At 41.3% G+C, this 72,089-nt stretch overlaps 1 protein-coding gene across 1 annotated transcript; it reads left to right on the top strand.

Annotated features, from left to right (window-relative positions):
• The first annotated feature begins 20,365 nt into the window (after positions 1 to 20,365).
• On the top strand, positions 20,366 to 45,504 carry c1ql4 (complement component 1, q subcomponent-like 4). Its single transcript, XM_002935111.4, has 2 exons — positions 20,366 to 21,434; positions 43,836 to 45,504. The coding sequence occupies exons 1-2, from the start codon at positions 20,880 to 20,882 to the stop codon at positions 44,013 to 44,015; spliced, it is 735 nt and encodes a 244-aa protein (XP_002935157.2). The 5' UTR covers positions 20,366 to 20,879; the 3' UTR covers positions 44,016 to 45,504.
• Positions 45,505 to 72,089: the final 26,585 nt, after the last annotated feature.

The following is a 72,089-nucleotide window of genomic DNA, read 5'->3' as shown; positions in this document are numbered from 1 at the left end:
GCATATGTCATTGTTATCAAGCCCTTGCCTTCCACATTAGCCAATGGATTGGGTGCCCTCCCCAGCCATTCTGACAGAATGGGAAAGCAAAAACAGAAGGAGATTAAATGAACAAAGGCAGTAGTATGTGAGAAGGGGTTGTTATAAAATATAAAAGTTGGTATAAAATATAGAAGTGAAGAGGAAAATACAACACATTTCCTAGCTGGCTCCAACTTTCCTCTTTCATTAGCATGGTTGCCCCTATTGTATCCAGTTAACATTTTGCACATCACTAGAAACTTTCGAAAAATTATTCTTTCCAGCTCAGTGGTGTAACTACCCCATACCGGGCCCCCCACCAAACATTTTTGGAGGGGCCTGCTCACGTCCCATGCTCCCTACCAGCTTGAACTGCCCATTTGGTTTTAGGTAGAAGAGCCGAAGAGGAGTTCTACAGCTATAGTGCAAGCAGATCCCTATCCTCCTAGACCATGGGGTCTGCTTCTGTTGTTAGTTACTAATAGTTATGCCACTGAACTGGTCCAGCTGTAATTTCCTAATTACAAATTTTATATGTTAATACAGGAACTCTCAGTCCTGAAAAATTACAGTATAGACCAATGAGAGCCTTCTTCCATTTGAACAATCACTGTCATTGCTCTTTGAAGTCTGCATTTACGTTGTTGATTTATCTCAGACTTACATGTCTATTCTATGGAATCCATTATCCAGATACCCATTATCCTGTAAACCCTGAAATACAGAAATGCCATATTACATAGAGTCCATCTTGGAGGCAGAGCTATCCTGCTTTAAGGTATGATAATCATAATATGGGAAAACCCAAGCATTCCAGGTAATAGATGCCATAGACAGGTATTCTCTTAATTAGCCATTTACAATAAGTAAACCGAGTGTTAAAGTAATAGGAGGTATTATTACTTTCTTTCTCTGAAAGGAACTAGTTTGCAAGACACAAGAGGCCGTAGCTCATTTACTGCCCAAATCATTTCTTTACCACAACCCAAATATGTAAAGAATGAACTTTGTGCAAAATTGAACTGTTCCTTTATATTTTACTGTACATTTATGGAAAAGTAAAATAAATCTATACTTCTATATGACATCTATTATCCCTTTAACTTTGGAGACTTTGGAGTTCCAACCTTTTGCTGACCTATTCATGTCTATTCACAAACAGATGCTGCTACTTAATAAATACTTTCTACATTATCTCCTCTTTACTTCCCAGGCACTGTATGTGGGATTGGGGTGTTTTTCTTCTCTAAATATCTATGTGACGGCTCCCATTTTACAGATACATTTCATTGATCTTCACAGTGGCTGAGTCTACCTTAATTGCCATCCTACACTGCCAGTTTATCAAATCTGTATCTTAGAGATGACCGTGTCATTTTGTGTCTATGAAGGCGCCTGCATGAAAAATTGATCTTTTTTTTTAGATTCAGTGGAAGAAGTCCCATGACTATCGGTGGCTGCGTTGTCATTTTGTGTCCATGTCTGAGCAATGACTGTGAGGCACCATGGGAGATAATAGTGCACGCTGTCAGCTGGGAAAAAGACTATCAATAAAGTAATTGGTATCAAGGGTGAAATTCAGAGAAACACATCTGCTTCATCAAAATTGTGAGGCTTATTTGCTACAATTCCTCACCAAAATTATGGCTGCAACTGTCACTCATGGACAGAAAGGTCATTTGATAATCTGTATCATTACTAATGTTCTGTTAAGTGTATCCATAAATGGAAATTGGGCCTTAAATTGCTAATTGTCCATTGCTTTAAAAGATTTCCACCCACAGACCTGATCTGTACCTTGCATTTACAATTCCCATGGGACCAGGTCCCTTATTTTTGCACTTGGAAAAGCGAAGGCATTTAGTGTCACTCGCTCTGACTTGTTCTTGGCACAGATGCCAACTCAGGGTAAGGGAGCCTACACATATCCAGTGGCACAGGCAGCGGCAAAACTATAAGGTCCTAGCCCTCGTATGAAAGCATAAAGGGCCCTCAGCTAGTTCTGTTTAAGGACCCAGTTAAGGAGATCTGTTTTGTAAACTGATATTTACTGATGTTTGCACATCTCCCCTAATATACTAATGGGCCACTGTGAAGCTGCTGCTGATGCAGGTACAATGCATATTTTCTTTTATATTGTGAATGAATTTAAGCTCATGTAAGCTCATGTGTTTATACTGTAAATTGGGACATTATTTATTGTCAAGACCTCAGGTACCCCACAACCCCCACTGGGCTCAGAGCACTTTTAAGGCCGGATTAAAGGCAGCGTAGTCTATTGTCTCAAAGGTAACAACGTTTTTAGTAGGAAGTTCTACAACACACACTCAGCACAGATGCAAAGTATAAAATGTGCAATCTCACTTGAGCTGGCAGAGGAGGTTGCCACACAGTTTCACAGTTTGCAAAAACTATATTAAATTCAGGCGCAGAACATGAAAATGATGTTTATTTATACAGCATGAATAATTTTTCCATTTATGAAATCTCAAGTTTGAAGCACAAGAGCATTGAGTTATAGAACATCATGAGAGTCCATGGAAAAGCCTTGCACAGGACAGAATATATATTTATATGCTTTGACATGGGAGATGGGTGTAACCATTGAAACTGTAGTAAATCACATAAGTCCCTGCTCCAGAGGATTTTACAGTCTTAGGTGCCAATCACATTTACACACACTATGGTCAGTTTTATCAGAAAACACTTAACCCGCCTGTTTGGAGTATGAGAACTAATTTTGCATTTCATATCTTTGCTAGTAACTATGTGTATACTTTAGAAGTTTGCTGTTGGGCTGTTCCATTTTATCCAGGGGTGAACAATTTTTCCCATAATTGATCTACACCAAGGGGTAGATTTATGATGCTGTGTAAAAAGTTTAGTGAAGCATTATCAGTGATGTTGCCCAGGGCAACCAATCAGCAATTCAATTTCAACAGTCAGAAAACCACAGCAAAGCATCTGATTGGCTGCTATGAGCAACATGACTGGTAATGTTTTACTCCACTTTTTACACAGCATCATAAATATACCCCCAAGTATCATTTTGGTGCTTTGAATTTTATTTGAAAAATATTGGGTGGGCCTGATAGCCAAATGTGGATAGATGTAGAGATTTGGACTTCACAGAATCATATTTCAGTATCTGAGAAGGGAGGGAAAGAGGATAGCGCTAACCAGCAGGTCCATGCAACGCATCTGATATTTTTTATGTCATGGACATCAGGATCTCATCTATGTGGGGCTCGCAGCCTCTGCTGATCTCCTCTGATTATGCTAACAAACCTCTGTGCTCCACAGCCCTCTGCACGCTTCGCTAGCACTCAAGTCAATTTTCATTTTGCCAGCAGTTGAATTGCTTCCCTTTCACAGCTTGTTTTGCTTACACTTCCACTGGAGGATTTTGTCTTCCGCCGTGCCCTGGGGGACATCCTATCCTCTGGCAGCAGCAATGTTCCCGGTGCACAAGAATCTGCTAACAATAGGATGACAGATCCGCTGCAAAGAGCACCAGAAAGGCAACCCCTCTCGTCTCCACGCATTCAGCCTTGAACTCCATCTTTATTCTCCATCCTGCAACAGACATTTATCATTGCTCCTTTTCCTAGGGGCTCCCAGGTTTATGTGCTTGTTCTATTTACATTTGTCAGCTATAGCATTGGCGTCCTGGATATCAATCAGCAGTGAAGCTTGGTTTGTGGAAACTCACCCACATAGGGAGCCATGTACTACATGGACCAACTGCAAACATGGCTGGTGGGGCCAGAGAACAGCCTGGGAACCAGTCCTACTGCACAGTATTATTTTGATATGTTCTCATTAGACAGTCAAGGGGACAAATCCTATGCTACAAATTCTGTAGTTCTCTTTGTATTCAGATACTTTTCTTTTTTGGTCAACTTCAGGCTTTGGTGGCTGTTGACAGACCAGAATTTAGGGTTGATGGGGTAAAATCCTGCCAAGTATCAGCTGCATGTAGTGAAACATATAAAGTACAATCTATCATACCTGGCTCCATATTTGCCTCCAGAAGAAAAAAAGAAGCAATGTAACCCTGGGTAAAACAGCCCAATAAATAAATTGCCTTGAAAAGGACATGTACAGTATCTCATGTTGAACATATATGTAAATTGCACCTTTATTATTTATTCATGTTATATTATACATATACAGAGTAATTCACTGCATGAGATAAGGGTAGGCCAACAAAGGGATCCCTGATAATATCAAATCAAGTGGCCACTAACTGAGTTATTGTAGTCACAAGGCACATTTTCCTATTTGATTGTTACATTGGTTATAAAGGGACAGATATTGTCAGGGAGGAGGATGAACTGTTCCAACAGAACACCAGAAATACTTCCAGTGTGCTAAAGTATTCTTATATTACTCCAATAATTTGCCATGCTATGCCTGTTCTTTTCTTGTATGGGGGAAAAAGTATGTTAAAATGGGATTGATGGGGGAAAAGTATATTTCAAAAGTAGGCAGGACTTGATAGGGAACGTGACTGCCTCCTTCAGTCCAACCCAAATCAACTCCTTTTCAAGTATAGCACACTCGTTTATTGGCCTTAGTACTTCCAGAGCAAGTTTACGGCAGAAAATAAACAAGTGGCCCTAAATCCTGTGGTAAGACAATAGGGGTCATTTACGCAAGTCCCCATATTTTTTACCCACCATTTTTTACATTTCCCATAATTCTGGCATAATGTTGTCTGCCAAGGGGTGATGTAATTATGTTAGGACACAGTTGCAGGCAATGCATCATAACATGAGGAATTGCACTCGCATTGCAAGCATGGGTGGAGTTATTTCTGGCGCTTGGCATCATATTGACATTTGTGCCTGATTCTTGAGGTTCGAAACACAGCTTGCACTCAGTTCAGAACAGAAGACAGAGGTGCTGAGCCTAATGAATTTACCTAAAATAAAATATAGACCTGTTTTTCTTTACTGCCTACTTCCAGTAATTCACACAAAACTAAGATTTACGGTAAAAATCTAATGCTACAAAAACTGGCTGAAGATGCTGGGAGATTATTGCAGCTTGAAGACTATAAGTTTGACCAGTGGTGGGCAAAGCCAGTCCAGCCTGGTGCCCTAGGCAACCTTGTTGGCCACCTCATGCTAATGGTGGGGGGGTTTAGCAACAAGTGGGTGGTGGAGGGACCAGGCCACAGACTAGGGATAGGTGACAGAAGAGGTACAAGTCTAGTGCCCTCCCACTGTTTCGCCCTAGGCACGATCCTTTTTTGCCTACCCCTAGTTCCAGCCCTGAGTTGAGCAACCCTTGCTGTACGCAAAAAATAATAAGAATTTCTCACTGAACCAAATCTGGCACATAATAATTCTAGACAGAGACACAATTGCAGGACTTTTAAGGACTGCACATTTGTGTCCTAGAGTTGTAGCTATCCATTTTATGATTAAAAATCCAGAGCAAGGCACAGTGTTGTCAGGAGCAATAAAATCCCTTACTTAATGTCTGCCATTTGAAATACAGGGCTCTGTAGCACCTTGCCCACTCCCTGGCACTCCCTTTTGGAATTCTGAATGGCATGCAAGCTATGAACAGGCTAGGTGTCACCCATGTACCACTCACACCCCACCATTCCTGTATGCAACAGTTCTGAACACATGTAGATCTGCATACAAGGGGAGGCACAACTCTCTGCTCCATTCAAGCTGTGCATTCCAGGGTACAACTTCCAAACCCTAATTGGGCAAGGTGCTAATTCACAATGCTTACGGTTTGTATGTGAGCTCTTATATTAAACATATGCCCCTCAGGTATTTGCCAGAGACCACAGAGTCCAGCCCAGGCCTGGTTGCCACTTAAGGCTGATGTTACATGGGAAATATTCTCAGCCAGCAAAATTCAGCCAATGTAGAAGACACCAAAACCATAATTGCCATCTCCCATAAAATAATAAAAACAATTACTATACTGAATGGGAGCTAAAGTGACGACTTTTTGAAGATTTTATACAAATCTGCAATTAAGTTAGATGCTCACTGCATAGCATGTTCATGCTAAATATGAATACAATATTTGTCTGTTTTTATAATTAAACCTTCTTGTATAACAAAAAAAAAGGTATCCATTAATGTATCCATTAATTAAATGTGTGACATGGAGAAACACTGGCAGGCTCTGTCTGCATGCAAACATTTGTCCTTACTGTATGTATATTCAGATCCAGCTGCTTCTATCAGTATTCACTATCTATTCCTGCCACTTTGGTATTTACTGTTTTGTAAAGGCCAAGCAGCCCTCGTTGGTAACCTTGATTTTCAATGTAATCTCTGGAATGATCCTTCTCCACAATACCTGTTATTCTTTTTGTTCCACCCAAATATAACCTCTACCCCATGTCTTTTTATTATCATTCTAATATTCTATCCCTAATCTCACCCTTATCCTACACTCCTTTATGTCTCTGGTCTGGTTATCCTGCAGTATAAATGATAAATGATATTCTAACTGCGTCCTGGTGTCAGCCTCGTGGCATATCAAACTGTCAGCTTACCCCTCCTCCTTCTCTGATTCTAAATTATAGACAAGGGGAGGCTATAGCTGCAGCTCAGGACCCTTCTACCATTTCCTTGTTTGTATGGGGTTAAGCATGTAAAATAGACTTTTGTTTTGCTTAACAGTTTCCCAGCTGGATGTACCATTTCCTAAAGTTGATCCAGGCAACTCCTGCATGATACAGGGCTAGCATCTGCTTACAACCAGAACGAAACAGTGTGATCTCTAACATTATTTTCCACAGTCTAATTATCTATTATAGTAAGTTGTTGTCCTAGGGAGGGGATACTGAATTTTCAGCATTAATTTTATTCGCTGGCTTCTGCTGACCCTCTGTGCCTCTTTTGCCCTATAATGTACAGCATTTCTCCAGGTTATTTCCCATAATTGTTTGTTTACTTTGTACATTAGATAGCCTTTTACTTATATATGGAAGCTGGAGTTCTTAAAGGAGATGTCAACCCTAATTTTAATTTCAGTTGTAATGGATAGGGCACCTTACCCCCACCTCAACCGCATAAGTGCCGCTCAACTGCCTCAATCTCATCCTACAGCCTGCACCAGCGCATTCTTTTTTTCTCCGTTTTGCCTGCCACCCGGCGGCCATTTTACAGGGTGACGTCATTGAGCGTGCGTGTATGTTCCAAAAGCGCATGCGCGTATAGGCCCTCCTGCCTGACCTCTTGAAGGATTTTTTTTCCAAAAAACTTTATTTAAAAAATGTTGTGTAGAGAAGACAATCATCTGAAATGCGCATGCTCATTAAAACGCATTGGCAATGCGCATGTGCACCACGCATATGGTCAAATATACCATATGTCAAATATAAGTACATTATAAGTTACACAACTATATAGAGAAATAGGAGACAGCAGGGTATGTGCTTAATGCAAATGATAGAACTCAGAAGTTACTATTTATACTGTATATTTTGAATTAACAACATGGAATACATTTAGGGTTGTCATTAGTGATGGGCAAAATATTTTGCCAGGCATGGATTCGCGGTGAATTTCTGCGTTTCGCCATTGGCGGATTGTTTCGCGAAACGAATGAAAGAATTTGCCGCGAAAAAATTCGCCGCACGTCAAAAAATTGTCGCAGGCGTAAAAAAAGAATAGTCGCGGGCATCAAAATAATAGCCGCAGGCGACGAAACAATAGCCGCGCGACAAAACAATAGCCGCGGGCGACGAAACAATAGGCGCGCGACAAAACAATAGCCGGGCGACGAAACAATAGGCGCGCGACAAAACAATAGGCGCGTGACAAAACAATAGCTGCGGGCGACGAAACAATAGCCGCAGGCGACAAAATAATAGCCGCGGGCGACAAATTTTTTTTGTCGCACGACATTTTCGCCGTTTCGCAAATTTTTCGCCATTTCGCGGATCTTTTGAAAGATTCGCGAATTTTTCGGCGAAGCGAAACGGAACAGATTCACTCATCACTAGTTGTCACCTAATTAATTCCCTGATGCACCCCAGATCCATCATCTCTTTTCTTCTCTTATCATTACATTAAATCATGTGACTTTTCCCCTCCTTGTGATGCTTTTTTTTTTGTTTGTTTTTTTGCATTTGCTCAAATTTGAACGCATAAATTAAGGTTTAGATTCGGTTCCTTGTTGTGCCATTTCTGTATATATGTATTTATAGCTTTACTTACAATGCGCTACTAGGATATGTATCGCTTTACAATGTAGAAAAGTACGCACAGGGAGACCAAGCATTAAAATAAAGTATAAATTGTTAATAAGTATAAATATACAGAGTTTAAATGCCATGTTGTAAGAAGGAGGGAAGGAGGTCCCTGTCCATAGAGCTTACAATTGAATATCTTATATAGTGCCAACACATTTCACAGAGTTTAAAAGTTGTACCACTATGCAGCCCTGAATAAAATTACTGTCTGAGATAGGGTGTTTAGGAAATGTCACGTTCCTGTTATTTACCTCTATTCAGAGTATTTAGATTATCTACCTCCCAACCAAGGGTATAACATAGCAATGCAGCATGGAGACTGTGCAAGGGCGTTGTATGTTCTCCCTGTATCTACATGGGGTTCCTTCCAAACTCCAAAAACACAAAGGCATGTTAGTTGGCTCCTAATAAAATGAATTATAGTGTGAGTGAATGTTATAGGGACCTCAGACTGTAAGCTCCACTGGTGCAGGGACTGATGTGAATGAGATTCTCTGTAAATCACTGCAGCGTAAGTCACTGCTACATAAATAAAGAATAACAATAATAATACTGCTGCAATTGTGTTTTATTCAAGGCATTTCTGAGCCAAGGGAAGCAGCATAACCTTTTCTCAGGCTGAGGGTATGACATTCAGTGGCTAAAATGAATTATGCTGAGCCCCATGAATTAAAGGGATACTATTATCCAATTAGGACCTTGGAGCTGCTTCAGAAAACAATGTTTAATGTTTAAATAAGTAGAGACATGAAGTAAATGATGTTATACTGTATTATATGGCAGGTTTTGTGCTTGTGGAGAGTTGTGTATTTCCATTGCTTATGTGTCTGTCTTTTTCCTTCCTGCCGCAGTCCTGACATGATGTGTGAGTAGGATTCTAGCTCTCCTTGCAGCAGAGCATTCTGTCACAGGTGTCACAGATCCTAGCAGAAACCCATAGTTTTCTTCACCTTTAGGGCAATGTCACAGGAGGCCCTATAGTTTATTCCATTTGGTCAAAATGGTGACCCTGCTGGCTAAGCTAACCAGTGAAATTAAATGTAATTCCAAAAACATACAGGCAGGTTAACTGGCTTCTAGTAAAACTGGCCCTGGTATGTTGTCTAACAGGGAATTTAGACTGGAAGCTCAGGTAGGGCAGGAACTGAAGAACACTTTTTATAAACTGTTAAGGTGGCCATACACGCACCGATATTATCGTACGAAACCTCGTTTCGTACGATAATCGGTGCGTGTATGGCATGTCAGCGAGCCGACCGATATCGCAGGAAGCTGCTGATATCGGTCGACTCGCCGATCGGCCAGGTTAGAAAATTTTGATCGGGCGCCATAGAAGGCGCCTGACCAAAATTCTCCCTTCAGAGCTGAATCGGCAGAAGGAGGTAGAAATCCTATTGTTTCTACCTCCTTACCTGCCGATTCAGCCCTGAATGGTGTGTGGCGGATCTGACGATGTTTCGTGCGACCGACGGTCGTACGAAACATCGTGAGATCGCCACGTGTATGGCCAGCTTTATGCTATATAAATAAATAAAATGAAAATACATTTGTCCATGCAGTTGAACAATAACCAATGACTTTCAGCAATGAGGAGAGCATCCTTCATATACTGAATGCTGCTAAAGCTTTTTTATAGACTTGTGAACATTGCTGAACTATAAAACTGCACTGATATATGGTGGTGGTGTAGCTCATGTCACTCAAAGATAGTCAGTCACTTCTACATGTACCAGCGGCAGCCATGAGTGGTGCGGGATCCAATTTTGGCCAAAACTTGCTCTAAGAGTAGGGGTCTACACACACAGAGGGATAGTCACAGTGAAATGTATAATTCGTATATTATTATATTTATTTACATAGCTAATGTAAAGACAAACATAAGAGCTTTTAAGACCATATCCACATTAATGGTGGTAGCGTAGCAAAACCCAGCATAGGGCACACAGAGTATGGCACACACATCCAGCATAGGACAAGCAGAGTATGGCACACACAGGCAGCATAGGGCAGGCAGAGTATGGCACACACATCCAGCATAGGACAGGCAGAGTATGGCACACACAGGCAGCATAGGGAAGGCAGAGTATGGCACACACAGGCAGCATAGAGCAGGCAGAGTGTGGCACACAGGCAGCATAGGGCAGGCATAGTATGGCACACACAGGCAGCATAGGGCAGGCAGAGTATGGCACACACATCCAGCATAGGACAGGCAGAGTATGGCACACACAGGAAGCATAGGGTAGGCAAAGAATGGCGCACACAGGCAGCACAGGGCAGGCAGAGTATGACACACACAGGCAGCATAAGGCAGGCAGAGTATGGCAGACACAGGCAAGGTAGGGCAGGCAGAGTATGGCACACACAGGCAGCATTGGGCAGGCAGAGTATGACACACACAGGTGCTGGCACTGCTCTTACAGTCTGAGGTGTGAACAGGTGAACAATATGGGTGCTTACAGTCTGAGCTGTAAACAATGCAGGGGGTGAACAATGAGGGACTAAAAGGTGTGAACAACACAGGGTCTTGAAGGTCAACTTTTTATTCCATTAATACAAAGTCAACTATTATTTCGCAGAGCACCCCAGTGCTTTGCCAACCAGCAGTCACACAAGACAGTGTCAGCTAAGACACCAGCAAATGTGTTAGTGCAAAGACACTAGTGAATGTGTTAGTGCTAAGACACCAGTGAATGTGTTAGTGCTGTCACTAGTGAATGTGTTAGTGCTGACACCAGTAAATGTGTTAGTGCAAAGACACTAGTGAATGTGTTAGTGCTGACACCAGCAAATGTGTTAGTGCAAAGACACTAGTGAATGTGTTAGTGCTGACACCAGCAAATGTGTTAGTGCAAAGACACTAGTGAATTCCTCAATTCTGCCAGTAGGACAGGCCACCGTTATTTAAGCATGAATACACCCAAAGCTTGCCTGCAAACCCTCCCCTACATGCATAGAGCTCTCTATATTGTAATTTACGCCTCACTAGGTAAGAACACATAGGGTTACTTACATGCATGTGCTTGAAAAGTAGAAACAGAAACCTTTACAACAGAAATATCCTGATGTTCTTGTTGCAGATCGTTGTTTCACTTCTTATATGGAAATAATGTAAGGCCTTTTGCACACTTCTTCCTGCAGACAAGGGGCTTACATCCTTTTCTAGGGATGTAAGAAATGTGACTACCTGGTCTAAACTACTTTTATTCATGTCTCAAGAGCTTCCTACACAATGAAGATAAATCCCCACACTGTAACTGTACAAAACACTCCAGCACAGTTTGCTTCTGAACTAACAAAATTATACATTAATGCAGTGGCAGACTACATTTGTATTCTAAATCCATATAATCAAACATGCTCAGACTCCATCAGAATATACCAGGGCAGACAAAGCTAGTATTCCATGCAGAAAACGTGAGCCTATTTTTCAAACTACTCTAAGGGCCTGTTTTGATTAACCTTTCCACAATCTCTGCTACAGTCACCCCCCTAAAAAAAGATAGTTTTGAGCCTACCCCATGAAGAACAGGATTACCCTTCTCTATGCAAAACAATATTAGCCTACTTAATAAAGAATACACCCTCAAACCTACTCCATGCAGTACATTATTAGAGTTGTGCATACGGAGCATTAAATCCCTATTCTATACAGAACGATACAAACGACTCCATGCAGAACATTAAGAGACTCTTTCAGGCAGAACACTAGAATACTACATTTAAAACCGTTTAACTGTTTCCTCTTTGCATCATCTTAGGGCTCTGGTACCCAGGGAGATAAGTCGCCCGCAACAAGGGAGATTTGTGGCAGGCGACTAATCTCCCTGTGTACCAGAGCCCTAAGATGATGCAAAGAGGAAACAGTTAAATGGCCCCCCCGATATGACATCCCACTGGCGAAAATGTAAATCGCCGGTAGGATGGCATACGCGGCGGCGCAATCTCCGAAGTTGCCTCTCGAGGCAACTTCGGCAATTTCCGCAAATCGTGGTTGCGGGCGACTAAACTCCCGAGTGTGCCAGAGCCCTTAAAGTTAACATAACTATAATTATTAAGCAACATAATTATTAAACAAATGTCATGTGTGTAAATCTAGTCAAACTGGGTAAAGTTACATGTGCGTTGTAACAAAATATCATTATACAGTGTTACTAATGGCAAACACTTAAATCTGTGAGAGACCTGTGAGAGAATTGCTGTTGCCCAGAGTTTCGTACTGGTTGCCTTTTTAGATTTTTTCCCAAAAAAAACCAAAACATTTTTTTGCATATTAAACATGAAACCCAAAGTCTTTTTTCATTAAAACATCCATACCTGTTATAAATGTATTTAAAAAATCTGAGCTGTCAATCACATTATTGCCTGTGCCGCCTCTATGCCTCAGGCATAGTTACTGTCACTTTTCATTCAGCCCTTCTAGATGTCATTGCATTTATGTATCTGGTACATGAGCATGGGCATCAGGTTCTAGATTGTGGAGCATAAACAAGGTTTTGGGATGTAATAATAACAGTGTTTACAAAATGGCAGCTGCTTGCTGGCTGTGACTGTGGACTTGTAAGACTGAGGAAAACAAGATTTATATAATTTATGTAGGGTAAATAAAGTTAATTTTGCTCAACTAATATGATGAAAAGGATTTGGAATTATTTCTAAAGGTGACAGGTCCCCTTTAAAGGGAGAGTTCTATTACTGTCACTGATTCACTGGGTGGGAACAATAGGAGGAGAAACATTACTTGGTTTTGTAGATTTATATTGATCGAGAGCACATGCAGCCATAAATCTGCCCAAATTGCAATCCCCATAGATTAATGTCACTTTAATGGTCTATATTACCACAGAGTAACCCCGTGGCTCAGAGGGGAGTAAAGCCCCCCTAGGGACAAATTAGGGGCAGACATGAATGCTATTAAAATATTATAGAGCCAGCAGAATATTAATAAGCTACAGGTCCCCCCATTCCTTGTCTAATTATGCCCCTGTCTGTTGTTAGACCACTAACTCTTTGGGCCATTAGAATCCAATAGAAAGGGTACCCAGAAAGTAAAGGAAAACCTTTAGAATGGTTCTTTCCTCCACTGAAAACGATGCACCTTTCTCTTTACCTGATTACATGTAATTAATATTTATGCTTTCCTAATTATGTAAAGCAAACAAAGCCCATCGGAAAGTCATCTTGGCGCATAGAGGAGACTGTGCTGTTTACCGACCTGACTGTCAATAGCTATTAGCAGAGACTAAGACTGGCACAGGAGATGGTCAGCGCGGTTCAGAGGAACCGACAGATTGCAGTGAGGGGTGTGTGAATTTAAAAGAGCAATCTGGATGAAAAGGCACTGCGCACACCATGGAACTGGTTAATCTGGAGCCTTATTTAAACCCCACTTTAAAACCCTTTCCTGCAAATGGGTGTCACAAAGATTTAGAGAGCAGAATTAGAAATAGAGGTACGTGGATAAGACTGGGAGGGAGACTGGTCCTATGTTCTCTCCTACCAATAGGCAGAACCTGCCTCAGTCCCATAACACTGTGTTTAGCCAAACTTATGGCTAAACTTAAGATACATAAAGTATTTATTGCTCTACAAACACTGAGAACATTATTTGCTGCTGTCCAATGTTGGAGATCATTTTGTGATCATTTAGGCAACTCTCTTGTTTCATTCACTTGCTATAGAATTGTATCCCTGCCTCTACTTTTCCACTGGTTGCTGCACCACTGTCTTCAGTCTTTTCCCAGGGATCACTTGCTTCTGTTTTGAACTGTTCACATGCATAGCAAAGTAAAGTTTGTGTCTATACTATGTTGAATATGGGCCAGTTACAAACTTTACTTTACTCAGCATGTAAACAGTCCTGGAGAGTCACATGTGGTCCCTAGAAAATCAATGATTAGGGTGGCACTCGGTGCAAAAGTACCCCAAGCCCCCAGAAAATCATATAACTCCAATATAATCACGTAGCATCATCCTTCTCATGCTTCTGCGTTGTCATGCAACTGCCTTCTAAAATTCTTTTGTTTTACAGTAAAAAGCAACTTTGTCATTACAACATCCTTCTGGCAGGTACATGTCACTGCACACTATAGGGCTCACTAACAACTAAAAATACAGCTGCAGTCAAGTTGCACAAAAAAATCCCATTTGTTAAATGTACAGTACTTGCATCAGTAGATGCAGCACCCTTCTGTCTTAAGAGTCAGGCACTGATGTCAGTCAGATAAAGTGACAAAATCAGAACACAGCTGTACCCTAGCTGCGTCAGAGTGCAAGAGCAATTGCACATATTTTGATTCATTGAATGCAATCGAGAGCAACACCCCCTTGTGGCCACAATCACCCTGGAATTATGGGGGAAAAAATTGCACTGCTGGTAAAAAAAAACTTAGCAACACCGCGCAATGTGCTCAAAATCACTCAAAATCATATATAGTTCCTCCTGCACTTCATTCTCTTTCATTGCCATTTCTTAATACCTGGAAGCAATTTGTGGTGCAAGTTGGTGCCTTCTGCCCTTTGCAGGATGTCACTGCTGGTGCCAGGTTTGAGTCCCACTCTGCTGCTTGTATCCAGTGTTTGCTCATAGATTACTACTGTGAAATGGTTTAGAGAAAAAAGTCCTATGTAAATCATGCATTGATATACAAATTTAGTCCCCAGTCAAAAGAAATAAATTATTTACCTCTTTTTTACGCTTTATGCATATTTACACATATAATATGCTTGCTATGCCTTTCATTTCCTTGTTGCTAACAAAAAAATCAGAGATATTTGCTCCTTTAAAATAATAATAATTGAGTACAGTCACCTTTCCAGGACTGCTAAACTGTAGAATCTTTCTTGAAACTTCCTGCTGTGTTTGGTCTGCACTCCATTTATTTATATATTTTCTACCTTTATTCTCTATGCATGTACTTTGGTAAAGATGGTAAATATCCAATCAAGTCTAATGTAATATGACAATGCCTGAATGGTGCCGCATACATGCAAAGAGCAGGAGACTAATGCCTACAGTATACACAAGGAGAACAGAAGAACACACAGAGGGGTGATTAATCAAGCTCTGTTAGGGATAACGAGGATGTTCTTGCTGTATCTCCCCTTCAAGTTAATAATACATACAGTGCTGCCACATGGCCTCTTACACTTCTAAATAAGAGTGATAAATAACCACCAGAGTGAGAGATCAAGGGGCAGAAGGTATGCGCTTACAGAGAGGGGACTAAGCGGGTCGACACATGTGAGTGCTTAAAGCCTACCACCCATTCATTGTACTATATTGTCTGATTGTCTTCCTATACCAGCAACCCTGCCAGGCCCACTTGTTTCAGCCCATGTCTTTTTGGTTTTGTCATTTCCGAAGTGGCATCCCTGAATAACGCTGCAGTATACTTTACAAAACAAATAAATAATGCTGACCATCAAAGCCCTATCGCACAAGATCACTAGGTACTCCTGTGGGCATTTGCAGGATTTATTAAGCAGAACCCGGAGAGACAGAACAAGAAGACACCAGAAGAAAATAATGAGTCTGATGAACAAGATAAAGAGTTAGGACGGCAAAGTAAAGAATACCAATGAAGAGAGAATAAGAGATAATAAAAACAAAAGGGGTAAGTCTGTATAAAGTCATTGATGTACATGAAGAGACTAAATCCAAACACAGCGAATAGCAAGTCTTGGCTCTCAGAGATTTAGATAAATAGACCCCCCACTGGTGCTATAACAGTATGCCACGGAGAGACTAGGGCTTTGATTTTGAAGCCAATCACGTTTGGTGCTTATACTGTATAATTGCTCTGACAAAAGTGTTTAATCCCAGTGATTATGTAAAATAAAACCGCAGTTATCCCACACTGCACCAATAAATAAATCATTAAAGCCTTCCAATGGATAAATATTTGTCTTCAGATGTTGCATCTAATTTATATATAGAAATTAGACTGCAAGCTTTTTGGTGCTATATTACTGGGTTTTCTCCTTCAACCACAGATTACTGTGCTTTGGTATTTATTTTTCTGGTTTGAGATTTAATGTTTGTTCTGCCATACCTAGGGACTGCCCAAGTACAACTGTACTTTAGTATAGAGACTGTGGGCTCCTGTGAATCTGTGAGCATTGTATATTTTGACACAGGGTGTATGGGAAAGGTTATGATTAGAGGTTTAGACATAGAATACCACTGAACACATCCCTATCAATATCACTATTATTATAATTAGTATACACTACTCTGGGAAGAATGCTGTCTCCTTATAAGTGACCCATCTCAGATACACACCGTGTACTTTCTGTATAAATGTATATATCATTATGTATGTAGTCTCTTGTTTGTTAGTTTCTGGTTTGTTATTTAAAGAAGGAAATGTCAGTGTGCTAATGATTGTATTTACAGATAAAGAGATATTTTTATAGTCTCACAAACATGTTCTCACATATCATACACATTCTGCTTTGTGTTGATTGCCATATGTAGCTTGTAACACATAGAATAGGTGCAGTTACACAGATACACCCTATGGGGATTGACAGACAAACCTATTTGTTATTAAATCTGTCATGTAAATGCAAAGCAAGGTTGGGTTCTGCTATTGCTACCTTAATTAATGCACTATACTTTTTTCTTATTTATAACTTAATCATGCTAAAAGGTCAGAAGCCAACATTTTCCAGTCCATGGCTATCCATGCAAAAGGCTGCTATATCATTAACAGTTGGACTGCACGTGTCTAGTTTTTCAAAAAAAGGGCTGTCCAGGTAAAAACTGCCTGGCCAGATTTCTACATTAGGAAATCCAGGCAGGACTCTGAAGTGAATGAAATGGCAATCAACCTGCCCAGAGAATAGCACTAACCCATGAAATGTCACGTCCCATCGCCAACATTGCCTACCCCTACCCTTCCATGCCACAAAAGGTGGCAATCCTATATACAGTAGCTGACTGCAGCTGCTGTGTCCATCCTCCCAATTGCATTTGGGTCTGTAAAAATCCATAGGGTAAACTCCCCTACTGTCTAGCCATCCTGGATAACTGTGCCATATGTTTTTTGTTGGTGGTGACCACTTCCTTTGAAGGTTTGGCTTCTTTTTGGTCTCCAGCAGTGGAACATAATGGTAGGTGCTGGGGAGCATGGTTTATATGGGGGGGCCTGAAAATGTAAGTAGGGATCCCTTCTATTGCAGAGCTGCAGAACATGCCAGCACACTGGCAAGCACATCATCATGGCTGTAAACTTGATAGCTCAGGGACTCACTCCACCAAAAAAACTTTGTGTACTGTGCTGCATACAAATAGACCTGTAATTTAAGTATGAAGCTATTACTATTAATCTCGCCCACTTGTTCAAACTCTCTAATCCTAAACAATTTCAATAGACTTTCATTTCCATCGGGAACATGTTCCATCCACCCCCCCAACTCACACGTGCACCTGGGAATTCTTAACAACAGCCTTCATGTTAAAGGATCCTATTAACATTTACTTTTAAATACCCCCATAGGAATAATTAAGTGGTCACACATGCTATGAAGCCTAAGCCTTACAAAGGCATTATTTCCTATCAAGCTGAATTTTGCCTACAGTAGTACGTCCATGGATTTTTGACCCTTCCTATGAAGCTGAATTTTGCCTACAGTACATGGATTTTTAAAAATGCACAAAGGTACGGCTGATAAACTGAAAAGGGTGCAGATAGTTAAATAGCAATATTTTACCATCTGTACAAAAAATGTAGTATTGGTACATATGGCTTTAAATGGACACTAGTAGTCTACTATTGCCTTCAAATTAATTGGAAGCAAATATAAAGTAGTGAATGTAATATTATTTCTTTTTACCTAATGGATGTCCAGCCTTGCCTCTATTCTCTCTAAGCTTGGCTGGCCATAAACCTCCTTATCCCTCCCATATTTCTCCTCTTGTTCTATTATAATAAGACAGAGTGGTGCATTGGCTAACAATCCTATGGGAATGAGAGGGAAGTGTTAGCTGTACAGGTATTGGACCCCTTATCCGAAACCCATTATCCAGAAAGTCCCGAACTATGGAAAGGCCATCTCCCATAGACTCCATTTTAATCAAATAATTCACATTTCTAAAAATGGTTTCCTTTTTCTCTGTAATAACAAAACAGTACCTTGTACTTTATCCCAACTAAGATATAATTAATCCTTATTGGAGCCAAAACAATCCTATTGGGTTTAATTACTGTTTAAACAATGTTTTTAGCAGACGTAAGGTAGTAGATTCGAATTACGACCCCTTATCCGGAAAACCCCAGGTCCCGAGCATTCTGGATAACGGGTCCCATACCTGTACTAGAATTTTTTTTTAGAAAAAACTTTTGGCCCTATTTTCCTAGATGTCAGAGCCCGATACCAAGGAGGCAAAGGTGACTGCTGGACTAATAATAGGAGCCTCTAGGTGGAACACACATTCCATGTGATCCATAGCTGTTTTGGTATAGCAGGCAGATTTAATAATGCAATGTAAATATAATCTCCCTATACCTGCACAACTGAGTAAAATGTACAGAAAAAAAGAGTGCAGTTCCACAGGCCAGAGACAGGCTCCCAGAGTGCACCTGGTGCAGGGAGCTCACATAAAGATCAGAGCTTTCTGGAGGTGGCTAAATGAGAGACCTGCTGACCCATTTCATGGAACCCTGGGAGACACATCTGTCCAGAGAAGCCTTTTTAATTGATTAATTGCTAATCAGCCTGGAATGAGATGGGGTTTATGATCTTTTGCTGCACCCCTAGGTGGTTCCCGCTGGAACTGTCAGTCCTTAATCAATCCTAATGCAGAGACAGGGAGCTACAGAAAGTACTTAATTGCTTTGGGAAAATATAAACCTTGCATATAAAGCATAAGCCAAACATCTCTAGGCTTGCAGGTTTTGTCTCAGTGCAAATATTAATTACAGGGGTGGGGGGATAAAAAGAAGCAATAAATATACATATTTTTTTTTCTAACAGACATTCTTCAGAACAATCTCAACAACATTTAGGGCAAAAGAAAAACTTGCACCCCCTACCAAAAAAGTTTAACCAAAAAAATGTAGTCCATGCCTTCACTTTTGCCATAACGACCAATGAATAACCCTGGCATGCTGGTAAGATTATTGCAGATAAAACTGCATTAACCTCACACATGCCAGTACTATCACTGCAGGAAATGGATAATGAGAACTGCATTACCCCAGAATGCCAGTAACTTCAATGCAGAACATTGATTCAGAGAGTTGCATTATACCCAGACATGCCAATAATATCACTGCAGAAATGGATACTGAGCACTGCTTTAACCCCATATGCTTGTGAGCGCTTCATTAACCCCAGTCAAGTCAGTAAGAGCACTGCAGAAATAAAAAGCACTGCATTGACCCCAGACATTCCAGTAAGATCACTACAGAAATGGATATTGAGCACTGCATTAACAGCAGATTTGCCAGTAAATTCAGTGCATAAAATCAATTCAACAATTGCATCAACTGCAGAGACGCACGGTTTTGATTATAAGTGTCTTTATTTTTATCAGTATTTATTCATCCCCCAGGAAAACATTATTTGATAGCAGGTGAAATTGTATTTAAAACACTTGGAAAGCTGGTGCTATGTCACGTTATTACATAAACAGACATGTCAACGCTCCCTACTCTTTCCTGATTTTTAATGTTCTCCACTTTTCTCTTAACTTGTTCAGCCTCTTTTTCAATTCACCTACTGCTTTCCTTTCATTTTGCTCGGGATACACTTGTCTCCGTCCATTCAGTGCAAGAAATTGTACTTCTCTGCCTTTTGTTGTGTCTTCCCAATCACAAAGAAATCATTGGAATACTGGGGAACAGCTGGGGCACAGGGGATCTGATAACAGCCACATTTTGAACTCCTGCTACTTGTCCTGTCTCTGGTGGTCTTACTGTAGCTGTTTGCCAGTATTGTACAAGAGTGTGCTGTAAATATCTTTACTAGGGATAGAGAAACTTTTCCACTCCCCCTCCTCATACTTGCCCTGAAAGGATCCCTGTCTATGCCAATCTGCCTTTCTCCCATGTAAATGAAGAGAGAGCTGCTTTGCATAGGATGGGATGGGAGAAGACAGTGTGCCTGCAGGCAGCTGAGCTCTCCTCCTCCCTAATAGCACCAGAGGTCGCTCTGATTCCCTTAAAGACAGTTCACACATCTTTTCCTCCTCAGACCTCCCTTATCGTTCGCATCTGAGCAGAGTTGCACAAGCGCCTGGAGGAGAGTCGCACATTATACCCATATGAACTAGCATGAAGAAAGGAGCCCTGGAGCTACATATCTGCATTATAGGCTGTAGACAAGGGATACACCGCGCTGCACCCAGGACAATCTCCCTCATCTCCACTCAGTGCTCAGGTGCTAAGTGGGACAGGACTGGGCACTGCCTGCCAGAGTGGGCAACAGGTGCAATTCCTTATTGCTTCTCTTGGGAGAGGCTGTGCTAGAGGGACAAGGAGCATTTTTCTTTGTGTTTGGAGCAAATTAAGTTGCCACCATTACTTCCAAAAGTGAAGAGGACTTTCTAGCCCTGGCAGCGTCCAGGCTGAGCCGCAGGAAACGGGTGATTGGTGCTGCCATAGGGGTGGCCATGGTACTGATACTGCTGGTTGCCATCCCTTTGCTGGTTAGTAGCTCTAAGAGCAGCACCCACTATGAGATGCTGGGCAGCTGCAGGATGGTGTGTGACCCTTACACCCCTCAGACCCATGGGGCAGATTCCAGCCAAGAATTAGCCCTTATTTCACCACCACCCAACCTTCAGGTAGGTAAGGGGGACCAGGGCAAAAAAGGCAAATCAGGTATCAGGGGACTTCCAGGGCCACCAGGACCCCAAGGACCTAAAGGACCACCAGGAGAACCGGGAAGACCTGGACCCCCAGGCCCACCGGGTCCTGGGCCAGGAGGATACGTCTCTTCTTATTACAGCCCCAAGATTGCCTTCTATGCTGGGCTAAGAAAGCCACATGAGGGCTACGAGGTGTTGCGATTTGATGATGTTGTGACCAATGTTGGAAACTACTACGAGCCCTCGACTGGTAAATTCACCTGCCCACTGCCTGGGATCTACTTCTTTGCCTACCACGTGCTCATGAGAGGAGGAGATGGGACCAGCATGTGGGCAGATCTCATGAAAAACACCCATGTAAGTCTTATGAGCTGGCAATGTCCTGCACTCCCCATCCCAGGGAACTGGCAAAGTGTTTTATGATCAATGCCCTGTCCTGTGCCAGCCCTGCTACCCGACCTTGAAATCTACATGATGTATGGGAATGCTGTTGTAGCTCCTAATAGCATGATATATGTGCCCTCTTGTGCCAGCTCTGCGCACTGACCCTGCCAGCCTGTGCCAAGGTGATGTATGAGGGAACTATAGAGATGCCGGGCTTGCTAAGTTAGGTGTCATGAAGTGAATAGGGCTAGGTACTCCCATCTATCTGCTTCATTAGAACAGGTACTTCTGGGGCACAGAGATGCACAGTCTGTGGTCCTCCAGCTGTTGTTAAATTGCAACTCTCAAAATAAGCAACAGTCAGAGAATTATAGAGCCAGAGAGGGCTGCAGGGTGTCTAGACCTGTAGTCACATACTGTTGTTTTAGGTAGAATCATGCTGGGCATTATAGGCAGTACTAACACCTTCTACAGAGACCAGAAGAGCCAGGCAGGAAAATGACCCTGAGTTTTGCCAGTTTGAATAGAAGACACAGTTCCTCCAGCAACAGGTGCCAGTATGCTGAGCACTTTCTGCCTCCCTTTAATGTTCTCCTGTCTGTGTCCCTCTCCCTGGCTGGCAACTGTCTGTCTGTACCTCCTCATCTGTCTCACTAGCAATCAGCTCCAATGGCTCTGCACTTTGTGTTTTACCTGTCTATAAGAACTATCTGTCAGTCTATCTATCTATCTATTTCATAATCTATTTAAGATAACAAAGATTTACTGTATCTGCAGAACAAAGCATGCTTAAGTATATATATATATATATATATGTAAGTGTATATGTATGTGTGTTTGTATGTACACATACTGTATACCGGTATATATATATATATATATAGACAGAGAGAGAGAAAGAGTTAGTGTTGCAGAAGATATAAGAGGGATGGGTAGATGAGTGCTTGCATGGTTCACACACACATACAGGGGGTCAGAACCAGGGAATAAATCATTTCTCTCCAGTTCCAAGGTGGCTGCTTCTCCCTACTGGCACCAGTGCAACCATGGGACACAGCAAGGAGGACAGTGGCAGTGGGTGCCACACTAAATACCTATTTATTTATATTACTATATAGATATTGACACTTTCCTCTAAATACACGTGTGAGACTTTGGCACCAGAAGTTATTTTCGTTAGAGGATAGATCCTCTAACAAAAAGACGTTGTTTAAGGTCACCTTTCTTTTCAGAAAATAAAGAACACAATGATACAAAAAAACATTAAATGAGATATTTGTTTCTAAATAAACGCATAGGCAATGTGAGTATGAAGCTGGGAACTGCCTGGGCTGTGGGGGCAGTTTGATAACTAACGAATAAATGATTGTGGCGCAGCAATAGGGTCCCACAGACATGCCGGAAATTCCAACTTTCCCATCTCGGCTGAGGGCGGGGGGGGGGGGGCGGACTGAACTACAGCTTTGCTCCTGCACTCCTGCTTTGCTCCTCTCGCATTTTCTCCCCTTTGTTTCGTACTGTAGCCACTCACCTGCCTTCATTCCTATCATAGAATGTTTGCTTATCTCTCTGTCTAGCCCATAGTACAGATATTCACAGCGCTCTTTTACTATACCGGCAAACAGCTACGCGACTACCAGCGACTGGACAAGCAGCAGGAATGAGCGATCCCCTGCGTCGCAGTTGTGTCGCGGTATAAAGGAGCGCTCTGATTATATTTGCAATGGGGAAGACAAACGAATAGGCAGGTTTCCTTGCACTGAATGGAGAGAGGCAAATTTGTACAGGGCAAAACCGAAGTGTCAAGCAGTAGGTAAATGGAAAAAGATGCTGACAATTCTAATAAAGAAAATTAAAAATAGGAAAGGTGAGAGCAAACCTTTATTTTTGGGAGAGAAATGGTGATTAGAAAAGGATGGGAAGCATAGTTCAATTCATTTCATTGTATTGGGACCCTTAGGTTAGTACAGTGCTCATTATCTTTTTTTTTTTTTGTAGCAGTGCTGTTACTGATAAGTTCATTGAATGTCCAGAATTCATTTTCTCAAGTAATCTTACTTGATAATGGGGTGAATGGTTAAACACCTTTATCTGGTGATGAGAAACACAACAGAAAATAGTAGTTTTCTGCAGTAGTCTTACTGGCATGTCTGTGGTTAATGCAGTGCTCATTACCATTATCATTTTCTGCAATGACCTTACTGTTATGTTATGGGTTAATGCAGTGCTCTGTGTCCATTTTCGCAAGTGATCTTACTGGCATGTCTGGGGTTAAGTAAATAAAGTAAACCTATGCGGTATTACAGATGCACCTGTTAAATAAAAAAAAAAAAAACACCCTAAAGTGATTGAGAAATCTGGTAAGGATTCTGCACAATAAAAAGGAAAAACATTTAAAAAAAAAACAGGAAAAATACTGTAAAAGTATAACTAATAAATATAGTGCATAAAATAAGAAAAAACATTGTACAACTGTAAGAAATTATTGCAGTTCAATGTAACACCATTTTGTAATCGCCTGCAGTAACTCCAACTTTCTCAGAGTTTAGATAAATATTCACCTTATATTAAAAGATGATATAAGCTGTAAAAAATCCTTATATGAACCACACAAAACCACTATGTGTAATAACGGCAAATGTCTTTAAAGATTCCTAAGGCATAATCATTTAAATCCACGAGTCCCCAACTAATAAATGCATTTCACTAAACAGCTTCTATACTAAACTATATAAAGAGTCCCAATTTGCACTAAAGTGCACAAAATACACCATATGACATCACAAGGTGTAAGTGGTGTAAGCGAGGTCACCCCATCCTGTTGTTAATGCAGTTCTCTGAATCCATTTTCCCCATTTAATTTATTGGCATGTTAGGGGTTAATGAAGTGCTGCTTATTATTATTTTTTTTGCAGTGATCTTGCTGGCATGTTTGGGGTTAATGCAATGTTCATATTTTTTACAGTGATCTTACTGGCATGTATTATTGCAGTTCTCTGAATACATTTTCTGCAGTGCTGCTACTGGCATATTGGGCTTGGTTAGTGCTCATTATCGCTAAAGCAAGTGTCAATTGTAAAGAGGGCAGGGACTCATTTTTTGTGATGCACATTTATTGGGGGGGCCCAAGTTTTGCTTTCATCTTAGGCCCCATATGTTGTTGAGACAGCCCTGGTCTGCAGCTGCACACTCAGCGCTCAGTAGGGACAGCTGGGCGGGTGCAGAGACAGATGGATGGCTGGAGAGAGACAGGGAGACAGAGACAGGTGTCTAAATGGATAGACAGGTACATACGGCACATAGATTAGAATCAGATAGATGATTGTATGCAGTTGATGGATGGCTAGATGATTTAGATAGATGATATTTAGTAAGCAAACATATATTAATCTATTTATTGCAAACCAGATAAAATTTGAAATAAATATGAATTATAAACTATGCATTAGCATGGTATATAAATGCGTATATCATGTGCAATATGTTTAACCTTAGAAACCAATGCTTTTCCAAATCAAATTTAGGCTTTCTCATTAAGGCAAATATTACTGTATACTGTACAATAAAGTGTATTTTCTTATTCGTTTTTTTATAGCTCTCTGTTTATAAAGTGCTATAATGTAGGAAAATCCTGTTGCAAATAGTCACCCTAATTGTATCCCCAGAAGGCGACTTGGACGTGCCTATTTGTTGTTTTATTTGCATGATATTTGTGTGCGTTCTGCTACTAAATGTGTTACACTGGTTGGAAGGGGGAGGAGGGAACAGCTGTTGCCTTTCGCTTGTTCCTCATTATGCTGCATCCGTTATTTATTAGACACCTTATCAACATGTGTATATGCACCCACAACACCCATCTAGTGTATGTAATGGATATAACCGAATCCTCCATTCAGGGCCTAATGTGCAAATAGCCTATTATACCTATTAATATTCTCCAGTCTAATAGGCCAGAGAAATGAGAGGCTCTGATGATAGACTGACAGAAAGATGCACACAATGAAAGGCAGATTTGTTTTCTGAATCAGAAAAAAGAAGTTGTTTGTCTTTTAATTTTTGGTGGAGACTATTTTATTGGAAGAGAAAGTTCTGTATTATTGGGTCTTCCTCCATCTGGTCTCCTTCTTGTCATTTCCGTTTAATTGCCATATTTCACTTATGAATGCCAGCTTGCGTGCTCTTTAGCATCGGGCTTCTATGCCAGGAAGTATTGTATTAAGCTTTAGTAATTTATCATAGGTGTGTCCTCCTAAAAACACATTGTGTCTGGGTGTTGGTAAAATATATGCCTGTAAATAATACCCACTGTCAGGTCTTCTTTAAAACTTAATGATATTCTGTGTGATTGATATTTGAATGATATTTGGTATATTTGCTAAAGGTGTCATAGGAGACTGTCACCTTGTCATAATAATGATTTTGCATTAACATTTAATAATTATTAAACACACATTAATTTATATATGTGTGTGTGTGTATAAAGATGATACATAGAGAGATAATACTTGATATAGATAGATGATAGATAGATAGATAGATAGATAGATAGATAGATAGATAGATAATAGATAGAATTGTTTACAGTTGTTTACAGCACTGGCCAAAGCTGTTTGAAAGATATCTATGAAGTAGAAATGTAATTAAATTAATATTATTTAATCAACATTTAAAATATATTTTACTTACCAGTAGGAGAGGGTTATACTAAGGGGAATTTATATTAAAGTAATTAAGTACAGAGAAATGATAAATAAATAATATGCAAATAGGTTTTATGTTTTGATTTTTCCCCTCTTTTAACTATTCCCTGTAAAGGGTAGCGCCATAAATCCCCACCCTCTCTGTTAGCGCCAAGCTACATTGAAAGCAACAGCAGATCTTTCCGTATAAGGCTAGATATAGAGATTCGTCACAAGTTCAGAATGGAAAGGAGCCAGCAGGGAAAGGGTTGAATTCTTCTGCAAACTGAGAGGTCAAATCTGCAGGTGGAGCGATATAAAGCACAAGGCAAGGGATCATTTATCAAGGCCCTGAAGGGGCACCGGTGACAAAAGAAGGACAATCCACTTGATTTTCCTGCATGTTTGCCTAAGCTTACAGTAACTCGCATAGAATACCTAACGCCTTCATTGTCTCTTGCCAGGCTACAACTATAAGCCATTTCCACAATCTAAATCTTTGTCTCTTTGTTATGTTTTGGCTAAACATAAACTATAATTTATCAGACCCAATCACTTTTTCTTCATTTATTTTACTGATTAGTCTTTTGCTCATGAGGTGGCGCTACCCCATGAGAGCTCTTTTCAATGTTACCTTCCAACTTCTGAATACAGTCCTAGCCATACTCCTCTTCTGGAAAATGCTATTCATTCTTCTGATCTTACAATTCTTAATATATCAACTCGTTCCCTTCTCTCTTGTTGTACATATTAAGGTCTTGAGATATTTCTGTTTGGGATTTACACTATAGATAGAGACTTTGGAACCCAATTCGAATCAAAGTGAGGTCTCAACAGCGGCCCGCAATGTGTCAAATAATCTTCCTAATTAGCAGGCTGCTAAGATGGGAGGCTTCAATTAGTGCCCATTACACTGCAACCTTTTAATTGGCAGTTTACTGAGTTCTTGAAAATGGCTCATAAGGGCTATAGTAACTGTGAGAATCATGGCCAGCCATATGTGGCTATGGACCACATTCTGTAATAGATCTAGACCACAGCTGATGGCTTTCCATGGGGGTTCAGATCTGACTGACTTGGGCTAAAACCATTAAACCACTAAACCATTTAATTATTGCCAGTTATGGGGTATTCATCCTAGTTTTTAGCTACTTTTACTGTACTGAAGTTTTATCCTATGTTCCCATTGGAAAGTAGCTTGTTGAGGTAGCAACTGTGATGACTCTGGCTATTCAGCAGCCCTTGCACAGTCTTGATTCATTATCCTCTGAAAAGGTTACTACACTGCAAGGAAAAACGCGTCTCTTGGCAGCCATTTGTAGATATATTGGCCTGGTATATATACGGAAATACACACTGCGTAAGGTACATTGCTCATCTGTAATGGCAGCTAGCGATTTCCAGGGAGGAGGTCTAGCGTGAGCATTTATTTCATTCTCTTGTGACCTATTAATATAAAAAGAAAGAATGAGTACAGGGTGTGAAGGAGCAGACAGCAGTCAGGGGCAGAGCAAAGGCAGAAAAACTGCACAGTAGAAGTCGAAACGGGATCCCAGAGGCCATAATATTTGTTGACTGAATGGTAACAAGGAAATAGCAATCAGCGCGACAGAGATGCAGGCCTGCAGCTCAATCTATCCAATCTATCTAATGAGGAAGAACAAAATTAGGCAGCAAATAGGGTAACCCTAATATTTTAGTTTGCTGTATATAGTATGGATAGCATTTTTTTAAAAAACATATTAAAGGCAAGGTGTCAAAGTACAGTGCCTTATACATCCTGCTGAGCAGTATAACAGCAGTGCAATCACATACACTCATAAGACACTATTTTGTTCTGGTGCCTTACACACACAGTAGGGGTCACTTATAGATTTGTTTCAGCAAAGGCTGATGTATGTGTAGTGACATTGGTCAGGAACTAGAGTGATGTCAGCCTTATTCTCTGGAGCTCTGGCTGGTATTTGCCCACACAGGGACAGCAGCGATAGTCAATAACCTGGAATATCTGCACCAGTGTTAGGTTAATATTTGTCATGGTGCTCACAGCCCTTGCTATCATACCCATTAGTTTATAACACTATCCAGCTAATATCACTTTACTTAAAGCCAGTTTAATCATTTCTATGACCACAAGTCTAGCAATCATATACTTTAAATGACTTTGTTCAGCTAACAGGTTAGTTTAGCTAGTGCATTTGTTGTGGGTAGAATATACTGGCATTTGTTTCTCAGCAATCATAAATAATAAAACCTTATCCATTTGTATGTTTTCCTTTATTTATTTGTAATCTTCTCCTTTAAAGCAAGTAGTAAGGTCTTCTTCCAGTGGTGTAACTAGAGGTTATTGGGCCCCACAACAAATGCAATATTTGGCCACAAAACATTGCTAAGTTTACCATTTCTAACAAGATATATTGAAATTGCTTATTAATTAGGGCCTTACATTGCTGGGCCCCTCTGCAACCACAAGGTTTGCTTCCTCTGTAGTTATGCCCTTGTCTCCTCCACAGACTACAGTTAAAAATAAGTGAAAGTTTGTTGGGCATTACAGCTCACAGCATGGGTGTTATATGACACTTTGCATTGTTATGAAGGATACTTTTGGTCATTGCTCTCTTTCTGGCTACAGTCCTACAGTAAGTTTTGCAGATCCTGAAACCTTTTGTCTTGTATTCATTGCCTGTGGTTTCTTGGGCCCCCTGCAGAGTGGGTTCTTGGGTTTGTGGGTTCTTTCTGTTTCAAATTCTCCTCTCATTGGACATCTACAATCAGGCAGCTCCTTGGTTTTCAAATTACCTCAAATCCTTCTTTGAATCTGAGGTACTGTTTTTGTTTTTTTTGATCAGTTGCCATTGGCTTTTTGATTCTTGGCCTTTCTGTTTATTCTCCTAGTGTTCCTAGCTGGCCATACATGGCATCTTTTCTGCCTATATATTTGCCCTTCTACCCTGCCTCCGTGATAAATATCTGGCTGAAAATCACCCAGGTATCTGTGAAAATCTCTTTCATGTATTGGTGTCTTAATGCAGTCCTTAATGCCTGCCTAGGTACCCATTATGGTCTGATCGTTGACCCAGTGGTTTTAAGGTCCCCATATAGGGGCTGATATCGGCAGCTTATCGGCCCATGTAGGGGCAGAAACGAGGGGCCTGGCCGACCGATATCTGGCCTGAAATTAGCCATATATCGATCGGCCAGGTTAGAAAATTTAGTCGGATCAGGGACTGCATCGGCTCGTTTATGCAGTCCACGAACCGACAGCCCCATTGCTGCTGTTAGAATTCGATCATTTGGCCCCAGGGCCAAACGATCAAATTCGCCTACATGTTACCCGATATCGCCCACCCGTAGGTGGGGATATCGGGTAAAGATCCGCTCGCTTGGAGACATCGCCAAGCGAGCGGATCTGCCCCTGTATGGGCAGCTTTAGTGTGTATGGCCAGCTTTACTCAGGGCTCTTTCCAAATCTCTCAAGGGAATTCTTTTTGGTTGACCCATCTCTATCTTAAATCAAAGGGGAAGGCAGCGTAAATGAACTTTCTCTAAACAATATTGTGTTTGGTCTTTATTTTTAGTGAGTCTGTTCCTTAAAAATAATAGTAAAAATAGTAGCTGGTTTTCTTTGCTGCCTCTGACTTAAAATGTTCTTTGGTAACTTTAAATCTATAACTTCAGCATCAGACTAGTCCCTGGATGAACTTGTACTAAGAGCTACTGTATAGCCCAGTGTTTTTCAACCTTTTTTGGGCAAAGGCACACTTGTTTCATGAAAAAAATCACGAGGCACACCACCATTAGAAAATGTTAAAAAATTTAACTCTGTGCCCAGCAGCAGTGCCCCCCTAGTACATTGGTGCCCAGCAGCAGTGCCCCCCTAGTACATTGGTGCCAAGAGCAGTGCCCCCCTAGTACACTGGTGCCCAGCAGCAGTGCCCCCCTAGTACATTGGTGCCAAGAGCAGTGCCCCCCTAGTACATTGGTGCCCAGCAGCAGTGCCACCCTAGTACATTGGTGCCAAGAGCCAGCCCCCCTAGTACATTGGTGCCCAGCAGCAGTGCCCCCATAAGTCAGTGTGCCCCGTGGCCCCTCCTAATACATTGGTGCCCAGCAGCATTTTACTTCTGCTCTTCGGCGGCTTCAGCAGCATCTTCCCCTCACGCGCGCCGCCTCTGCACTTCTGCCTACACGCGACCGCACACAGGCCCTTTTATAACGTTGCGCCCCGTGCTTACTGACGTCACCCATACACACGGGGCGCAACCAATGACAGGGCCCGGATTTTATTAAAGGGGGCCCGAGCTACTAAGAAAAACTGTAGCATCGCCGGGCCCCCTTTGAAAGTAAAAATTGCGGCCCTGCCTACGGCACACCAGGCAACATCTCAGCGGAACAGCGGTTGAAAAACGCTGGTATAGCCCATAACCCTGTATTCCCTCACTTCCTAAAAAGCCATCTAACCCCTTCTTGAAGCTATATAATGTATCAGCCAGTACAACTGGTTCAGGGAGAGAACTCCACAACTTCACAGCTCACAGTAAAAAATACTTTGCGAATATTCAGACAGAACCTTCTTTCTTCTAATCAGAATGGGTTCCCTAGTGTCTGCTGGAAGGACCTACTGGTAAATAAAGCATTGGATTGATTATTATATGATCCCCTTATATATAAAACATAGTTATCATCTCATACCTTCAGCACGTCTTCTCCAGTGTAAACAATCCCAACCTGACCAGTCTTTCTTCATAACTGAGACTTTCCATACCCTTTACCAGCTTAGTTGCCCTTCTCTGTAACCTTTCTAACCCATTTAAACACTAGAGACGAAAACTGAACAGCATAATCTAGATGGGGCCTTACCAGCACTCTTTAAAGGGGAAGACTAACCCCCTCTTCCTATGAATTGATGCCCCTTTTAATACAGCTCAAACCTTGTTTGCCCTTGTTTGCTGCTGCCTGGCATTGCTTGCTACAGCCAATTTTATTATCTATATGTTTGTAGGTTCTGAATTTAAGTTTTTCGAGTTTTTCAAATTTTTTTGAGAGTTTGTAGATCCAATGATTGGTAGAATACTAATTCAGTGCATTCAAGTTTTTTTCATAGATTAATTCAATTGAGGTTTTTGTATTCAAACTTTTCTTAATAATTCAGCAAGTTTAGTAATATTTCGAGTTTATTTGAATTTAAAAAAAAAACTCTAAAAGTTTTGCAAATGTTTTTTTGCAGATTTTTTTATGTAACTTAGAGAAACTTTAAAATTAAATAAATAAAGAGAGCTGAAGGTCAGAATATACAGGGTATAAGGGGAGTGTTTCTGAGACGTGAGATGAGATAGTGTAAACGCCAGTAGTCTGAATTTCATTTGAGAGGAAATTGGGAACCAGCAGAGGGATTTGCTTGGGAAGCAGCAGATATTGAACTATTAGGTGAATAAGTCATATGAGTCATGAGTCAGATCTGTTGTTGGCATGAGTATGAGCTGGAACAGATCAAAAAAACATTATAATTAAGGCAAGTGACTATCATGTTTGCTCTGGCAAAACCAGGCACTATATCCTTAACCCATATTATTGCTAAGGCTGATTCCGCTGTGAAGCAGATATTAAGTTACTCTTGCATGCCTTCATCCTACTCATTGTAAACCAATTGTCTGTTTCTGGGCTTTCCTATAAGCAAAACGATACAAAAAGTTACATAATTCTAAATAACTTTTTTTTAAAAAACAAACCCTTCCCAAGGAATTCCAGCCTAGATACAGACATCTACTGAAAGCAGCAAAAAAATTGTAGGTTCCTACAAAGCATGGACAGTTTTTGGGAATGTCTATCCTTGAAATTCCATTGTAACCTGCTTTCAGGTTAGTAGGAAGTAGCTTCAGATAAACACAAATCTGGTCTTCTGAGGGCCCATGTACGTGAACAAAGTACAATTTTGAGTGCAATTGCCATGTTTTTTCCCCACACTACTGCAGTAGCAGTGCAGGGACAATGCATTTGGTGCAATTGTGTTCTCCTACCACTGTTGCATCCAACTGCATGTGCATTTAGTTGCAAATCAGATGCAACTACACAAAAGACTATCTGGCATCACTTCTGGTGTTCGGTATGTGAGTGATTTTTTGGTGCAAGTGTGCTGCATCTATTGAATAAACACAGCAGCGCTTGATTTAGAACAGAAAGTAGGAAGGAATGAGCTGCACCAATCCAACTATATGGAAATGCATGAAGTGCATTTTGACACAAGAAGCTTTAATTAAAGTATTTTTACATACATCTATTCTGCTCATACAAAAGGGGTCATTAATGACAAGTGTAGTGTGCAAAGTACAATTTTCTGGGCATAAGTTGCCATGCTATTTCCCCAATGCAATGTTTCATAATTCCAGTGTAATTCCAGCAACGTGGCAATGAAACTGATGCAACTGCAGCCTTTGCTTCAAAACACACATAACACCATAGCAGTGAAAAGGTTTGGTGTCAGGATATTATCATTTCTGGTGCTCTTGTCAGAATGATATCCAAACCCAATGGGTGTCATTCTGACACGAGGTAGGACTCAAGCACATTTAAGTACCTTTAAAGGAGAACTACATTTGCCTAGACCCCCTCACCTCTCCCTTATCGCATAGTTTGTAAGTTTAACCTCTATCCCTATCGCTAACCCCTAACTAAAACAGCAGAGTAGAGCAGCAGCGTACCTGGCCGACATCTTCTTAGCAACTGAAGACTCATCAGGTCTCACCGCCGACACAGAACCTGCTTGCGCATGCGCAGTTTAAGCTGATTTCCTGCTGCCTCCAACTGCACATGTGCAAGCAGGTTGGTATCGGCAGAGAGACCCAAAGAGTCTTCAGCTGGTAAGAAAATATCGGCCAGGTACGCTGCTGTGCTACTCTGGAGCTAGGAGTTTGTGATAGGGACAGCGTTTAAACTTAGAACTATGCGATAAGAGAGAGTTTGGGGAGGGTCAAGGCAGTGACAGTTAAGAGTGCTTTTTGCACCAGGGGGTATAGTACTCCTTTAATAAATGGCATTTCATCATGCAACAACTGCAGTTGCACTTGGTAAATTAGCCCTGTTCTGTCTGCTCCCACAGTAACCATAAGTAGTGCTATCTAATGTCAAGGGAAGACTAGTATGAACATTTGCTACCCCACAACCTGCCCATTACCCATATTTTTGTGACCTGCTGCAGGACTCTATATTCAGTAGCAAGAAATTCTCGTTTTTAGTTTTTTTCCCAATGGGAAATACATTTCCATTTATCATTGGCTTTGTTACATCTGAGGAACTGTGCCTTCTGGCATGAACACTTCAATGAATAAAGGATCAGACACATTTTGGCCCTTGGAGTAAAACATTTGTAAAGTAAGTTATTTATAGAAACTTTAAGGTCTGTAGGCTTTGTTAGTCAGTGCTGCCCTTTATCATGGATTTTGTTCTAATGTTGTTATTTGTCACATTCCGTAATCATTTTATTTCCTTCAAGATCACACAATTTTGTGCTTTTCACCCTGTAAGTGAAATTGTGGTCACACAAAGTTTTTAGTGTTCTTTGCGCAAATATATGCCATTCGTTAGCATTACTTGCGCTGCTCCTTGTATTGCCTCATAGTAGCAGTATGCATCTGTTCATTTGCTGAGTCGTTCCCACATCTGCTTGTGTTGATAAACACAGCACACTTGCACACTTGCACTTTTTAGCTTGGATGGATATTTTTAAAAGATAAAATAACAAAAGCAGCTTCAGTAAAAATGTTTTTCCTATAAAAAAACAGCTCTGGCTATTTGTGGTGGAGTTTTAGTTATGGTATGTAAGGTTTGTGACTGGTTAATCACGTGATCACCTATCAGTATAACTGTGCATAAAGTGCTGCATTTATAGGCTGAGTGTTTCAGCACCATAGACAGGGGCAGGTGTGTTTGGCCTGAGAACTGCCAGGATCTTGACTGGGGACAAGGGATGTTCCTAAACAAGGGATGTCCCACAACTGAATCCCAACTGTCAGTTTTGTCAAATGGGGATGATTGTACACATGGTTGACAATACAAGATATACATACAAAAATAAAGATATACATACAATGAAAGGGATCATTCACATTCAAATTAACTTTTAGCATGATAAAACTAACAACTTGTTATTGATCTGTTTTTAACATGGTTTTTTTAACCTATATAAGGGCTTTTTCCCTTTTTGGATCACCGTTCCTAAAGGCTAAATACATTTCAACATTAAATCAACCTAATAGTATTATTTTGCCATCAGTATGGATTCTTGTTCCCATTAAGTGCAAGGAACTGGATTATTATTACAGAGAAAAAGGAAATAATTTTTAGATAAATTAAATCTTTTGCTTACAATCTATGTTGCTTAGAATCTATGGAAGATGGCCTTCCTGTAAACTGAATCTTTCTGGATATGGAATTTTGGTATAAGGGATTCTATAACTTAACTAAAAGTTCATTTAAAGTTGACCTTTTCTCTTTAAGGTAGACTGAGTTCCTATTTCACACCCCTTTATTAACTGCTGCTTTTGGCACTTGCCCTTGACTATAAGGGTATTAAATGGTACAAAAAAGAAACATATAGTCATGATAATAAATAAGATCTAAAAATTGATGTTACCCTAGCCAGTGTGATAGGATTTAAATCACGAAATCTAGTATGAATAATGGGGGGAGGGGGGGGGTGGAATCAGAAAATGTCAGTTAACAATGAGAATAATACGAGGGGCATTTGAGTCTGGTAGAAATGTTTCAATGAAGTGTCCATACATGTACAGATGGTCAGGCAGCAGTGTGGACTGGCCCAGCAGGTAACCAGGGAAACTCCTGGTGGTCACAGGTGTCTGTTTGCCCAACCATTTGCTTTATATGTACATAGATATATATGACATTCCCCATTGCTATATAAGCGAGTGGAGAAATAGAAGGAAGGATAGATGATGTATGTAAGGAACAGCGACTAAGAGAATAAAGAAAGCGAGTTAAAAAAGAAGGAAAAATGAATTGGAGAAGTAGGCCTGCGGTCTAAGCTTTCCTGGAGGGCCCCTGGCACCCAAGTATGACACTTTTGGGCAGTAAGTTTGAAAATGGCCGCACTGTTACAGAAGTTCTACAAAGATGCAGCCATCACATGTAGCTTGTATAAGGGCAGATCATTTCAGTACATAAGGATAAATAAGGATACATAAACTCTGCTCATGTAGGTGTAATGAGAATGTCTGCTTTCATTGCACCTTTTGCATGCTGCCCAGGCTGGAACATCTGCCTTTTATCTCATGGCCGTGTGTTCTCGAGCACTAGAATATTCTTCCAGACGCCCTTCATAAGAACTTAGCACCTTGTTATTATAAGGTGAGATACAGATGGGCAAGGTGTTGGCATCTGCCTTTCGGCCTCGCACGTCCTGGCAGAAGGATGTTACAAGGTGAGGAGCTACTGTGCTTCCAGGCAGAGATACAAACAAGCAGGCAGAAAGTATTACAAGGGGCAGAATGTTTTCATGCAATACCATTTTCTCTATTACTCCCTGCTACTGACATTCACAATGGGCACATCAAATCACCACTTGTGGGCATTGTACTGTAATGTGTCTGTGTGTTTTTTTTTAACCAAAATTCCATATCTTTTATTGATCTGTTTGCTTTTACAACTGTTGTAAAGGATTCTCTGCAACTTTTGTACTGTGAGCACATTTCTTTCTTACTGCGAATTAAACTAACATGGCCCAATGTTGCACCCAATGTTACACACATGGCCAATGTTATTTAAATCAGCAAAACCAATGTTTTGCATTTTGCAGCAAAAATACTTTCCCTGCTAGCCGCTTCTTTGTTTCCTAAAAGCTATGTCAAACAGATGTTTGGCCATCCCTTGTCCCTTTGGCGTAGTTCTGCTTTAGTGACCTTTGTGCAACATTGTTTTGCATAGAATGCAATGTTGCCTACTCAGTATGTTCAGCAAATTCATCTCCATAATAAGATATTTTGGATCTTTGTTTTTATCTGTCATTCTGTGCTACATTTAAGTACCACCCAAGAGCAGGTGGTAGAAACCTGTAATATGCAGGTGGCAAGTTTATGGTATCTGTTGAGTAGGAGTAGAGCTCTTTAGGTAATTGGTAGGGGTGTATAATAAGATTGTACTGTCCCAAGCCAATACAGAAAATAATGTCCCTGGTCTAAGTGAAATATGCAGTTCATATTGCATTGGTACATTGCTATAGTAAAAGTAAAAAAATAGATTTCCATGCAGGAGATTTATCAGGATAAATAAGAAAAGCAAGATGAGGTATCAGGAAAATAAAAACAAAGCACTGATGATGTGAGCTGGACTGTAAAGGTGTTGCTGTCATACATAAACAATGCAGCCAGTACAAGCCCTCACCTGACCATCTGGCAGGGCATACACTGCAAAAGTCCCAGTCGGCTGGTTTCCAGGGCAACCATTCGTTACTGTCTAGGGATGGGGGGGGGGTCACCTGTAGGGGACCTTTCTTGGAATGGGCCAAGGGTTTAATTCCGGGCTCGGCCCGAGGGACAGCCACAGAGAGGGAGAATACTAAATATCATTCTTTGCATATTAAACTGCAGAGTAGCTCCAATATATTGTAATTGGCAATCTACTGTGTTTTACTGGGAAATGGCACCATACTGGCTTATGTCAGAAGATTGACCACAGATTTGTTTGTTTAAAGAGTGAACTTTCTTATTGCAAAGACATTCTCTCTGCCACAAGGAAAAATACAGCAACCTCAGATTATCATGTGAATTACAAAATTAAATAAATCACCATCAGTGGCATATAGAGTGAGATGTAACCATGTCCATGTTTTCCCAGAATTCTATTAAGCATAAAGCACCATAATATAGAAGGACTCATTTACAATGGCTAAGTTCAGTTGTGTTGGCACAAGTTTCCCTAAGTCATTTGTGTGAACAAATTCAATTTATTAAAAGTACATGCAACAAATACACTCCTTGCACTTCCACCCCGCGCCTCCTCTCTTGTGTATCATGCACAGTGAGCCTATTGATGCAGGGGAACCATGGAACTACCGCCGCCTCTGAAGGTTGCATTAGCTCTAGGGATCCCATCAGCCTGCATCCATAGAGGCAGTGCACTTGCACTTAAACGACAGTATCTGAGGCAAACATACTTTTGATACCAAGTAGCGGAAGTGACATAATTTCACTTATTAGTGAAGGGAGCCACAGGCCTGCAGCTATTTGCGTGCACCTAGACGTAGTGGGCAAAGTGCAAAATAATATCCATGTTTTCTGGATAAGAGATCTTTCCGTAATTTGGATCATACACCATAGCCATACACCTTTAGGGTATCAGCAGTTGAAATCTGCCTGTGTATGGCCACCTTAAGTCTGCTAAAACATTTAAACATGAAATAAACCCAATAGAATTGTTTTGCCTCCATTGGAGAATTGTTTTTGAATTCATACAGCTTAGTTCCCATCAAGTACAATGCAGTGTTTTATTATTACAGAGAAAAAGGAAATCATTTTTAAAAATTATAATCACTATTTGCTTAAAAAGGACTCTATGGGAGATGGCCTTCCCATAATTTGGCGCTTTCTTGATCATGGGTTTCCTATTTAGCTTTGTATTTGCAGTCAAAATAATAAATGCAAAATACTTGATTGGTGGCAGAGGGGAAGGGAAGCTGCCTTCAAGTGAAATAGCTTCAAATGATCTAAGGCTACTGCCACACAGTGCTGTTTCTGAGCTTCTGTATAAGTAGAGACACTATGTCAGCCTGAGTGCAGGCACAGTGCAGATTTCACTCCGAAAATGCATACTCATGCATTTCTTTGCTGAAATTCGCCCGGTGCAGTTCGTTCGCGCATGCGGGGGGGGGGACAATGGGGGGCGGTCTCGGGGCGCTAAGATTTGAAATCCGGCGCTGCAGGCAGAAGCAGTCGATATTGAGCTTGTGACCAATGGATCCCAGCCACCCAGAATTGCCACATTATTCAAAAATTTTGAAGCAATGACATAATAGATGGCAGTTGTTCATTTAGATATATTCTTTTCAGTGTAATGCAAGGAAATTATGTTTTCCACAACAGTTTAACTAGGCACATGTCTCTGCATCCTACCTGTAGTTCAGGCCCTGGTTGTGGCACCCCTGTTCTAGTGTCTTTTGTGTTTTATTTGGCTATGACTTTTGCCATACATTAATAACTGTATAAGTAACATTGTTCACGAGACAATGCCCTCAGGCAACATTTTATGTATGTATTTGTGTTACAGTGATGATTTTTTCTCAATAGGAGCAGATTTATTAAAAGGATGATCTTATCAAACAAATTAGTCTTTGTAGCTAAGTCTTGTGTGTCTCCATCAGAATAGAGACATTGCTAGTGCAGTTGCTGCAAGTCAATACTTTAAGTTGGCAAGAATAGTCCTTCTTCTATAACAATAATTAGCACGGTATCCCTTTAGGCCACCCACTATCAGTTCCCTTTTCAGTCATTCCTTGACAGGTACATACTGATATTGTCTATTCAGAACCAAGATAGCTCCAAAACTGTATTTATGTTTTTAGCTCTGATTTGATCAGATATCCATTGTACATTTAGTGAATAACACCCAGCACTCACTGTTGGCCAATATGATAGACAGTGCCTCTCCTTGTAGGGCAGATTTGTTTGTGCTTGATTATTTCAGTTTCATGGGTAAAGTTGTTTTTAGCACCCATGTACCCTTCTAATGTTATCAATAAAACTTCAAACTGAGCTACCTTGCTAAGAATATTCTTCGCTTAGATCAAAACAACAAGAACAAGATCTGCTGAGCAAAATCCTTTCAAAGTGAATATAATGGATTTACACATGACAGGACAACTATTCTAAATGCAGACACATCCATGAACTTTTACTGGTCCATAAAGAGCATTTTATTCAGTGTATTGGAATAACATTGTGTTTATATAAAAATGTGTAAAAGTAAAAGTTTAGCAAAATGAAAAAATAAAACCATTTTTTTGTTATTTTTTACTTATATGTTTTTGAGATAAAATGACTTTGTTGGGAGCTATGTAAGGATACCCTAGCACTGCCCTGGCATCAGGGTACCTTCTTTATTACTCCACAGTTGGAGGTGATTTTAGAGGCCTTCAGTATAGGAAATAGACCTCTGAACTGCAGCAATCTTTCATGTAAAATAAAAAGTTGATTTAAAGCCAATATAACAAATAGTATGTGCGTAAAGCACTATTTTTTAATTTTTAATTATTTACTATCCCTTTAAATAGAAACCTCCTAAATAAACGTCTTACTTAATCTACTTGTTTATATCTAACTTGGTATGCCCTATTACATTCACTGTAAAACTGGTGGTTAATGTTATTGGTTAAATTATTAACCTTTCGTAATGGGCTCTGTATAAGTAGTTTCAGTCTGCCTCTCCGTGTCAAGGTCAGTGTTCAATTAATCCACGTGATCATGCCAGACCCAATGGTTGGATACAGTACAATTTGGTCATATGTGTGAATTACACTGATTTGCTTTCTCATCAGATGAGTGTATATGATTAGATGTGTCAATGCCCTGTGCATGCAACACTGGGCAAATTAGCTGTATTCCAGTGAGATTAAAGGATGGTCTGCCAAAACTGCTTCCAGGCAGGCTGATATATGCTGCAATTGCTCAGCCATATCATTCCATGCACAGGTTACCTTTGGCCCATGGCACACTAGGGGGCACATTTACTAACCCACGAACGGGCCGAATGCGTCCAATTGCGTTTTTTTCGTAATGATCGCTATTTTGCGATTTTTGCGGAAATTATCACGACTTTTTCGTTACCAATACGATTTTTGCGAAAAAACGCGAGTTTTTCGTAGCCATTCCGAAAGTTGCGCAAAATCTGGCGATTTTTTCGTAGCGTTAAAACTTGCGCGAAAAGTCGCGATTTTTTCGTAGAGTTAAAACTTGCGCGAAACATCGCGCCTTTTAAGTTTTAACGCTACGAAAAAGGCGTGACTTTTCGCGCAAGTTTTAACGCTACGAAAAAATCGCCAGATTTTGCGCAACTTTCGGAATGGCTATGAAAAACTCGTGTTTTTTCGCGCAAATCGTATTGGTATGAAAAAGTCGCCATAATTTCCGAAAAGTCATAAAGACACCGAAAAAATCGCAAAAAATACAAAAAAGTCGCAAAATGTTCGTTTTCCAATCGGAATTTTTCCAATTCGGATTCGAATTCGTGTCTTAGTAAATCAGCCCCTAGGCATTTGTTCTGCCAGCATATATCCACTAGTTAAGAATATCCTTTCACAGCTTGAGCTGCTTGGCATTTAAATGAATGAATCTCTTCCTGAAAATGAGAATTTGACCTCTTTTTTGGACTAAAATCCACCTAATATGACAATTTATGTTTTTGGCTAGCATCCCAAGCAGCAACAGCCATTTCTGTGCCAGTGTAAATATGCCAGCAGGGCAAACTCCTGTTGTGTCATGAGCATTTTAGTGTCTCAAGCAGATCAGATATGGAGTAATTCATTGCACAGGGAGGGGGAATTATCTTTGCCCCCATTTTCAGAGCAAAAGTATTGAAAAGGCTATTGTTCCCCCCCCATGCTTAGCTCTGCAGGTATACCATGATCTCAAGCAACCACATAGGTCTTTTTGGGGTTAGAAAACTGTAGAAACAGTTGTTTTGGAGTGACTACTTATGGATTTGCTTTAAGGCCACTATCAAGGAATACATCTATAGTAAGCTGCTATTACTTACTTTTATTAGCAATAAAAGACATTGTAATGTAAAGCAAATATGTATAAAGCGCTTATAAACACTGCAGAAAATAAAACAGATATTTGTTTGTAATTATGTACTTGGCTCAGCTTAACTTGGGCCTCATTATAACTGTAAATCTACAGTATGTATTCCTTTTACTTGTCATTTCAGCTGCATCTTTACTGTGTGACTCTGGTCAAATCTTTCATTTTTATTATACTTTTTATGCATATAAGGCTTTGGATTTTCAGCAGCCATCGCCTGTAATATATGTCGCATGCTCAGGTTGAGCAAGAATCATAATTATTGTACCCAATCATTCACCGTATGCAACTGTATCTCTCTGCCTCTCTGCAACTAGAGGCGAATCACATGGGGCCGGGACAAGCCAATGTACACGCCCCCAGTATATTTTGTTATTGCCTATTAGAGATTCACAACCACACGTCTTTTAGCTTTATAAATAAACGCCACAAATAATCACAAATGGGAGCCACCTATTGAAAAAAAAAATAGGAAGATTTAGACCATGAATTAATGAGCCTCATATACTCTTTTTTCCAAGGGAGGTCACTGTCATAGAATAATAACTAGGGGCATAAATATCTGAAATATGTAAGGCAGAACTTTAAGGAGCAGTAAATAAAAATACTGTGGTTTTTATATTGTGCCTTATTACTTGGCCATTACCAAATGATTAGAGCTAGGACACACTATCGCATCTACGTCTGTAGATTAATGATTCCGGAGCGTTCCCTGTGGTTTGCAGATGACAGGAAGATTTAAATAAAGAGAGAAGCAGGAAATCTAGAGCAATGAGACTTAAAGGAAATCTGTTATATAATAACTTTATTTAATGCAACTCAATTAAATCCTGAAAGACATAGTATAGTGCAGCTATTCAAACTGAACAAGGTATATCCTACAATGGGAGCCTAGAATGGCTTGCCCCTTGACTGTCTTTGATGCATGGGGTTGCAAGACAGTAATTCATTCTCTGAAATGAGCTACATTTTCTGGGGTTTTTTGAGACTGCTGGAAGCTGTAGGACAGATAGATGGAGACTGGGAGACATAAGCTGGCCATACACTGAAAGAGGATGCCTGGACAATTTTTGGCAGATATTGCGCAGATACACCCGTTGTAGGGCCCGATACACAGGCTGATAAGCTACCGATGCAGTCCATTTGCAGCTTTTATTGGCCTGTGTAAGGCTACCTTTACATAACGGTTATTTAAAATATAAATACCAGTATATGTAAATGTTTGTGTATTTGTGGATACAGGAATCAGTCCCCAGTGTCAGAATTATAGCAGTTAATATGACTAAACACTTTTTGTCCTTTTGTTTGTGTATTCGCTAATATACTTTATGTTCAAAGCACCCTTCTCCTTTTTCTAGGGGTTCTCTTTACCTCCAATATCTGTCAGTATGTATGTGTGTTTGCTCTATGCCCCCTCCTGCTGTGCAACACTGCTAAATATGTCAACACTCCATGATAATTACTTGTAAAGGACAAATGGACAAGACTTTTTTACCCTGGTCTTGTCCATTTGTCCAACACCCTGTGATTCCCCATCCCTACTGTATTCCACCATTACCCATTCTGTGCTTACCTGCTCTCGTTCCTAGGCCTGTCCTGATCAAATCCTGCATGTATTGTCCCCTTGCTCCCCATTCCTCCTGGCATCTTGTCTCACCTCGGCTCCACAAATCACCATAAAAACTGCCCAACCCTAACAGGGGCACAAAGCATGAAAAACAGGCAGTCTGCATTGGGCAATTTTGTGACATTTTTGTAACTCTAAAAAGAGCGTGCAATTCTGTGTGTATATTATGGTATATGGATACAATTGCTTTTTGCTAAACTACTGCTTATACCTATGTTGCATTTGAGTCTAACTGTAGATGCCACAGATCCTTATGTCATTGCTTCACATGCCATCATCTACATCTACAGTAAATTGCCATCTTCCCACTAATCCCCACATAAAAATTGACTTTGCCTTACTTAAGTCACCCTTATAGCCCATCATCCTAGGGATTCTTACCTACTTAGCCACCCAATTATGTATATTTCATGCTGATAAACTTCAGCAAAGCTGCTATTTGGATGTTTAATTAATATGTAATAAAGTTCCAGTTTTATGTACTTTATCTAATCTCCCTCCTGAATCAAGCAACACATACACCATTCTATTGTGTAGGAATGTCATCCATGTAATAAAGGAGAATATAAATAAACGCAGAAGCATTGGGTAGGAGTAGTGGTGTTTATTTTAGCTGACCTTTCAAGGAAATAACAGTTAGCATGTTATCTGCATCAGGGGAATAAGGCAGTGTGTTTTTTCAGCCTAAACCTCACATCTACATTGTCTCCCCTGTAATGACTGGCCTATTGCTGCTTGTCAGCCTGTAATGTTTGCTTGGACATAGGCATGTAAAAAGCCAGATCCAGACCAGAACTGGGGGCACTTATGGCTCTAGGGGCAAACACTCATAGGCTATTCATAGGCGTATGGCTACTGTGACTCTGATTATCCTTTTATGTAGGGTGCATTATCTTTTCTGTTTTACTCAGCTTCCACCTACCGTGGGCCATTCTGTCCAACATCAATTCTCTTTTCTCTATCTTTTTGTTTTAATGCCCTTAATTACCACTAATGCCATTACCTTGCCATGTGCTGGTGCCACCAGAGCTTTTACTTGATCTCCACCATTACTAATCTGTAACAAAACCTGCACTGCACCATTTGCCCATTAAAAAAAGAAGTCTGGGTTTGATGACCTCTATAAAGGCACGTAGCTTTAAGTCACAACTGTAAAATAATGTTGTTATACATAGTGATACATAGCAGCTAAATTTAAATTGCATGAAATTGAATGTTTATGTAATTGAATGTTAATATTATTCCATTGCATTCCCATTTATAGGTACGGGCCAGCGCAATTGCTCAAGATGCAGATCAGAACTATGACTATGCCAGCAACAGCGTCATCCTGCACCTAGACGTTGGGGACGAGGTTTATGTTAAACTGGATGGGGGCAAAGTTCATGGTGGCAACACTAACAAATACAGTACCTTCTCTGGTTTCATCATCTATCCTGACTGAAATGGCAGATGAACTTAAGTGCTCCATAATCCCTACCCTGCCAGAGACTTGCAGAGCATTGCTCCAGTAAACACACGTCCTTGATCCATTTCCCCTTACCTCACGGGACACTACAGGACATATTTCTCACTATCCCCATCCGTGTTAGGAATAGCCAGCATGCTCACCAATGCTGGCAGTTCCTCTGGCACACCGGAGATTTAATGGACTCTCATTACAGTGTGATCTAATGCAGGACCTTTCAGAATAAAGGAATAAAGTCAGGTCTCCCCTGATGCACAGAAGCTTCTCATGTTCATTGTTTATTAGCTATTTCATTTGGAAGATGATGGATACTCAATGTGACAATGGGGATTTGGGAGAGCATTGTAGTGTGAGGAACTATGAGGAGAAAAGTTACATATGAAAAATGTGATCTGTATGTTTGCATGTGTGTAACTCATTGTGTGTGTGTGTATGTTTGCGTGTGTGAGATTGTTAGCACATGGTGACAGAAACCACAGGCAAAGTACTAAGCAACCTGTAGAAATCACACTAAATTCTGGACATTCCCCCCTGCACAATACTTGTATGTTGGATTCTGTGTCTGCACCCCAGAACACAACGAAACATGAACTGAAGATTGGGACTGTGGAACTTATTCCAAAATGCTGATGACAAGGATCACACTGTATTGCATAGCTACTGCAGAATACTAGTGACATCTTACCAAATGATGAATCCCACACTCGCTTGGTATGACATGGCCTTGGTTTTTTGTGGACACGTCACGCACTCCTTCATATTTTATACTTGTAAAAACCGCAACAGTGCTGCTATTAAAAACCCAACCACACCTTGAAACTCGGAATAAGCAGGGTAGCCACATTAAACCCAACCATGTATTGGCTTGTTTTCCAGAGGCGGTCAGCTTGTCTCCTGCAATGGACCCTGTGCTACATTCATAGTCGTTTTATTGTTCCAAACTATTTGAAGTCCAGTGCTCTTTATTATATGACTATCCACTAGCCAATATAGATTATCTGCTTCAAGATATAGCATACTGAAAACCAAAGCAAAAAGTTAAGCAGCCTTGTTATAATAGCTGGCCATACCAATATCAGTTTCCATACAGAAAACCTTGTATCTGCTCTCATGACTTCAGCAGTATGTACATTTTTAAAGCACAACAGGAAAAAAAACAATATGTTCTGGTTTTAAGCTTTGCACCGCAGGGTATTCCACAAATAAACAGCTTGTGGGTCTGCTTATATGTTGGTGTGTATGGTAGCAGGAAGCTGTGCATCACTTCCTCTAATTGCCAAGAGGAAGAAGGTGCCTGTGGCACCAATGCCATCCTAATGTAATAGCCCTAACCATAGTGACCCAGGTATGTGCATGCTGCTGAGTTGAGCCTTCACCTCTACGTCCCATGTCTCTTTGTTGTGCAGTGTGAACTATTGGAGTGTTTTGTACAACTAATAATAAAACATGCGTTACCAGAAATCAATGCTGAGTCCATGTGTCTGAGCTTCACAATCATTAGAACGTAACAACAGGCATTACAAGCATTATAGTTGTAGTTACTAGACATGGAGTAAACGTTGCAACTATTATTATTACTTTACCCTCAGGTCCAGACTGGCAAGCTGTGGGTTCTGGCAAATGCCAGAGAAGCTGCTGTAAGGTGCCACAGACAGTCACTATTTATTGGGCTGAGGGTTGCTGTTTGGGCCTCTGTGTACTTGGAATGCCAGAGCCTATTTAACATCCCAGTCCAGACTTGTTTACCATTATACACTTTGGTGTATAGATTGTTTAACTTCAAATTCAGTCTTAAATTTATAAAAGCATTACCGTGAACAGTAGAGAAGGACCAATCAATGCTACAAACCCAACCAGTCTGTACAGATTGCTTGAAGTAATGATTTGTGTCCAGATGAAACATAAGGAAACGGGACCAGTATTGACTGTGTGGTTCACAGGCATAGCAAAAGATTATCCACAATAGTACCTCACAGTAATTAAATAATAATGTATAACCCTGGGCTAAACAAAGTCCTTGTACTATGCTTACATGGTGTTCTTTACCAGATATGTGTATACTGTAGTATTGGTACATTTTTAAAAATATTTAAAAGGAACCAGTGGATAAAACTACAGATCTTTTGGTGGTAAATTGTCTCATCAAATATATACATTGTCCCTCTAGTAATGTATCTTGTTATACAGTATTCAAACCATGTCTGTCATGTTCTGTAGCTGTCAGCAGTACAATTAAGCCTATAATCCACCTTTGGGTTTTGGTGAACTAAATGCATTATTTTGCATTCTGTGTCATTGAGCTTTAGATCCTGATCCCCTTGGGTGCAGACCTGTTAAACAGAGATGCAATGTAACTACACATAAAGCCCACAAGCTATATCCCTGCAGAATGCAAGGACGAGTTCCAACAGTGACCCATATGCTGTACCACAATTAGTGTAACTAGAGTGGGTCATCTGTCTTTATATTATTTATATATTATTTATACAAACACTGGGCAGATTTGCACCTGGGCAGTAACCCATAGCAACCATCAGTTATTTTTAACAGGTATATAACAGGTATAACAATGAAAGCAGACTTCTGATTGGTTGCTATGGTTGCTATGGGTTACTGCCCAGGTGCAAATTTGCCTAGTGTTTATAAATGACCCCCAGCAGTGGTGCAATGGTAAAAAAAAATGTTTACTTCAAAAACATTACAACATAAATTATTTTTATGTTTATATAAAAAGCTGCTATGTAGCCATGGGGTCATCCATTTAATATAGACACTTGCACCTAAAGAACTGGGCACAGGCATCATTTGCACAGCGTGCACCAGAACTGGTGCATGCAAACACATTTCATTTTTGGCGCAACTTCAGTCAGATGCAGTGCAATTGCTTTTGATTCAACACCAACATTGCCCCTGCAATGACGCATGAATTATGGGGGAAAATGGTGCATTGTGGAAAATAAGCATGACGATTACAACTGAAATTGCACTGTGCAAAATAGGTTATTTGTAAGCGCAGGATGAACAGATACAAAACTTGAACTTTTTGCCAGACCAGAAAGGAAGATGATTTCTGAGGGCCCTTTACATCTGATTACATCAGAGAGTCTGAGTTAAAGGATACGTTTAATATAAATGTATTTACCCTTGTATCCATAATTAGTTCAAGACTACGTATTCCCGTGGCTGTCACTTTATGGAACTAGCAGTCGTTGGTGTGCATAGAGACCATCAGACAATCTGAGACCAAAGACCTACTTATATATTTACCTTCCCTCGGATCACAACACCTGCATTCTCCTTTTCTCCGACCCTCCATCCTCTCCAATCCCTCCTTGTGTTCTTTTCTTCTCTTTTTATATATAAATATAGGTCACATGAGCAGCGCCAAAAAGACTGTAGGACATACACATGGGTAAATCTGAAAGTCAAGACAGCAAGGTTAGGTAGGATTCACAAAAGAATATAAATGTCTCGACTCCAGGCAATAGAACATACACAAGCCCAAAGGTCAGCAAAAAGGGCAGATTTAGAACATCACACACAAGGCATTTTTAAATGTGCAGGCTTAAATATTTTTTAAATTGCATTCCCTTGCATTTATTGACATTGAATCTCATTCGTCTATATCCTACTGCAAGGATGACACATTTTTGATGGATTCAGTTGTTCTGCATAATTCTGTGACATCGGCAAATGCAGATAGATTACTTTTAGTGCTACCTTTTATCAACAGATTAAGAAAAAAGGGGGATACAATTCACAAGCACACCACTTAGTCCAGTTAGAGAATGCACCATTGTCAAATACTCTCTATATTCAATGCTTCAACCAGTGGTTTGTCCATGTACAAACATTTATGGCACAATATATTAAGATATAAGTAGACCACAAGTCCAGCAACACTGTTGTATAAAGTCTTTCTTACTACATAATAAAAAGAATTACATGTTTTCACTTTCCCACTTACAGACCCATAAACACCATGTTGAAACCTTAAGCTATTAACATAGAAGATAAAATTGAGAAAACTATAAATAATGACCTGGCTAAAATCAAACTAAGCTCTTTTACTACATGTGGGTGTATTCCATCAGGCCCTGGAACCTTTGCTTATATGTTTATGTACAATGTCCTGTGTCAGGCACTGAAAATTTGTCACTTAACATTAACTCTTCTATTGTTTATAATGAGGAAAAGATTTAAAGGGGAACACCACGCTAAATCTTTTTTCTTCTCATAATAAAAAAGAAATGCAATTCTAAACAATTTTTCATTATAAATTCAGTTGGAAACTGAAAAGGCATTAGATTTTCTATAAAATGTTATTGCTATTGAAGCTATATTTGTGTGGCCCTTCTCGAGTCTCTGCATTTTCAGTTCTGACTCTAATTAACAGACCTGTGAAGAAGCATGCAATGAAATATGGGATAGAAGACAGCTGTTACATTGTTTCAAAAGTCAGAGCCATTATTGCATAAAGAAACAAATACTGCTTTTCGTTGCACTTGCATTCATATTCAATTTAATTTGTTTTACTTAATTCAAGAGGTTTTCATTTCTGCGATTATACAAAAAAATAATAGGGGGGGATGGATTTTCTTGATCTTCAAGTGTCCTCTGTAACCAAAATATTCTCAATGAGCACTCTTAACCTACATCTTTTTACAATTTTGATTGATATTTTTGGGGGATTGTTCTTTTCAAGCAAATCAATCAATTCATCGTTTTCTAAATACTTTTAGAGATAGAGATAGTTTTAGAGATAGTTTGTCTATACATATCTCCCTATGGGAACCGGTGAGAGAAGAAGCTTTGACCACCCCTGTTTTCCAGTTGATGGCAACAGTGATCAAAACACCCATTGTGCCATAGCCCTAAGGAATACATTGAATAGAACTGAAAACTGTAAAAACCTAATATTTTTAAGGGCAAAATACAATACAAGTATGTCACCAGATATGGCAACAAAGTACCCACAAAAAGGAGCTCCTTTTTTGGGTATTCAGTCACCATATCTGTTAACATATATGTGTTTTTTCGGTATATTAACCCTATCGGATGTTCCCCACATATTTGTGGATTCAAGGTTGTACTCTCTGCAATATAAGTGCGCTGGTCACCACCTGAAAGTCTTCTCTAACCTTTAAAATTGTGATGAATTCTGTTTTTTCTGTTCATGTTACTTTTTGGTTGGGACTTTAATGTGGCAAGAAATTATCAGGTAGCAAACTGAATAATTTCTATGTTTGTGTTGGCCGTAACCTTACTGCCAGTGGTACAATCCGTTTATAATCAAGACTTCCCCCCAAACATGCAGCCTTTTTCTGTTTGTAGCAGGAGCCTCTTCCTCTGTAACACATCTCTAGAATTAACTAAACAGCTGTCTTACAAGCTATAAAAAATGTACCTATATCACACCTTCTGGGTCTCCTCTTCTCCAAATGTGCAGAGCCAGCTTTACTAAGGCGCCGCCCATCCCAAGATCCGGTAATCTACATAAAAATCAATCCAGTTCTATAAAACCCAAACCCTCTCCTCCCTTCACCAATTCCTTATTATTAATCCCTCAGTGCTTTTAAGCTTATGTAGCATGGGGAAAGGGTAATATTGCTGACAGTTCCTTGGAAGTCCTTGCCTTTAGTTTTCTGCAGTTGCAATTGATCCTGGGTTTCTTCCCATCTTACTGTGCCATTACCATCCAGTCTCTCCCAGACCTCACAATTATCTACCCACTTCTCACAATATTCCAATATTCCAATAATATTCCCTAGAACCAGGCAAACACTGTCTTGCAGGTAGAGTTCTGGTGACAGATTACCCTATCACCTGATACCACAACTTGTTTTACTATTTTAACTCCATCCCCATCCTGTATTAGAGCACCTGACCCCTGCTCTAAAAGTCAGCGTACATCAATAATGCCAGTTTAAAGATCCTCCCCTACATCTTCAATCACGATGGCAAATCTGTTCGGTGAACATGCCCTAGACCAGTGATCCCCAACCAGTGGCTCGTGAGCAACAAGTTACTCACTGACCCCTTGGCTGTTGCTCCCAGTGGCCCCAAAGCAGGTTCTCATTTTTGCATTCCTGGCTTGAAATCAAGTTTTGGTTGCATATAAACCAGGTGTACTGGCAAACAAAGCATTCTGTAGGCTACCAGTCCACATAGGGACTACCAAATAGCCAATAAAGCCCTTATTTGGTACCCCTGGGGTGTTGCTCCGCCAAATCTTTTTACATTTGATAGTGGCTCGCGTTTAAAAAAAGGTTGGGGACCACTTCCTTAGACCATCTGCCCTTCTAATTCCCCATATTTCTTTGCTGCTACTACATTTATGTATCCCTTTTTTACCTCACATTTTTTATCCCATCTTCCCCACCTTAATTCCCTACCAGTGCCTTCTCCATCTATCGTCTATTCCCTCAAGGTGTGCAGCCCCTTCCCCTCAGCGCAGGAAACTCCCTTTCTATTCCAAATGTAACCTCCTGTATTACATTCCCAGTGCTAAAATAAACAATGGAAAAATAATAATTTCTTTAACTTAAAAAGTGTGAAAATATGTTCCCCTTTTTCAATTTAAAAGATTTTAGGACAGCAGCATCAGATGACACATATATAAATGGCCAGTGTTAAGATTTCATAAGATTTTTTTTAATGAGAGAGGTATAGAAATAGATAATAAATAATATATTATATATTTTTACATAGTTAGTTGGATGGGGAAAACAAGATTCGTGGTGTTCACCTTTATAAAACCCTTGATTGCTGATGTATAGTGTGGAAGTAAATTTTCTGATAATCTGAACAAATGAGACACAGTATTCTTAACAGACTGGAAGCCTGTCTGATTACAAGCACATAGTCTATGGTTTATATACCCTTTCTTGGGGAACATGCAGAAAAATTAAACTGACAAGGATAAAAAAGGAAGATGAAGGTAAGCAAAACCCACTGCTGTAACTTTACCCTGACGCCCACTCTACTCTCCTCAACCTTATCTATTGCCTTCTAAAGCTTTAACATTCTTGAACCATTTCACACAGATGCAAAATAATGATGGGCTTCGTAAGAAGTCTTCCTCAAATGAAAGGCAACCTTAAAATGACCAATGCCACTGCGGCACTGAAAATGTCAAACTTGGTTATTGTTAAACATGTTTATAAAGAGGCAATATATTCTCTAAAAAAAAGCAAATCAGAAATCATGTCTCTTGCTAGGAAATTCCATAGGCAAGTCCTGCCTCACCTTATAAAAAAAGATAACCTTTCCAAAGGAGAAAATCTTCTTGTAAAATTCATGGTTATTGGGTTGAGAAGTCAATTAAAAATATATAGTGATGAGCAAGTTTTTTCGGCAGGCATGGATTCACAGCGAATTTCCGCATTTCGCCATTGGCGAATAGTTTCACCTCGGAAAAATTCATTACGCGGATTTTTTTTGGCGTGCTTCAAATTTGGGGTGGTTGTGTCAGAAAAAGGCTGCGGTTGCATCAAAAAAGCACGGACAACAAAAAATAGACGCGGGCGACAAAAAAAATCACACGACAAATGCCATAGACAATACTGAGAATTGCCTCTGCTAAAACACACATAGAGACAGTTATCAGTAAATGATCAGCATTGTCTTTTTTAGTAGCCACTACAAGTAGCTGCTACTAGTAGCTCTGTATGTCTTCACCCTTAGGGCTCTGGTACACGGGGAGATTAGACGCCCGCGGCAAAACTCCCTGCTCACGGGCGACTAATCTCCCCAAGTTGCCTTCCCCCTGCCATCCCACCGGCGAACATGTAAGTCGCCGGCGGGATGGCAGACGCGGCGGGGCGATTTCGGGAAATCGCCGAAAAAGACTCGCGAGGCTTTTTCGGCGATTTGCGCAAAATCGCGCGCCGCATGTGCCATCCCGCCAGCGACTTATATGTTCGCCGGTGGGATGGCAGGGGGAAGGCAACTCGGGGAGATTAGTCGCCCGCGAACAGGGAGTTTTGCCGCGGGCGACTAATCTCCCTGTGTACCAGAGCCCTTATAGAGCAGATAAACCAGAGGTCAGAGCTAGAAGCAGACAATTGCAGAAGTCCAGGGGGTTTCATCACTAACAGCAGCAACGACCCAAGGGAAGAAAGGCTGCTGAGACAACACATGACAAATGCAAAAATCCATTGTGCCAGTGTTGTGTAGGCCTCAGGCCTGGCAGAATAGGTCTGGCAGAATGATCAGGCAGTTTGAGATATTAAGAGTTTGTTTTCAACAGCCTTATTGTTACCTCATTGATTTATGGCTGAAGGAGGCTTCAAGGAGATGATTATTTCATGAGATTTGAACCTTATGATTTATTCCAAAGAAAGGTCAAAGTTCATTTTTATTTTATAATTGTTGCATAATGTTACAGACTGCCACAAAACTGGGCTATCACAGCAGAAATAATGAGAAAAAAAAGTCTTACATGTTTCATGCCTTAGAGGGCATTTATTCCTAGGCTAGAGTGATAAAGTATTTAAATCTAAAAGCACCAATCATAGACCACTTTTAAATAGCCAATCAGAGGAAACTTTACAAATTAATTAGTGTATCTCTGCAGGGCCAGAACTAGGGGTAGGCAGGAGAAGCAAATGCCTATGGTGCAATCAGAAGGGGGGGCACTGGGCATGTACCTTTTTGTCTGACCCTAGTTTCACCCAGTCTGAAGTCCTGATTCTGCATGCAAAAACGATTCCGCATGTGGGGGGGGGGGGGCAGGAGATGATGCAGAGGAGTAGGTGGATGCAAGGGTGCTAGAAATTGACTGCGTTATTCATTAAACCCAGGCCTAGGTCAGGGGCAGGTTCTGCAACTGAGATTCATGGGCAACAGTCTGCATTGGTGCCCCAACATGTTTATTTAAGCCCTGGCATTTCTTTCAAAGTGCAACAATAGAAAAATTCTTCGGCACACCACTTACATGCTTCCACAGGGTGCTTCAATTCCTCAGCTGCTCCCAAGCCATTCCATGTACTTTACAAAGGGAAGAAGCACACCACTATACTGGCCATGCCTTTTAACACATTTATTGCAGAAAGTAAGTGGCACAAGCTTTAGAGGGTGACCCACTTGTTCAGGTGCACCTGAAGAAGGAGGTCACCCCCGAAAAGCTTGTGCCACTTACTTTCTGCAATAAATGTGTTAAAAGGCATGGCCAGTATAGTGGTGTGTTTCAAATAAAGTGAACATTTTTCTTTTTATGGACTTGTGCTATGAGAGACTGCTGCACCCCAGCAATTTATCTGACATGCTGCCCATCTGCCGGTATTGGCTTAATTAAGTTTTATACCTCCAGGTAGCAAATTAGAAGAAGTACAGATTCTTATTGCTAAATGAGACCTATCTGCCCTATTTAATTACTTGCTTTATTGTAGCTGGTAGGTTCCTCTTATCGCAGCTCCCCCTTTTAAGTTTTACCTGAACTAATATGACTTTTATGTTATTTACCCAAGTCCCAAGGGCGATCCTTGTAATAGTAAATATAGCAAATCAAGACTGAAAATATAAAAAGATATGAATAATGGAAGACAAAAGAAAGCTTTCATTAGATAAACTGCAAGTTTATTGATATTTTCATCCCCCTGGAGCCTGTCATTTCTCTGTGTACCAAAACGTCAATATCTTTGTAGTTCAATTAATAAAAGTATTATTACACTTGAATTCGTCCTGTGCCATAACTGGTTCCGTTAGTAATACAGAATGTGCGCATTCAGTCTACTTTTATACCCAGCTTTTCTTTTTCTTGTTAATTACCTCAATGACCCCTGAGCACATCACCGCCCACTGCCGATAGGCTCATAGATGGAAATTGTAGAGCTAATTTGACACTAACAGTGGAATTAAATGGGTTTTCCATCCTTCTTTAATTACATTTAGTACACATTTAACTACTTTGAAGAGTGCTTATGAAGTAGCAGACGTATGAGGTTCATGACTGAGACAATAAGACTCAATGAATCACAAGCTATGAGAAATTGTGCATGACAGTTTCATGGGGTTATTTATCAAGCAGTCTATCAAGGTGTCAAAACAAGTGCAAACTCTTATACCTGCCTCACAACTGCTGTGTATTCCAGTAGTATTGCTCTAGTTCCAACTGATAAGTAAGGGCAGTGGAACATGGAGAATTTTAATCCATCAATATTTGTTGTGGCAATCAAAACACCAGCAACCCTTTAGGTATCGCTAGCCATTGACTCCGAGCACCATTGCCCATACCCTATAAAAGACTTATGGGTCAGTGCGCCATTATTGGTCTAGAAACAAAAGCTATTAATCATAGTTACTTTATGGTTTAGGCTTAAAAGTCCATCAATTTTAACCTTTCAAGAAGAGGCAGAGATGATTGGTGGTGGGTGGAAAGTCACCATTTTTTTACAGAAAGAGCAATTTTATTTACTAAGGGCTTAACAGCCTTGAATGTATGTTACTGGTAATGGCACCCAAAGGATCAGGTCCAAAGTGCTCACTCAGTGGCCCATGGTGAATAGGCCTATATACTGGGAACAAGCACATCTACCCTCTCCCTCATACAGCAGCAGACTTTAATGTAGCTTTTGTGAATCATCATACCCTTTCTGCACTGTGTGCCCTGAGTTTCTCTTAACCCCATGGAAGCAAGTTCTGCCTCCAGTTTTTTGGTAAGCCAAAAGTAAAGGAATGAAGACCTGAACTGTATATGAATTTATATAATTCACAAAAGCTTAATTTTACCAAAGGCCATGGGCTATATAGAAGGTTTCCAAGATATACTCATGAAACAGTGTCAGTAGGGCTGCTAGTGACCAACTGGGTGCTAGTGAGTGCTAGCCATTGGCGTAAGTAGCGAAGTGGACAGAAGAACAACATGGCTAATCCATGCTTTGTCCTCCAGCCAGGAATCAGTTGAATTGTTTACAAGTCAGCACTCTTTAATCATCTGTAATATTTTCACCACACGCTGCATCCTCCATAAAGCCCAGTGGATCAATACAGGACGGAGCGACAGAGATCAGAGCATTTGAGGATTAGTGCGGCTGTTCTCAGTGTAACTATCTCTCACTCCAGTATCTGCCACTAAACAAAGACATCGTCTGTGGTGTTCCCCAGGAGAGGCATGTTAATAGGACAGGATGTTCACTTTGCTGCTGGTATTCCAATGCTTAACTCCTTCTGTCAGTGCCTAAAGTGATAGATGAACCCGGAGCAATGTTTTTTTTTTTTCCTGAACCTGGCACATTTGTTTTACAGGAAAACACAGCTATTGTTTAACCATTCTCCTGCTGGGAGTTAGAGCAGTAGTTCAAACTGAGGAATGAAGTAACCTTGTCTAGAATACATAAGCTACTGTTATTATTCCATATTGATAAAGGTGTGCTGTCCTACTATATATTCATTTCTGATAAACCATAGAGGAAGCAGATCCTTTGGATGAGGTGGGGGGGGGGGGCATGAGCCTCAGTAAGCCCCTAATTAATGAGAAATTTCAATATATCTTTTGTAGAATAGGTCAGCTTTAGAGGCCCCAAACTGATTTTGCTGTGGGGTCCAGTAACATCTAGTTATGCCACTGGTTATAGCTTAAAAAACCATAAGGGCAAAGACATACAGAGCTACTTAGTAGCAGCTACTTGCTATGGCTACTAAACACTAAAAAATACCCTGACAATACTGAAAATTGCCTCAGTAAAACACACATAGAGACTATTATCACTAAATGATCAGCATTGTCTATTTTTGTAGTCATGACAAGTAGCTGCTACTAGTAGCTCTGTGTGTCTACACCCTAATGAAAACTAATCACTACTTAGCCCTTATTGCCCTAAAATGTTGCATTCTTTGTCCTAGAACAACACCCGGGAACAGCATTGACATTTTCAACAGAATGGCAGGAGGATCTAGATAGCAGTGTCTCTCCTATGAAAGATCAAGGAATTTAAAATGCTTCCTGTGCCATAACCTTTACATAATATTTATGTATATACTGTATACATGACAAGGTAAACTCTTATACATTGTCTTTTGTCTACAGTTAGCTTTGCACTAATCTAAGACTGTCCCTAATTTTATACATATTATATACAGACTAGTGGAAAGGGCATTAGCAGAAAAGTTTTTCCCAATATGCAATTTCTGACTCAAATTAGATACCTTAGATATAATATCATAATCCCATTTTATTAATTCTGCCCACAATGCTCAGCCTATGAGCATATGAGAAGTAAGGAAATAAATGCAGGTGCACAGACTAGTGATGGGTGAGAGCTTATAGGAATTGTCAGCATGTTTCAGTAGTATGACACAGTGCACACGAAGAAGTCTAAAGGAAAGTTGTCTATGTGCTCCAGTGCAGTAACGTATAGCAATGAGCCATTTGCTGGTTGTATGGGACACTGGACTGGGACAACTTTGCATCTATGTTATCAAATAAGCCTTTTATTTTGATCATTGCAAGCCTTTTAAGAAATCAGAAACCACTCACTTTTTCACTCCTTTACATTCACATTTGGCCCTGGAACCCTAAAGCCAGGGGCTCAGCTGTCACAGGCAGAATAATGAAGACTAGAAACACATAGGGGCATATTTATTAACGCTGGAGACAATTATCACTAGTGATGTTGCCCATAGCAACACATCAGATCTTTGCTTTTGTTTTCTAACTTGTTTGTGACCATTCAAATCTAATTGCTGATTGGTTGCCATGGGCAACATCACAGGTGATGTTTGTCTGCAATGTTAATAAATACTCCCCATAGACTTGGCAACATAAAAAATTGAGGGTAAGAAAGCAGTAAACAAAAAAGAGTTGTGTGGAGACCTCTAAAACGTAGAGCAAACTGTGAGTAGCATGGGTACAGAACTGGATAAAGGAGATGGATTTAGGAATAATATATTATCTGCAGAATAAAGAGGACAGAGGTACAGGTATGGGACCTGTTATCCAGAATGCTCGGGACCTGGGGTTTTCCGTATAAGGGATCTTTCTGTAATTTGGATCTCCATAACTTAAATCTTCTAAAAATCATTTAAATATTGAATAAACCCAATAGGCTTGTTTTGCCTCCAATAAAGATGAATTTTATATTAGTTAGGACCAAGTACAAGGTTCTGTTTTATAATTACAGAGAAAAAGGAAATACTTTTTAAAAATTAGAATTATTTGCTTATAATGGAGTCTATGGGAGATGGCCTTTCCGTAATTTGGAGCTTTCTGGATAATGGGTTTCCATATAAGGGATCCCATACTTGTACTAGTTAATTATCGGCACAGTTATCAAAACTCAATTTTGCTGTTTTTTCACTATACAAGAAAAACACAGATGCAAAAAAAATGTGTAAATATTTTCTGAAACCTTGAATAGTCGGGATCTATTACAGAAAAAAGGTAGAAAATTAACCAGGAAAAACTCGACCAGGGGCGGGCCCAGGCGACCAGGCACCCTAAGCAACCCGTTGGCTACCTCGCCCCCTGCACCACTACATCGCACTCCCCCCGTGTTTTAACGCGCATGCGCAGTTCGAGCGCGGGGGGGGGCGCGGCGCTGTGTGCGATGCACGATACGAAGTGGCGCGACGCAAACTGTACTAGGGGTAGGCAGGGAGGCTGCTGCCTGGCGCCCCCCAATCGTTGCGCCCTAGGCAGCTGCCTCTTCTGCCTACCCCTAGTTCCGGCCCTGAACTCGACAAGTAAAAGCTAGCATGGCTGTATAAAAGTCTATGGGAATATTCTCTAACAACTTTATTTCTATATTTTACCAGTTTACTGAGAAAAAAGAAACAGAAGTAAAAAAGATATTACAAATCAAACTGCTACTTACAGACATGGTCAATGGATGGACATGGGACACAGCATGGAATAGTTTTCAGCCTCATTAAAAACACCAAACATATTATCACTTCTCACAATGTCATGTGCATTTTGTGGATTTTTTTTTTGCACATTTTTTTTTCACAAACTTGAATTTTCATAAATAAGGTCCTTAGTGTAATAACTGTGAGAAGTAAGAACTGATGGAGAAAATGAGTCTGACAGCAGTATTCATTATCATTGGAGAGCTGAAAGCCAAGTGTGAGGATGCTCTAATAGTATGGACAAGAGATTGGGCTGTTTCTTGTGTACCGAATAAGCAGATATGGGTAACGTTCAGGCAGGTAACGTGCATAATTTAGTAGGGGTAATCTAACTGGGCTCAGCCACATTTGTGATACTCCCTCTGATGAGCCCCAAGAACAGTTCTTGTTCCACATTCATGGCAGCAACAGATCTTCATACAACCTGTTTAAAGTACCATTTCCCACTTCTTCTGCCCTGAAACACAGATACAAAATATTTGAGTTGTTTGTGTTTCAGGTTTTTTTAATAACACTACAGGGCATGGTGTAAAGTGCAAAGTGCAAAAAAAAATGTGCAACCCTCCATGTTTTTTATACTTTACACAAACCTTTTCACATTTAAATGGAAAAAGTGTTGGGAAGCAACACAAGCATGATGAAAGGCTCTTGGGGCGCCAATAAGAGCTATAATTTGCAACTTAATAGCCCCTATGTGGACTGGCAGTCTACAGAAGGCTCTGTTTGGCTTTATACTTGGTTTTCATACCAAAACTTGCCTTTTTACCAGAAATTACAAACACCTGCTTTGAGACCACTGGGAGCAACATCCAAGGGCTTGGTAAGCAATGTGTTGCCCACAAGCTACTGGTTGGGGAACACTGCTTTACACCCTATCCCATGCTACTTTAAGTATTTATAGGTGTCTGTGTTCCAAAATAGAGCGTGGCCTCTGGACACTCCCCACGATTGAGCACTGTATCTTAGTAATTGTCCTCTTTTAAGATTGTAAGAGAAAAATACAAATACAAAATAGTGCAATATGTTTCACAAGTTAATGAAACTAAAGTGAAAGAGTTGTGCCTATAACTCCAAATAATAACAAAGTGCACATAAAATCCACAAATCCCAGTGTGCTGTAGTTGCACACTCACCAGATGGTAGTTAAGATATGCAGAGGTAAATGAAATCCACTGTTGATAGAAGTAGGTTCAAGTTCTCCATTCAATTTGGAAAAGCAAAAGATAAAACAGAAAATAGTGTAATACCCTTTATTAAAAATAGTCCTGCTGCAGTTCAGGCTACTTACAGTATCTGGATAAGAACAAACCGTATCACAAACAGCTCTACGCGTTTCCTGGTGAAGCGTGGCGGACACGTGAAACGCGTAGAGCTGTTTGTGATACGTTTTGTTCTTATCCAGATACTGTAAGTAGCCTGTACTGCAGCAGGACTATACCACACTGTGATTTGTGGATTTTATGTGCACTTTGTTATTATTTGGAGTTATAGGCACAACTCTTTTACTTTAGTTTAATTAACTTATGAAACATATTGCACTAATTTGTATTTTTATTTTTCATGCACTTCCAACACATTGGTTTTGCACGTGTTTTAATACCCATACAAGAGGGGTATTTTCTTTGGAGGAAGCAGCAAGAGATTTGAGCACTACATTTATTGTCTACATTGAAGACTGAAAGCATGAGGACACCTATAGCGCTGAGTATCACTCACTTTTTTCTTCCATAGGGATAATGTTACCTAGCAAGTTGTGTTTTTTTTAACTTTTTTATTTGGAGGGGATTGTTTCCATGAAACTCACTGGTAACACTTTAGGAATCTTTATATCAAACCCCTGAGCAGATACTAAAATAAGGAACTATGGGCCAGATTCAATTTGATGGGAATCTCCTAATTCAATACTAAATTGCCCCATAAACTTAAATATTGAGTTGCTACGTGTGATGAGCGAATCTGTCCTGTTTCACTTCGCCGACAATTCTTGTGATGTGCGACAATTCTTTTGATGCCCCGACAATTCATGTGATGTGCGACAATTCTTTTGACGCCCACGACAATTCTTTTTGACACCCGCGACAATTAATTTGACGTGCGACAATTCTTTTGACGTGGGTGACAATTTTTGGACGCGCGGCCAATTTTTTCATCCATTTCGCAAAAAAATCTGCTAATGGCAGAATGTGGAAATTCGCTGCGAATCCATGCCCGACGAAACATTTCACCCATCACTAGTAATAACCCTTGAGATAAGTTGTTCTCATTGAATTGCATCTGGCCTTATATGTTTTAATCTCAGTTATTCACCCATACAAGCTACCTATTAAACAACCTTGTGTAGGAACAAATCTGAATGCCAGCGGCTTGTCATTATAAATACTAAATCCATCAACTTTATTTAGCAGTGAGAGTGACCTCCCCCTCACTATTAAAGTAATTTTTACACCTATTCCATAGAGTGACAACATGAAAAAGACATGTCTGTAGTGTAAATTGCATAGATGTCCTGTAAATTGGTATATTAATTAATTATGCATAACTAACTAGTTGTTAGAAAGGTTATTGTTGTTGCCTTGAGGTGGGTGATATTGGATTGATCTTATACTTAGACCCTTGGGCAAAATGACCACATCACATTGTGCTTCTCCTCCCAAGGGAATTTTTAAACCTGCCCAATCAACATCCGGTCAATTTTTAGCCAAATATCTGTCTGAGGGCCCCATACATGGGTCAATAAGCTGCCAACTAAGACTGTTGGCAACTTTTATCAGCCCATGTATGGCCACCTTAATGGTCTGCACTGACAAGATGTCTGCTGGGGAGATTAGTACATTATACTGGGGCATTCTGCCATATTCAGTCAGAACCAATTAACAATAAGTAAAAATGACTGTAAATATCCTTTCTAAATAAATATCCTCTCTGCAAAATGCCAAAATGTCAGTCTGTTTTGATTATGTATTGGAAAAACAGGAGAACCTACCTTATAAAAACATAAACAGAATCGATATGTCGCGTAGTGTACATATCATACAAGTACAAACACTGCCCTCGCTAACTCCAGTCATATTTGTATTTCTTTTCAGGCATGCAGGAGAAACCGACAAGTTAGTGGATAAAAAAACAAGACAGATCTATATAACTACAATTAATAATTGAGAGAAATGTAACATTCTAATGTAAACTTTCCTGTTTTTGAAGAAATAACTTTGTACCCTTGTATCTAGCTGCCTACCTTTATGTTTCCTAACATGCTTCCCTATCTATGGTATATATGTAGACTTACTTATAGCTGTCTAAAGGAGAGGAGACTGGTATAGAATGCATGGAAACATTATAAGGGTTATATACATAGCCCCTGGAAAAAAAGCACAAGAACACTAAGGGGCATAAAAGCGAGTTAAGTACAGGCCCCTGTCACAGCCTGAACTTGTTGCTGCTCCCAAACTGCTTCCAAATACAGGGTCGCTCCCTTGCTCCCCCCCCATAGGGGTACCTGCCCAACATCCTCCACTGAGTGCAAAACTTATTTTCAACGTTTCAGGGGAAGGGACACCAGCGACCGGGGATGTGGCAACAGGGATTGGGTCTGGCCCCCTGGCTCAGTCTGGCCCTGCCTGAATAACGAGCAAATTAGGAAGTAGGGTTGCCACCTTTCAGGCCTCTTTTTAGCAGCCAGGGCGGTTTCACAAGGAGGTTTGGAATTAGCAATTTGGAATTAGGGCCGGCTGGGCCACTCAGAATTGTATTCGTTGTATTAATCGACAAAAGCAAGTCTCTGTGCTTCTGTGACCTGTGGCAATATTTTTATTATAATTATTTGTGCAGGGTGGGTTCCAAAGTACAAAAAACATACAGTAATTCTGTAGCTGAACTGTAACCTCTAAATATTCCCTCACAGCCAAGGGTTGTCTATAAATCAGGAATGACTGGCAAATCACAGATGAAATATTCTGGTTGGCCCATATATATATATATATAAAGTTTACTGTGCATAGCACTAACCATAGACATGCCAGAAGAAATACCACTCTAGGAAATAGCTCTAAATATGGCATTATCTCTAGATTTTGAGATCTTACAGTGCATTGCTCTTCACAGACTTCGGGGCAAATATTTTGGCCAGACAATTCAGCAGCTTGTGCCTTCTAGAGGCTATAGATGTGCACTTAAATACAAACTAGGAACCCTGTGCTTTACACCAGGTCAATGACACCCAGAAAGTACAGGGCTCCCTTATTCCTCTGTGCTCTGTGCCTTGCACTTCATTCATATTTAAAGCATTATTTAGAACTAATAACATTAGCACTAGGTGTTAGACAGGTAAGACAAAAATGTAGGGGTATCTTTCGCCCATTTCAGCATTAGTATTTAAGCGCTTTGAGCTGGCAAGGGATGTTGAGAGTTGCAGTTTAATAGACAGAGGGCTGAAGCTTGGACATCCATGATGAATACACCAAATATACTTATTCAGCCCTTTAAGCTTGTGTCTATAAAATCCTTCTTGAGGCTGAGGTCCCAGTTTCCCTTACTTTTTTCTTAAATGTGCTCCACTGATTTGAGTGACGATGGTTTTCATTGGAATGTACAATGAGAAGCAAATCAGGGACACAGATATCTTGTTTATTAGTGTGGGTTGCAACCTGACAGTGTGACCAAGTGTAGCTCCGTAATAAGATCAGCAGAACATGCATTGGTTCATAATGCATCTATTTAATAAATCAATAAATAATTGGGCCCTTCCCCCTACACAAGAAAGAATCCCTCCAATACATGTGTCCCCAGTCACCCTAAACAACCAATAATAACTTCATCACAAACATCTGAGAGATGTGCAGTTCTGCGTTTAACCCATTGGGTGCCTTCTGTGTTTGTCACAGGAAATCAGTATAACAAAGGACAATTGTGCTACAATCACAGGCAACTGCCCTACTACTCAATATGTGCATGTTGATTAGAGATAAGAGATGCAGAGGCACTCCTCTATCTGTGGCTGTGTCAGAATAGGCAGCCAGACACTAGGAAAGAGCCTACAACAGAGAAAGGTGATATCAACCAGTTCTCCAGGAATGGACAGAAAAGGTAGAAATTAACCTCATATGATAACCAAGTTATATTTACTCAGTGGCATAACTATAGAGTATAACAGGGAGGCCCAGATCACAGGGTCTGGTTCCCCTATAGTTGTATTGTAGTAGAGTGGCTAGGAAGGGAAGGCTCAGGCAGGCAGAAAACACCGGCAGGGGGCAGGCGAAAGATGCTGGTGGGGGGGCTGTGTAAGGATTTTTTTGCACTGGACCCCTCCAAAGATTTTTTATGGGGGAGCCAACTGCACACTAGTTGCACCACTTTTTTTTTTACTACTCATTCAGTAGGTAATAGGGGTTCCTCCCTAATTGGGATTGGGGAACAAGGATGTTAAAATAATTTCACTTGTTCAGATTGCAACTTCCATCAGGTGCCTCTGCCCAGAGGCTGCCAGGTCTAATTTAGCAACAATGACAACGAGAGTGCCAAAGGGCAAAACTGGCTTTAAGGTGCCTATACTCTGACTATAGACTCTGTGTACTTTAAATCTCAGGGCCCGTTTTGAATTCCAATCCAGACCTGGATTACATAATTCTTTCTTAATGCTCAACACCCTAATGGAGGAGGCCTGTATAAAGAGAAGCCTGGAACCTAAGGTAAACAGGACAAATTAGTGGAAGTTGGGAAAAGGGACCCTGTGAATGAGGGCTTTAGTGAGTCTAGCTCCTGCCATAGAACACTATAGGATGATAAAATAGTTAGGGTAGCTAGTTAAGCAGTTCAGTGCTCCACCAGCAGTGTGGGGTTACTAATCCGCAGGTGACACATGTATTAGTAGGGACTACTGTGTATAGGGTATATTTATGTAGGGGTTTGCTAAAAAGGGCCCCTCAGGATGTATACCCCTAGGATAGGCCCCTGGGAGGGTAATGGTTAAGGTACAATGGGCAGGGCCGCCATCAGGGGGGCACAGGGGGGACAATCGTCCCGGGCCCGGGCGTTTTCAGCTTTAAAGGGGGCCCGGCTCGGGCCCTCTTTAATCAAGTCCGGGCCCCGTCTTCTTTGCGTCCTTCGCTATATGCCGCGGCTGCCTTCTACTTCTGCGCTTTTATAAGGTTGCGCCCGTGCGTGCTGACGTCACACGCACGGGCGCAACCTTATAAAAATGCAGAAGTAGAAGGGAGCCGTGGCACATAGTGAAGGACGCAACGAAAGACGGGGCCCGGACTTGATTAAAGGGGGCCCGAGCGTGGTATGACACATAGAGTTACATACGGGCACAGTGACACACAGACAAGTAAACTGTAATGTCCTTCCTGCTGTTCAGTTCTAACCTCTGGCAGCAGCCACTTTCTCTCAATCCCCACCAGACTCATACCCTAATTAAGGATCATAATAACAACATGTGACAGGTGGATAATCCACTCTGCTGAGCTCCCTGTGAGTGCTGCCTTCTGGGAGTTGTAGTCTTTCATTCCCACTAATTTTTTGTGTTTATTTTATTATGAATTCAACTTTGTGCTGTGTCCCTAACTCACCATTTTAGTGTAATTATCCTTTTATTGATATAGTGCCAACCTACACATTTTATAAATAATGTTTGGGTGCCCAGGTAAGCAAGCAAGGGTCCCTATAGTCTGAGTGGGGGGTCCCCATACTCTGAGTGGGGGAAGCAGCAGGTAGGAAACTGCTACAAACAAAAATAAATGAATAAATACAAATTGCTGCTGTATTCCTAAATCACTGAAAAATATACCTTCTACCATTCTAACTCATACATATATGCGGCTTCTGACATGTTATTTCATTTTTTATTTTTTTGAAATTACAAAGCTTGAGTAATTCAAGAAAGAAAAATGAAAAGCAGGTCATGTAGCACTTTGTATGATATTGCATGAATGCAGTGCATGATGCTGGGGGTGCCCTGGGGGAAGCAGGAGGATGCTGGGGGGGGGAGCAGGAGGATGCTTGGGGGGGCCTGGGGGGAGCCAGAGGATGCTTGGGGGGCCTGGGAGGAAGCAGAAGGATGCTGGGGGGTTGGAGCAGGAGGATGATTGGGTGGCCTGGGAAGAAACAGGAGGATGCTGGGAGGGAGTGAAAGGAAGCAGGGAGCAGGCCATAGTAATTTGGGGGAGGACCACCAATGTTTTAGGGGGCCCTAGGCTGGCTAGCAATGGTTTAGGGGGTACCTGCCCTGGCACCAATGCAAAACGCAATAACCGGCCACCAATGTCTGTATGTCCTTTGTATTGATGGGAGGGGTCACTGGGGGAGGGGCCATTGGGGGTGTGTGAGGAGTGGGGCCCCGAAAATTTGGTTGTGAGGGGCCCCGTGATTTCTGATGGCGGCCCTGACAATGGGTATAGCCTGGTACCTCTATAGTTAATGGGGAGGACCCCTGTAGTTCGGGTTATGGCCACAGGGTGGTGCATAGGCCCATATAAGGGAAACAGCCATGTGCTGGGGGCCATCTTAAGTTGGGAGCCTCTCAAGAGAGGAGCTCCCCTGTGAGTTAGTTAGTAGCATTCTGTAAGAGGACACTTTAGGAGTGTCATGTAGACAGCATGTAGGTAAGAATGGGCCGCTCTGCCCCTCCAGGAGTGTAGAGGATTAAGATCCTGCCAGCATTACATCAGCTGGAAGTTAGGGTACACAAGTGTGTAGGTAAGGGAGAAATAGTCTCCAAGAGAAAGTAGGATCCTGCTAAAGAGTAGGTCAGGTGTAGTACCGGGGGTGAGTCTCTGTGGAGAGTTTGCTTGACGTGTGGTACCGGGGAGAGCCCTAAGATAGGGTCTCCTGGCGCGTAGTACCGGAGGAACCTCCTAGAGGAGATCATTCTGGCGTGAGTACCCTGGGTACCTTTGAGCTAGGGCCTTGTGCTATGATGTAATTGGTGGATGTACCCTGACTGTCTGAGAATACACTCCTGGAGAGGTCTGCCCAATAAAGCTCAATCTGTTCAATTGCAATCTGCTGTATTCCGTGTGTGTGTACCCAGGACCACTACAACTGGTAAGGAGTTACTCCAGGGAGGGGCAAATCAGCCTGCAGCCAGTGGATCCTATTGAGGGGTTAGTACACTACATCAGTTCCCAGGGTGGGAGTTGTAGTTCTCCCATAGCAGAGCCCTGGGTGGAGGCACGCCATTATTAAAGAATTCCCTGCTTCCCCCATAGTAAGCGGGGCTCAGGACTCCTGGAAGCGCCAACCAGTGAAATATCAGCAGGTAGTGCCACAACGTTTAATAAGTGGGCTACATTTGGAGGCACTGCTGAGATAAAGAGCAGGAACCGTTTGGTAGACCAGGCCCTAAAGCATCTGAGGCCTAGTGGAGTTGTACAGCCTATCCTCCGTGCGGGCTAAATTTGGGCCACCCTACCCGTATCCCTGGCAAGGGGTTTGGCGCGAATCGGAGCCCCACGAGGCTGCCAGCCAATAGGACGGTGAGGGGGTGGGCGCCAACCAAAGCCACGAGGTCTGAGGTGACGTCAGAGTGACCCTCCCCGACATCGCCACCTGAGACGCGCAGCCCAATGAGAGACCAAGAAAAGTGCGCCAAGCACTAGAGGAGTGGCCTTGTGAATGACGTCACGGGGGCCATTTTGAAAGGAGAGTCAACTGTGAGAGCGCATTCACCTCGCAGCTCCTGAGAGACTAGACGTTACCGCTGCCATGTCTTTGAGATCGGGGAGTGATGGGGCCAGCTTAACCTCTCTACCGGAAAGGCCAGAGAACGGCATATCTTATGACGCAGGCTTGCGTTACATCTGGCTGGGCTCCTTCGCCGAGAAGACCACCTCAAAGGGGGACTCGCTCATGGTGCCGCTATGCGGTGAGTGTGGGGCAGAAGCGTATGTAGCCCTTAACCAGCCCATGGGGCGCTGCGTCCAGTGCGGACATAAGTGTTGGATGGGGCCCCTGAGGGATGAGGAGCGGCGCCATGGCCCTAGTGCTACTATGGCATTAATAGTCAAGCTAAACGCTGGAAAGCTGGACTCTGGCAGCGGTGGTAGATACACAGGGGGCAGCGATATCACCTCCGGAGGGGGGTCACCAGCCAGGTGCCCATGGAAGGCGGAAACATCAGTGCCTGCAGCCCCAGGGAGCGTGAGTATTGCTCAGCCACCCAGGGTGAGTGACACACCCGCAATTGGGGAGAGAGAGAGTGAGCTCCCCGCCATTTTGCCCACCGGCCCCAGTACCATCCCAGACCCGGGCATTGTCACCGTAGAGCCCCAAGGGGTGCACACATGTTTGGAGGAGGCAGAGTCACATCCTACTCCCGCCAGTGATGAGGAGGAGGTATTAGAGCTTGAAACCCCCCCATCATTTAGAGAGGCCCTCAAACAGAAAAGTGAGGCCCCTGTAGAGGCCACCGGGGCAGCCGGCACATCCAACCCAGGTTGGGGTGAAGCTGATGAGGCTGAGGATGAGGATGCTTATAGCCCCCAGCTATTTAAACTGCCAGATAGCTTCCTCGCTCCCAGGAAAATCTCACGGGAGGAGGAGAAGGACTTCTGGGTCCTGCCCGGCCGGGGGGACCCCGACATCTTTTGCAGAGTGTCCCGTATCCAGCGGGTCATGAATTTCAAAATCTACAAATTGTGGGGGTACTATATGCCCTACGCCCCGTTGTGGGTGTATGATAAGATGGAGGCCCTTGTAGATGATTGGGTGGTGGCAGAGATAGCTACTAAAGAGAAAAGAGCTGGGAAATGCCTGCACCATGCTGACCCCGTGAGGAAGATGGCTGCTTGGAAATTTATCAGGGCCCTGGAAAAGGAGTGGTGGTGGGGCCGCACTGTCCTGCGCCATACAGTGTATAGTTGCGGGCGGAAAAACCCAGAGCCGCGCTATTTTAGCACTGAGGTGACCCTACCCAACGGGGTGCTAGCGGAGAAGCCCCATCCCAGCTATTATGCGTCTTATGTTGATGTCCAAATGCGCTTCACCTATATGGTGTGAGTGTCCTCAGGGGACTGATTCAACTCCCAGGAGGGAGCTTCAGTTAAAGGGGCAGGCACCTGCTGTTGTGGTGTTCCCTTAGGGGGATTGCTCATCCGAGAAGGAACTGTGGGTAAAGGATGAAGTCCAAGCCGCAGCCAACCGGCTGGTTGGGGAGCAAGAAGTGCCCCGGTGTTATCCCAGGAGGGATCCAGCTTTTGAGTTGACCCAGGAGGGTCCTGTTAGTCCAAAGGGACTGATCTAATTGCCCACCCGTTGGTGGAGGAGAGCCCAAGGTGGGACCACCTTGGGACAAAGGACTCCCTCAAGGAGGAGGGGGGTTCCGGATTTTATTGCTGTTTAATAAAAAATCTTTCAGTTTAAGGGCAATCGGTTGTTCTCGCATTTTTGAACTGTGTGGAATTTCTCAAGGGACAGAGACTCTTGTGTGGGACTTTTCACATGGCGGGTGGGACATGTTTTATGTGCCTGACCTTTCTTTTCCAGGTATACCATTGTACCCATGACAGAGCCCAGGTGGGACTGTTGAAGAGTGATGTTAACCCGATGGTAAAAGTATAAGTATTGTGTTTATTTTGTGTCAGCCAGGAGGTGACAATTTTCTTGCAGGGGGAGAATGTAGGGGTTTGCTAAAAAGGGCCCCTCAGGATGTATACCCCTAGGATAGGCCCCTGGGAGGGTAATGGTTAAGGTACAATGGGTATAGCCTGGTACCTCTATAGTTAATGGGGAGGACCCCTGTAGTTCGGGTTATGGCCACAGGGTGGTGCATAGGCCCATATAAGGGAAACAGCCATGTGCTGGGGGCCATCTTAAGTTGGGAGCCTCTCAAGAGAGGAGCTCCCCTGTGAGTTAGTTAGTAGCATTCTGTAAGAGGACACTTTAGGAGTGTCATGTAGACAGCATGTAGGTAAGAATGGGCCGCTCTGCCCCTCCAGGAGTGTAGAGGATTAAGATCCTGCCAGCATTACATCAGCTGGAAGTTAGGGTACACAAGTGTGTAGGTAAGGGAGAAATAGTCTCCAAGAGAAAGTAGGATCCTGCTAAAGAGTAGGTCAGGTGTAGTACCGGGGGTGAGTCTCTGTGGAGAGTTTGCTTGACGTGTGGTACCGGGGAGAGCCCTAAGATAGGGTCTCCTGGCGCGTAGTACCGGAGGAACCTCCTAGAGGAGATCATTCTGGCGTGAGTACCCTGGGTACCTTTGAGCTAGGGCCTTGTGCTATGATGTAATTGGTGGATGTACCCTGACTGTCTGAGAATACACTCCTGGAGAGGTCTGCCCAATAAAGCTCAATCTGTTCAATTGCAATCTGCTGTATTCCGTGTGTGTGTACCCAGGACCACTACAACTGGTAAGGAGTTACTCCAGGGAGGGGCAAATCAGCCTGCAGCCAGTGGATCCTATTGAGGGGTTAGTACACTACATCAGTTCCCAGGGTGGGAGTTGTAGTTCTCCCATAGCAGAGCCCTGGGTGGAGGCACGCCATTATTAAAGAATTCCCTGCTTCCCCCATAGTAAGCGGGGCTCAGGACTCCTGGAAGCGCCAACCAGTGAAATATCAGCAGGTAGTGCCACAACGTTTAATAAGTGGGCTACATTTACATTTATACTTTTATATAATTTTGCATATCCAGTTCCCTGGGGCTGAAAACCCATAGGCAATTTAAGTACCCCCTTTGTTTATCTGGTGAAAGTGAATAAGAAGTTGTGTGATATGCCTGTAATATACATTGAAGCTATGCCAGTGTACTAAATGAGCTACCTTTCCTGTGCCCTTTATCAATCTGATGTTATAGCTCCCATTATTTGTTTTGGAAGTGTGAGAGAGTTAGTTCAGCTTTAAGAGAGAGTCACACGTAGCAGGGCAGGGATAGATGCATATACTGAATATAGTGCCTGTGTATGGCCAGTTTAGATTATCTCACGTCTATATAAGAGGGTACACAACCTGGGGCAGTAAATCTCACCTGTAATGAAGCAGCCTAAAGAAATATGGAAGACATGGCATTGGGTGATTATGACAATAGGAAAACTACAGTACTTATGTGGGCTCAGCTTACTCAAGCTCCCAGTGGTTCAATTAAAATCAAATTCAATCACATTCCATGAGCAGCAGCTTCCTGGCCTACCATTTCCCAAAATACTCTATATCCCTGTGTTGTAGCAGTGAGCACATACATGATCTTCTATGTCCTATGCGCTGTCGGCACTGCTTCAGAAAAAATTCTTGTTAAATAAAAATAAAATGCATTATTGTATTGTATAATGAATACTTTCAGTGTGACAGGACTATCTATCATGTATCCCTCCTACTGTTTCACTAGCCTTTGTCTGTCAGGTGCCAGGAGTTGCATTTAACAAACAGTTGGTTGCATTTTATTCCATGATTTACAATATTTGTTTTTATGGGGGGGGGGGGGGCAAGGAATCCTCCCGATTTGTAAGTTGCTGTAGAATGGGCCCCTTTCGATCTTTAAAACACTGGGCAAACTGTGATGACAGGCACTGCAGCAATGAGAAATATCGTAATTTTGCAGTTTAGTTTAAACAGTTCCAACTGAGATTGCAGCAGCATTAATGTTCTGTATTTCAAACAGACAAAATGTGACAATATTAATGTGAAAATTAATCAACTACATGATAACGACTTGAAAAAATATGTGTGAAACGTGTCTGCAGGATGGAATAAGTGGGATAAAATGAACAGCCCAAACAGGCTTACCCTGAGAGGCTGGCACACAGTCCCTGCCTGCTTCCATCCAGCCCCATGCTCATCCTGAGTGGGGGAGGGGGGTGAAAGGGGCAAAGGAAGCGCATGGGGGAGTAAATTAAATCATTAGTTAGAGGAGAGAGGCAGTTACTCCCAGGCAGCACCTCTCACCTCAGCTCCTGTCACTGTTTATTAAACTTGCCCAGCACCACCAATTAGCAGCTCATCCCAAAGGCCTGTGAGGCGGCAGGAGGAGGAGCAGTGAAGGGTCATGTGGGAAAAATAAGAAAATTGGAGCAATTAACTTTATTGGTGGGGGGTAGGCTTCTTCCATGTATATTATGTATGAACGTATTGCTTTATTGATCATTTAATCTTATCAGGAAAATCAGCCCATGTTAAAGAATATGTACCCTTCAGCCTCACCCAATTACATTGCATTCTTCCTCTGTATTCTAACCTCACTCTGAATAGTAATAGTAGCCAAAAGGCTGCTCTGCAGACACAATAAATGTATGCGTATGAATAAAAAGGGCAATGAATGGCTGCTAAACTATGATGGGTGTATAGTTAAACTATATATACATATATGCTTTAATATTGTGGCCAACCACATTGGAAATCTAGTGAAGTCTATATTGAGTCCTTGCTCTGCATTTTTAGCTCCTTTTTTTCTAGGAAGAAATACCATTATAACGTACTAAATAATATTAGCACATTTTCCAAAAGTCTGAACAATATATGAAATATGAAATAAAAATGTTTTCCTGCTGGATGAAAAAAATATGTATGGTAAAATGAGATTTCTCACAATATATTCCATCAGTAAAAAAAACTGTTGGTAATAATAGTGAATACCAGAAAAATCAGTTTTTTTTTCCCTTTGGAGAAAAATGGGCCTAAGAATATACTGTATATAATATGCATGTGAGGCCTGGGTGCAAAAAGACAGAAGACACAGCACTTTGGGCTAAGTGCAGTTCTGAGTACAATCGCAATGTTTTTTTCCCAACAATGCAACATTTTATCCCATGAACCCACGTTCCAACATAATTGCAGTTGCAAGGGGTTGATGCGTCTGTCGCAGTTGCGGCTGAGGAGTTAAAATTGGTTGGTGTCATTTCCACCATGTGAGATATGGTTTGTTTGCCATATCTGTGCTTTAGTGACTGACGTAGGTCGCTAAGGGAACTTTGGAGCTATAACCTGTTGTGTAGATTGTGGGGGCCTGTGTCAATTGGTGCAATAGCATTTGATTTAAAACAGAAGGCAGGAGGAAGGCGGCAGCACCAAATGTGACAAGCTATTAAAACTTTATTTTAATAACATAAATGTTGCTATGGAACATCTCTCAGAGATAGTGATATTATCCACAAAAAGATCTAGATTTTGCCAAATTTGACACTGAGCATTCTGAAGTCATTTTCCATAATCACCTTTTCGGCACTTGAGCATTTATTAATTCATTTCCATGCAGTGGGCATTTTTAATGCCACTC

This window comes from Xenopus tropicalis, chromosome 2, assembly GCF_000004195.4.
Source record: "Xenopus tropicalis strain Nigerian chromosome 2, UCB_Xtro_10.0, whole genome shotgun sequence".
Lineage (NCBI taxonomy): Eukaryota > Metazoa > Chordata > Amphibia > Anura > Pipidae > Xenopus > Xenopus tropicalis.
Note: the sequence above shows the minus strand (reverse complement) of the source record. Positions and strands in the feature narration are given on the sequence as shown.

Excerpts from the sequence above, each read along its gene's own strand:
- c1ql4 (XM_002935111.4), top strand. The coding sequence starts at position 20,880 with ATGGTACTGATACTGCTGGTTGCCATCCCTTTGCTGGTTAGTAGCTCT. Across the intron at positions 21,435-43,835 it reads ATCTCATGAAAAACACCCAT|GTACGGGCCAGCGCAATTGC; the intron begins GTAAGTCTTATG and ends TCCCATTTATAG.